The sequence below is a fragment of the Diceros bicornis genome, chromosome X (genome assembly GCF_020826845.1).
Source record: "Diceros bicornis minor isolate mBicDic1 chromosome X, mDicBic1.mat.cur, whole genome shotgun sequence".
NCBI classification, from domain to species: Eukaryota; Metazoa; Chordata; class Mammalia; order Perissodactyla; family Rhinocerotidae; genus Diceros; species Diceros bicornis.
Window position 1 is genome coordinate 136,947,154 of NC_080781.1, and position 60,948 is coordinate 137,008,101.

At 46.8% G+C, this 60,948-nt stretch overlaps 2 protein-coding genes across 4 annotated transcripts; one reads left to right on the forward strand and one right to left on the reverse strand.

The window, feature by feature from the left end:
• Positions 1 to 18,716: 18,716 nt before the first annotated feature.
• CETN2 (centrin 2) lies at positions 18,717 to 24,296 on the reverse strand. The gene is made up of 6 exons (XM_058535135.1): positions 24,237 to 24,296; positions 23,069 to 23,248; positions 21,977 to 22,135; positions 21,530 to 21,658; positions 19,763 to 19,900; positions 18,717 to 19,314 (listed from the first exon to the last, which is right to left on the reverse strand). The coding sequence occupies exons 1-6, from the start codon at positions 24,294 to 24,296 to the stop codon at positions 19,225 to 19,227; spliced, it is 756 nt and encodes a 251-aa protein (XP_058391118.1). The 3' UTR covers positions 18,717 to 19,224.
• Positions 23,357 to 52,480, forward strand: NSDHL (NAD(P) dependent steroid dehydrogenase-like). Of its 3 annotated transcripts, none has more exons than XM_058534919.1 (8): positions 23,357 to 23,452; positions 29,868 to 29,982; positions 33,507 to 33,665; positions 42,718 to 42,864; positions 46,439 to 46,567; positions 49,361 to 49,503; positions 50,786 to 50,888; positions 52,063 to 52,480. In XM_058534919.1, exons 2-8 carry the CDS (start codon positions 29,911 to 29,913, stop codon positions 52,393 to 52,395), a joined length of 1,086 nt encoding a protein of 361 aa, XP_058390902.1. In that variant the 5' UTR covers positions 23,357 to 23,452; positions 29,868 to 29,910; the 3' UTR covers positions 52,396 to 52,480. The 3 variants fall into 3 exon arrangements, with proteins under 3 accessions (XP_058390902.1, XP_058390904.1, XP_058390903.1); XM_058534920.1 differs by lacking the exon at positions 23,357 to 23,452 and adding an exon at positions 23,552 to 23,817; XM_058534921.1 differs by lacking the exon at positions 33,507 to 33,665.
• The last annotated feature ends 8,468 nt before the right edge of the window (positions 52,481 to 60,948 follow it).

The window sequence follows — 60,948 nt, forward strand, 5'->3', positions numbered from 1 at the left end:
CACAGTGCCTGTCACATAGCAGGTGTTCAATACATTTTAGTTGAATGAATGAATTTCATCTCAGTCTCCAATGTCTCTTTGTTACTAAATACAGTGGATAGTTTGCAGTCCTTTCCTCATTGGATAACTCTGCAGAATGTGACAGTGATGATGGCCAAAATCACAAAACCTGGCAGATGGTATCCCTAGAAATGCATGATTTGTACCGTGATTTGAGCCTGCAGTGCTGGAGAAAGGCAGCAGGGTTTTGGCAGTGGAGCCTGGGAAGATACATGAGGCAAAGGTCCTGGGAAGAGGGATCCTTTGCCTGAGGGTGAGGCCAGCTTAGCAGAGAGAAGTGGTGGCGTTTGTATCTGCCCCTGCCACCTCCCCACTTTAGCAGCCTGATTGCCTCTCTGCAGAGAGCCGTGAGCACATGCTGCCAGCCAGCATCTCTGCCCTCCAGAAGTCTCGCCAAGGAAGGAATCCCAAGGAGGAGCCCCTGCTGACAGCTTTCCCGACTGGCCCTCCCAGCTGCCCCAGCTTCCCCAAGCCTACGGGGGGCCCCTTACCCTCACTCACTTTACTAGTTTGCAGCTGATGCCTGGACCCAGAGTCCCAACTTCCAAATCCAGGAGCACAAGCCAATATAGGAAGGGGACAGCAGGCCCCAGCCTCTGACCACTGTGCCTCAGCAGGTGTGAGGACAGGCCACTAGAGGGGAGGACTGTGCGAGAGCCCAACACCTGCAGCCTGCATCTTACCTGCCATGCTGAGGGACCCTATGGACACTCTCTTTGTGCCCTTGAGCTTCTGTGGCCTGTGAGGACCACCCTGTGCAGGGGCTCAGGCTTACCAGGCCCCTACCCCTCAGATGACTCAATTGTGGGGTTATAGGGCAATGCTTCCTCTGGCTTCACGTCCCCAGGTGGTTAGCTAAGAAGCCACTAAGGCTTCATGGGTCTCAGCCCAGCCTGCCGGACATGAGGAGCTGGAAAGTGAGAGAGCTGAAAAGCCTGAGAGCTGGGAGCTGTTGGCAGATCCCTCAGAGCCCTCCAAAGAGTTCCTTGTAGCAGGATTCCTTGTAGCAGGCATCCTTCTCTGATATCCCATGAGGCAGTTGGGTTGTGCATGTCATTTGTCTCAAATACTAGCCCACTCCTCATCAGGTTTCAGAACCATGAAGGGAGGCTGTTGATTCCCTGCTAGTCCTCTGCTAGGATTCATGGGCAGCTTTTTCCCTGACAAGGCATTTTCATCCCCAGAACTGTTTCATCTTCCCAAACTGAAACTCTGTCCCCATTAAACACTAACTCCCAATCCCCTCCCCCACGCCCTGGCACCCACCATCCTACTTTCTGTCCCTATGAATCTGACTCTTCTAGGGACCTCATACTGATGGAATCATACAATATCTGTCCTTTTGTGTCTGGCTTAGCTCACTTAGCATAATGTCCTCAAGGTTCATCCATGTTGTAGCATGTGTCAGAATTTCCTTCCTTTTTAAGACTGAATAATATTCCGTGTGTATGTGTGTGTGTGTGTGTGTGTGTGTGTGTATCATATTTTGTTTATCCATTCATCCATCGATGGATATTTGGGTTGCTTTCACCTCTTGGTTATTGTGAATAATGCTGCTAGGAATGCGGGTGTGCAAATATCTCTTTAAGACCTTGCTTTCAATTCTTTGGGTAGATACCTAGAAGTAGAATTGCTGGATCAATATGATAGTTCTCCACATTCTCGCCAACACTTATTATTTTCTGTTTTTTTTTTTTTTTGATAGTAGCCATCCTAATGGATGTGGGGTGATATCTCATTGTGGTTTTGATTTGCATTTCCCTAATAGTGATGTTGAACATCTTTTCATGTATTTATTGGCCATTTCTATATCTTCTTTGGAGAAATGTCTACTCAAGTCCTTTGCCCTTTTTTCAATCGAGTTGTTTGTTTTTCTTTGCTGTTCAGTTGTAAAAGTTCCTTATATATTATGAATATTAACCCCTTATCAGATATATGATTTGCAAATATTTTCTCCCATTCCATGGGTTGCCTTTTCCCTCTGTTGGTTGTTTTCTTTGATGCACAGAAGTTTTTAATTTCGATGTAGTCCAATTTATCAATTTATCCTTTTGTTGCCTGTGCTTTTGATGTCATATCCAAGAAAATGTTGCTGTATCCAATGTCATGACGTTTTCCCCCTATACTTTCTTCTAAGAGTTTTACAGTTTTAGCACTTACATTTAGGTCTTTGATCCATTTTGAGTTAATTTTTGTATATGGTATACGATGAGGGTCCAACTTCATTCTTTTCCATGTAGATACTCATTTGTTCCAAGACCATTTGTTGAAATACCTCAGCTCTTTTTTTTTCTGAGGAAGATTGGCCCTGAGCTAACATCTGTTGCCCATCTTCCTCCTTTTTTTCCTTTTTTCTCCCCAAAGCCCCAGTAGATAGTTGTATGTCATAGTTGTACATCCTTTTAGTTGCTCTATGTGGGACGCCGCCTCAGCATGGCTTGATGAGCAGTGCATAGCTCCGTGCCCAGGATCCAAACAGGCAAACCCCGCGCTGCTGAAGCGGAGTGTGCGAACTTAACTGCTACGCCACCGGGCCGGCCCCCAATTCTTCAGCTCTTAAAGGAAAAAAGGACAAGGAGCAGGGTGACTGAAGGTGACCGGGTGACTGTGAACAAGGCCTTTTCTCTCGCCGAGCCACTCACTTGCTCAAGGAACCTAGGCAAGTTATTCAGCTCCTACTCTTTCATCATTTGTTCATTTATTCATTTGCCATTCATTCATTTATTCATACAGCATGCAATGTCCAAACTCAGAGCCCACAACCTATGTAGAATTTAGGGGTCTGTGAAATTAGATGGGGGAAGAATATTCGTTATTTTCACTAACCTCTAACTGAAATTTAGCCATATAGATAATGAATGCAGGCAAACAACCACAAACAGATTAGCAGTACCTGTGACTTTGTCATCAAGAGAAATCCCTGATATTTGGACATTCTGTTACTGCAGCTGCAGCTCTCTCCAGATATCCTTTACACTTGTTACTACTTCCAAATTACAGTAATTATTAGACCCGCCACTCTGTCTTATTACGTAATGCATCAATGAAGATGCATATATATTTTATAATCATAATTGTGACTTTTTAAATATTTTGATAACTGAATTTCAATAAAATTGTTTTCCTTTGTAATACTATCTATTTTGTTTCATGCATTCAAAAACACTATTCTGAAAAGAGCCCCACAGGCTTCTCCAGATGAGCAAGGAGGTTAAGAAGCCCTGCCCTACGTTGGGCACTGGGAACAGCAGTCCACAAAACAGCCTCGGGAAGATCCCAGCCACTGGGAGTGGAAGGGCACACAGACGTGTAGATTCAATATAGTAAGATGATTTCTGTACCAGGGGCATCAGGCACTGTGAGAACCCAGCAGACTACAAAACTCCACGTTGACCAGCCATTTTTTTGGAGGTCTATGTATGAGGAAAGACCATCCACTTGTCAGCCTTGAGGACTGGTCCTGCCCCTGGTGACCTGTTCGCCCCTTTTTGTGCAGGTAATGAGACTCAGAGGAACCAGCCCTGCCCCCCTTGGCAGCAGAACATCAGCTTTCTTTCCCCCTCTTCTGCTGACACCAGATATATTCATTCAGCTGTGGAAGCAGAGATGCTTGGTAGCTATGGAAATCCCAGGGTTTCCCTAGCAACAGCTCTGGTTTGGCCTTGTTGCTAGGGAACACTGGGATTTCCCAGGTTGCCACATGAACAAGACTGCTCTAGCTAGAGAGCAGAGGAGTGAGCACAGCTGTAAGTCCGAGCCCCCGGGAATGAATGGTCCTCTTTGACTCCGATCCTTTCAGGGCACCCTGGCCAACAGCCATGTGAAAGGGGGCTGCACACTGGATGAGATGTCTTGAGAGGGGGATAAGGAGGTAGTGCTATGGGGCAAGCAAACTAATCAGAAAAGTCCAAATGAGCCCAACAGATGCCAGGAAGTGGAAGACACCTGGACTTTGGGAGGCTCTTCAATCTTCAATTCCAGCACTCGGCTGTTTGTAAAGCACTTTCCCCAAGATTATCACATGCACACACCCGCTTGGTTTCAAGAGAAGGCCCAAGGTTAGAACTAAGGCCAGCCTCATGGGTGTGCAACCTAGGCATTCCAACAGGGCCCCATGCTTAGTGTAGTGCTCTGTTGTCACCATTTTGAAATTCAATTTTTGAACAAGCAGCCCCGAATTTTTATTTTGCACTGGGCTCCACTAATTATGCAGCCGGTCCTAGTTATAACCCATTTTACAAAGGAGAAAACTGACTCATAGGGAGCAGATGTAATTAGCCTGAGTTCACATACCAGAAAGCACACCTTAGGGGCCACTGTATTTGCCCTTAGCTACTTTCAGACACCAGCAGCTTGAGGGGCTTGACCCAAACAGGCCTTCAGCATGAGAAGGCACTCCTGGGATCCCCATGGCAGGAAGACTGGGATGGCCAGAGTCACAGTCTCCTCATTTGTTCTAGTTAAACAAAGAACTGGAGGAAGCAAGGCTTCAGGGAGCTCCCTGTCTAGTAGAGGAGACTGCCAGCATTAAGGAGATACAATTGGAATACGGGCTGAGGCAGCGGCGAGTCCGTGGCAGGTGGTAGCAGCGCTGGCTCTGCCCATGTCTTAGAAAGCCCTGAAGAGGATGTCTGCTTCCTACTGCCCTGGATTCTTTAGTAAGTGGACGTTTCCCATCCCTTTGTCCCCTAGGCACTAATTCTATGGCAACAGGAAAAGCCCCATTCAATATTATATGCATATTTAGTGAAACTTCCTGAATGTCAGACTCGGGAATGATAACTGTTTTGGGCTGAATTGTGTACTCCTAAAATTCACATGTTGAAGTCCCAATACCAGTAACCTCAGAATGTGACTGTATTTCGAGACAGGGTCTTTAAAGAGGTAATTAAAGTTAAATGAGGTCATTGAGGTGGGCCCTAATCCAATGTGAGTAATCTCCTTATAGGAAGAGGAGATTAAGACACAGACACACATACAGAGAAGACCATGTGAGGACACAGGGAGAAGATGCATCTACAAGCCAAGAAGAGAGGCTCAGAAGGAACCAACCCTGTGGACACCTTGATCTCAGACTTTCAGCCTCCAGAACTGGGAGAAAATTAATTTCCTGTTGTTTAAGCCACCCAGCCTGTGGTACTTTGTTATGGCAGCCCTAGCAGAATAATATAATATCCTTCACTGCTCCCATTCCTGGTAGATAAGGACTATGACCCTGAGGGGTCTGTATCTTGCTGAACTCTGAGGGGTTAAGTATCTTGCTCAGGGTCACACAAGCTACAACACAGCTATGCCAGGACTCAGACTCAGCTTAGTCTGACCCCCAAGCCTGTGTTTACAACTCAGCCAGCCTGGGTGGATTGCACCCTAGCTCACCTGATTCGTAACATCCAGAGCCCTTTCCCAGACATGCCCATCCGTCTCCTGGCACAGCTCGCCTGCCCCTGGGCCCCTGCCCAGCACATTTCTGCCCGGGATTCCAGTGTCTCAAAGCTTCTTGGTGGTATGCTTCCTGAGATGATCGCCCTGACTGGATCCTCTCACAGAAGGACTCTGAGGCCATGTTGACATTTATTGTCCTGAAGACCAAACAAAAGAGTGGATATGAAAAGCCTTTGAAAAGCGTCACGAGGCAAAGTGGCAGCTGCATGGGGTCCCTAAGCCCTTCACCACTAGGGGGACACCTTCCTTTGGCATTAAAGTGGCTGTACCAGGAAACCCCAGATTCTACTGTCTTCATGCAGAGGAGCAATTCAGCTCTCTCTTCAACTCTCTCCTTTCATCCCTGAGGCAGCCAAGTATCTCCCTAAGCAAAGAGCTATCTACCGAGAAAACCATGTCACTCCCCTGGAGAGCAAAAGCAATGGCAGGTAGTTAAGGGGATTTTTCTTCTTTTCTCTTTTTAAAAAAATGTTTAGGTTAACAGTGCTTTATCAAGGTATAATGTACATACAATAAGTCACACAGATCATAAGTGTAAACCTTGATGAGAAATTTGATAAATGTACCCTCCCATGTAATCATCATGCAGGTCAAAATGCTAGTTGTAGTTTTAAACAGAAACCCTCAGCTCTCCGCTTCAAGGTTTCCATGCATGGTGTGCCAACTCTGGCCAGGCCAGGTATTGGGCCCTGAGTATGCAGAGTTGAAGTGCACGGTGAGTGGAATAGATGACCTTGCTGACCTAGCAGGACCAGAGCTATAGTGGAGAGGACAGGGGCTGCAGGAGCACAGAGAATAGTATGACTCCAGCCCAGGCCAGTCACGAAAAATTCCCCTAGAGCATGTGACAGATAAGCTGGATCTTGTAGGATAAGAATAAGTCTGCTGGAGGGAGAGGAGAAATAAAGGGATATCGTGGACATAAGGACGTGCAAAGGCTTAGGGGTATCAAACAGCTTAGGAGAAAGAGTTCAGAGTAAATACAGCATAGGATGGTTTGTAGAGTGCCACTTGGGGTCAGGAACAAGATATGATTATAGAGAAATGAAACAGTGCTTCTTGTCTGACTTAGAAGCTATTTCTGAGGCCAGAACAGTCAGTGCCAGTCTAATGTTCACGTCAGGTTTTATTGCTTGTGGTCAAAGGCTGTTGCACAATACATGGGGCAAAGAGCAGAGACTGCACGATTCTCATAGCAACGTCCAGAATAAATGCAAGAGTCTCTGCCTGAAAAGTGACATTGCATAGCTACTTACATAAACAGAGTTCTCTAATAGATCACAGCACAAACTGATCAAGGCATCTAAAATCAGCTTAGCACTGATGTTTAAAGCAGTCAGTATCAAAGAGATGTCTCAAGTTATAAAACCTAAATGCATGTATCACTTCATTGTCCCAACATGTCATTTTCTCCCTCTTTAAACATTTGTTTTATTTTGTCTCTAGAATGTATCTTTTTAAGAAGTCTTTTTAAATCCTTTCTGAAAAATAGAAAAGTATACATATAGATGACCACATACATAGATGCATCAAAACCAGCCCATCATTTCCCACCATCCCTGACATAAACCAAATTGCTATATACACTTAAGTCTGTTTCGAGACCATTTCTTCTGTTCCAATAGTCATTTATTTGTTCCTGGCGCTATACCACACTTTTTATTTACCGTGGTTCTTTCCCTTTAAACACTCAAACATTCTCAAGTCTCTCTCATTAAAAAAAAGAATTGTCCCCCATGCCACTTCCTCATGACCACTAGCTACTATCCTTCTCTTCTTACTCTTTTACAGTCAAATTTCTCAGAAATGTTCCACATATATTCCTCTACTTTCTCACCCACACTTCACCCCTAAGTCCTCGCAATCTGATTTCCACAGAGATTGCTCTTGCTAAGGTCTGTCTCTTGACACACTCTCCCCTTGCTTCTGTGACATTTCATTCCCTTGGGTTTCTGGTAGTGACTTTCCTTATTTTCAGTCTCTTTGCTTTCTTTTGCTTTCTTCTCCTCCTGTGACTTCGGTCCTGAGTGGCCTTCTCTTAGCACTTTTCCTCCTTTACTTGTAACTAGACCATATTTCCCAGAATCCCTTCTGATTCAGTGTAGTCATGTGACTGTGTTCTGACCAATGGGATGTGGGGAAAAGAGATGTATGACACTTGCACATCTGGCCACTCAAACCTCACATGTGGTCCTCCAAGTTCTCTCTCTTCACTCATCCGCCATCCATGTGCACAGAAGCCAGTGGAGACCTCAGCATGCCTAGGGGCCTCTGGAGCTACTGGAAAGAAGGAAGCTGGGTCCCGAATAGCGTGCAGCAGAGCCCAATCCCTACTCCAACCCACCCCCACTGACTTTGAACTATAACATGAATGAAAAATAATTCTTTTTTGAGTCAGCTCACTGAGATACAGAAATTGTTTGATACAGCAGTTAGCCCACCCCAGCTGATAGACTATCATATGCTAATGACAAGCAAATATATGAATTCCAGGCTTATACTTCTCATTGTGCATCAAATAATTGACAATAGTGCCCAAAATGGTAGGATAGAGAATTTGTTAAAGCAAGTCACAGAAATTCATTCATTCACTCAACAAATATTTATTGAGTGCCTACTGGGCACCTGACACTATGCTAGGCTCTAAGGTTGCAATGATGAGCAGAGAGATCCAGTCCTCGCTCTCACGGAGTTTAGTGTGAACTGGATGACAGTAGATCCTCACATCTCCTTATTATATTCCAACTGTCAGAAACTTCCTCAGCACTTGCTGCTTCACACAAACAAACCATCCACAAAACTGAGGCTGCCCCCTGTAGTCCCTAGAAGCCACTCATTTCCCCTTTGTGAAAGGATACAACTGGATCTAATAGCACAACATCCCTTTCTCTTAAGAATTTTTCAGGTGTTTTTATTGTGGTAAAATATACATAACATAATATTTATCATTTTAACCATTTGTAAGTGTACAATTCAGTGACATTAAATATATTCACAATGTTGTATAACCATCACTACTAGGTATACTCAAAATTTTTTCATCACCCCCAGCAAATGCTCTGTCCTTATGAAATAAGAGCTCCCCTCCCCCCTCCCTCAGCCCCTGGTAACCTCTATTTTACTTTCTGTCTCTATGGATTTGCCTGTTCTAGGTACCTCATATAAGTGGAACGATACACTATTTGTCTTTCTGTGCCTGGCTTTTTCACTGAGCATAATGTTTTCAGGGTCCATCCATGTTATAGCATATATCAAAATTTAATTTCTTTTTATAGCTGAATAATATTCCATTGTGTATATAGACCACATTTTGTTTATCCACTCATCTGTCAATGGACACTTGCATTTCCACCATTTTGCTATTATAAATAATGTGGCTTTGAATATGGGTGTACAAATATCCTTTCAAGTCCCTACTTTCAATTCTTTTGGTAATATATCTAAGAGTAGAATTGTTGGGTCATATGGTAATTCAATGTTTACCCTTCTGAGAAACTACAAACTGTTTCTTAAAGTGGCTGCACCATTTTACATTCCTACCAGCAATGTATAAGAGTTCTAATGTCTCCACATCATCACCAGCAGTTGTTATTTTCTGTTGTTTTTTATTATAGCCATCCTAGTATGTGTGAAGTGTTATTTAATAATATTTTTAAACATAAAAAGTCATACATGAATCTTGTTTTAAGAAATTCAAACCCAGACCAGAATAAAAGGAGGAAGTCATTTCACTGTAGCCTCCTCCAGGCACCTTCCTCTCTCCAGAAAAAAACACTGTTAAAAGTTTGGTGTGCATCCTTCCAGACCTTTTCCTCTGCCTTTATATTCTTACAGAGGCAAGTATGTAAGGTTACGCATAATAGATATGCATACATTATGTCAGTAATGTCAGGCTCCATCCTTCTTTGCACTCATTCCACTGTTCTTCCTTTTAGAGAAGTTCCACCTCTGAAATCTCACCCTATAGCTTGTCCCACTGGGTATAATGTGATCTTCTGTGTTGGGTCGTTTTGTCACTAAGAGCAGAATTTTGGTGTCTATCTCACGCAGAATGTATTTCCTAGGAGGCCTCAGGCCTGGACTGGGATGATCTTCTCCTATCACTCATACCAGAAACTCTTCATGCTCCTTTCTCTCTCCAAAATTACCTTCTTTTGTCTGGAAAAAAAAAGAATTAGAAAGATTTTCTCACTTTTGAAGGAAACAACTGCCCAACAGTTCCAAATGGGAAATGGACAGTGTTTGATGGGAGATCGCCCTCTGCTGGCTGTATTAGTCAGGGTCCTCCAGAGAAACAAAACCAATAGAATATATATATAATTGTGTGTGTGTGTGTGTGTGTGTGTGTGTGTGTGTGTAGAGAGACAGAGAGAGTGAGAGAGAGAGATGTATTATAAGGAATGGGGTCACATGTTTATGGAGGCTGACAAGTCTCAAGATCTGCAGGGTGAGTCAGCAAGCTGGAGACCCAGGAGAGCCAATGGTGTAAGTTTCAGCCCTAATGCGAAGGTCTGAGACCCAGTAGAGCCAATGGTGTAGTTCCAGTCCGAAGGCTGGCACAGCCAAGATCCAGAAAGAGCCAATGTTTCAATTTGAGTCAGAAGGCAGGAAAAAGCTGATGTTCCAGTTCAAAGGAAGAATTCTTTCTCTCTTACTCAGCAAAAGGGTCAGCCTTCTTGTTCTCTTTGGGCCTTCCACTGATTGAATGAGGCCCACCCATATTAGGGAGGGCAGTCTGTTTTTCTCAGTCTATAGATTTAAATGTTAATCTCATCCAAAAACACCCTCACGGAAACACCCAGAATAATGTTAGACGTCTCATGGCCCAGTCAAGTTGACGCATAAAATTAACCATGACACTGGTCATGTGAGCCTCTTTGCGGACCTAAACCCAGAGCAGGAAGCCGTGGTGTATTTAAGCAGTTGCCCTGATTGGTATCGTAGGCAATCAAAATTCTAAGTAAGAAATTAAAGATAGAAATCATGTAAGCCAAACTGGAGAGAAAGAGAATAAGACAAACCATCCAGTTTTCACTTAAAAGTATTTAAACTAACAGAAATGAGGAGCACATTGTCTTACTTAGAGAGCAGAGTGATGGAGTAGAAAGAGCATGAACTTTATAGTCAGAAACTCTGAGCCTGAGTCTCAGCTTCCATGCTTGACCTCCCTGAGCCTCAGCTGCTCCAAACCCTGCTAATGCAGGTATCAAGTCCCTTCTCAACCACCGAGAGTTTGGGAAACCCTGGGTCTGGGAGTTATACACCACTGTCCCTAGAATGATCTATGAAACCTGACTGGCAAGAGAGAATTGGCTGTGGATGAGGAAATGACCAGAACTTGGGATAAAATAATAATGATATTTTGAAGTTCATAATAATAATAGACAAGCTTGCATGGACATCAGCCACGAGCTTACAAGTAGAAGACGTGAGAAGGCAGACACTGGGAGGAAAAGGGCAGGAAGCAAAATAGCACACAACACAATTTGTGGTCCCATTGCTAGAGACTCTAGAAGGGAAGGTGGCTGCTGAAAGATGGGGATTCTAAAAGGGGAAAATCTGCCTCTATCACTTCAAATTCCAGAGCAAAATTTGCTCCAGAAATTTCCCAATCTCAAATAATCCAAATGACATTTTTACAAAAGTCAGCCATGCGGCTGTGCAGGAAGACCTCTAAACGAGCTCATACTGTGAAAAGATACATGCTTCCACCCTTGATCCCATAGGCAACTCAACACAGTCACCAGTGCAAGGCAGATTACTTTCCTACACAGAGGCCAGTGATGACGTGCCATTACCCACAGAACATAACCCTTACTTATGGGGCTTGCGAGGCCTTACCTTACCCGACCTCTGCCTCCTTCAGCAACCTTCCATTTTTCACTTTGTTCACTTTGCTGTGGCCACATGGGCCTCATTGTTCCTCACTCACACCTAACCTGCTGCTGCCTCAGGGCTTTTGCACTTGTTGTTCCCTCTCTCTGTGTACTCTTCTCTCGACCTCTGCATGGCTTCAATTCCTTGCTCGAATGTTATATCCACAGAGAGGATTTCCCTGACCTCCCTGTGTAAAATAGCACGCCTCCATCATTTTCTATCTCCTTATCCTGCTTTATTTTCTTGAGATTTTTTTCTGTCTGTCTCCTTCGCAAGAATGTAAATCCCATGAGGCCAAGGACTGTATTTCATTCACTTCAGGGCCTGGGTCAGAATAGGTGCTCATTAGGATTTGGTGAATGCATGAAGAAATAAATACAAAAGATAGAAGGCAAGAACAGATCTAATGATGGATTCAAAAAAAAAAAAAAAAAAAAAAGGAAAGGTGTGGATCCCAAAGAATAATTTCAGGGAGGCTAAAGCTGAAAATGGATTGAGGCTTTCAAAAACTGCTGAAGAAAGATAAGTAAAAGGCCTTTTAGTCAGTGTGAGGGGAAAGAGCAGCTCCTTAGAAGAAAATAAATCCTCTTTTGTTGACATTTTTCTTCAAGAAGATTAATTTTTCAAGCTAAAAAGGGCTGGAGGGGAGGGAAGGAAGATGGCAGGAAATCAAGGCGAGTGGTGAGGCTGGATCCCAGAGGCTCCAGGAGGCAAGTGGTTGCCAGGAGGTCTAGACAGGGACAGCGACAGTGCTGTGTAGACCACCAGACCCCAGAGGAGCAAGGAAGCAGCAGCCTCAGGCCATCAGGCATGGCCTGGAAATGGCACTAGAGCTGCCCCACAGGAAATACCTCAGCAGGGCCAGGAAACAGGCAGATCTCAGGGAAGACCTGTGTGGACAGAGGACGTCAACACCAGGTGACACACACACACACACACACTACAACACGATGCTATGGGTTTGCATAATTCTCTGCCTGCCCCAAACGGCAATGTCCAATTCCAGGGCAGTGGGTCTGAATGTTTTTGGCTCATGGACTCATCAAACATATCTGACAAAAATTGCCTGCCTGCTTGTACCCACAAATTGTGCAGGTCATTTCAGGAGATTTAAGAACCTCCTCAGGGTGTTAAGTGCAAGTGTAACTCCTGAAGTATAAGTGTCCGGGTTAGGAATCCCTGTTTTAAAGGCATACCCCTAAATTGCACCAGTCGGATGAATGATGTAACTCCCGAACCCTAGATTTGACAATTGCAGCCAAATTCTGAATTTGTTCACTCAACAAATGTTTATTGTAGGTCTACCATGTGTCAGGCTCTGTTCTAAGCTCTTTAGCTATAATTAGCTTATTTAATCCTCACAACTACCCTCAGGGTGGGCTCTATTAATAACTCCCCTTTGACAGATGAAACCAATGAGGTACTAAGGGTTTAGGTAACTTGCCAGAGGTCACATAATGGGACTTCACTAGTCCAGCTCTGGACACATTTCACCGCTACTCCAAGGTGCCCCTCATGACATGGGTGTCTGCTCTTTCAGATAGCCGAGTTCACCCTGAAAGTATTTCTCTTAAACTGTGCATAGCAGGTTAGAAACAACAACCTCACCAATAACGACATCAGAGGCTCTGTCACTCTGACTCTACTTACTCATCTTTCCCATGCTTTTCTGACTCAGTTTGTAATCATCAGTGTACCTTTTGGACCTATTTGTATGAGAGATTGCACAAGTATTTTCCCACATACATCTCGTAAGGAGATGGCCTCACATCCATGTACAATCTTACACTCCAAATTGAGAAAAAGGCTTTCAGGCGGCAGTGCTGCACACCCCAGTGTGATCATGGATGTCTCAGGAGAGGCCACATCCAGCGTCCATGGGGCAATGAGGTCTGCAGCAGAGATTCCAAGTCCAGGTTTTGTTTCCTTGACATCACCATGTGCACTTCTGGTCAGGACACTTGGGGGAACAGGGCAAGTTTTTCAGTAAGAGAGAGAGAGGTACAAGTTTGCTGGGGCTGACTAAACAAAGTACCACGCTGAGTGGCTTCAACAACGGAAATGTATTGTCTCTTAGTTCTGGAGGCCAGAAGTGCAAGATCGAGGTGTGGGCAGGGTTGGTTCCTTCTGAGGGCTGAGGGAAGGATGTATTCCAGGCCTCTCTCCTTGGCTTGTAGATGGCTGTCTTCCCCCTGTGTCTTCTCATCGTCTTCCTTCTGTGTGTGTCTGTGTGTCTTTTCATAAGAACATCCGTCAGATTAGATTAGGGCTCACCCTAATGACCTCACTATAACTGGATCACCTCTGTGAAGACCCTGTCTCCAAACAAGGTCACATTCTGAAGCACTGGGGGGTAGGACTCCAACATATCTTTTAAGGGAACACAATTCAAACCATAATAAGGAATAAGAGTCAGGGGGAAAAAAGAGGCACAGAAAGCTAGAATTTTTTAAGGAGTTAATAAATCCTTACTAGAGGATCAACAAAGTTAGTAAATGAGCGAGCTTGACTGTGAGCAGAGCCTTGTCCCAGCCCGAAGCATGGCTATGAAGAAATCAAAGGCACTTCTCCTGAGAACTGCTCTGTGTGGCTGGGGAAATCTCAATAAGGCCATGTAGCAGGTAAACAATTTTCCCTGTACGCATTCAGAAATGCAAACACACCATTTTATTCTCTTTTAATTAGACTTATTTGAGCATCCAATCTGACAAGCTACCATTCCATCAGTGTCCACACCTGGTGGCTTTTCTGGGGGGTCCACAGCCCTGCCAGGATTCTCTCCACTATTGCATCCTCTCCATCACACTCCAAGGCTGTTTGGGACCACAGCCTTCTCGGAGCACTGAGAAGATCCAGCTTGAACCACTGTTGGATTCTAGATGATTCAATGCCTTGGAGCCTATCTGTCCTGGCACCCCACCTAGTGTCAAAAGACACATCTGCAAGGCTGCTGTCTCAGAATTCCAGCTGGGAAGCAGTCCACAAGTCCTCTTTACTCTCAAACAAAAGTTTTCTCGGAAGGAGGGAGCTCTGAGAGGGAGTTTCATATGAAGAGAAGAACACAGATTTAGGGAAAAGATAGGGGCAACATTTCAATAGGGACAATGGCAGAGGCCTAAGCACATGGATAGAAATTAATTCTATACCAAGGGTAACACACGTAGGCGCTTATTAAGGACAGAACAGTCCAAGTTAAGATAAAAAGAAAAACAGGCTAATGGACAGTGATCGTCAGTGGCCAAGAGGAGTGGATTGGCTCTCCATGAGGCTGTGGGTGGGAGCATCAGCCACTGCATGCCCGCCAGGTGTCAACACTATCTTACAGTACCCCTGTGTTCTAGATGAGGAAACTGAGGCTCAAGACAGTTAAGTCACAACCCCCTAAGGCCACAGCTGCTGAGTAGAAGAGTTTAGATTTAAACCAGGGATGACTGAGTCTAAAGGCCAAGTTATTACCCTGAGCAAGATAGTGGCATGAGAAAGATGGTAGTGCAGATCATCTTGGGAAAAGACAGGACAGAGAAAGCAGCTTGGAGGACATTACAGCAATCCAAATTTGGGTTGAGGTGGTAGCTTCAGAAATGAAAAAGGAAGGGGTGGATCAGAGTTACTACTGTAGGGAAATCTTGGTGACATACTAGATGTTCAGGGCAAAGAGGAAAAAGGAAATGAACATGACGGGCCTCTAAACCATAACAATCAGAAAGAAAAAGGGAGAAGGCGGTAGTTAAGTGGGTCAGCTGAGAGAAGCTAGAGAAGAGGTGACTTGGCTTCCAGACACATCAAGTTCTGACGGTGATGTGTCTAGAAACAGGCCTGGACCCCCTGTGAGAGTTTTGGGTGCTGCTGATGCAGATTTGGGTCACCAAATGTGTCCGATATGTCACAGCATGACACACTACGGTGGTGTCACTGCTTCACAGCTGCAATCAATGCAGACATTCCTTTGCTACAGTTGAAGATGCACGATATTCCAGCAACTTCTAGAATACAGGATGTTGATTTGAGCAGGTCATGAGACATGGAGTGGAGGAGGGAGCCACTTGCTGTAAGACACTTATCACAACAGCCATGGAGGGCTCAAAAAAGGGTAGTTCCTGGACTGTAGGGGAACTTGGCTTCGTGAGGGAGCACCATCAGGGAGCCAGCAGTTCTTGCCAAACCAAAGAGCGACTAAGTGTGTGGTGGGATGCTTGCTGGCTGTTTTCTGTGGAGGGGTGACTGAGTTGTAATTGTGGGTAAAGTCTTGTTTTGAGCGTATAACTCCCTTTGAGTGTTCTGCCAAAATTCCTAGTAGATAGATTCTATTTATATCAAGCCTTAGTACGGCTACCGGTGAATCCAGCTGTTCCTAGCAAAGAAAAGACTTTAGAGGAGGGAAGGTGGGTAGGATGGGGTGGGAGAAAAAGTCAGTTCCTGTTGGGCCTGTGGACTCAGAATGATCACTTCTTTCCCTCCTCCAGGTATTTGCTCAACTGTCACTTCTCAGTGAGCCACCCTAAGCACGCTATTTAGCACTGCAGCCCCCAGTACCCCCAAGCCCTGCACCTTTCTCTACTCTTTTCCCATAGTATGTATCACCTGCCCTCCCTGTGGTTCTCTCTGGACCATCTTACATCAATTAACTTCAACTCCCTCTCCTTCCCAATACCCAGCCCAACATGGAACGCCCTCTCTCACTCTCTATCCCTCCACACCCCTACACTTCTCCATTACACCCGCACATGAACTAACCTCTGCTCCCATTCCCCTCACTCCACCTGCATACTTCTGGTCAAGCATCATATGAAGGAACTTCTGCTCCCTCCTCCTCTCCCTTCCCCTCAACTCCCATAGAGCTCTTGGGTTCATCCTCACATGAACCAATCTCTGCATTCTCTATGTCAAAATCCCACCGCAACTCCCCTATAGCTTTCTGGTACAGTCCAACATGAACTGACCTCTGTATCCCTTCCCTCCCCATCGCCCCTGATCTCACTACAGCTCTCTGCAGGGCTGAACATGAACTAACACCAGCTCCCTTCGCCTCCCCATCACCTCCAAGCCCCCACAGCTTTGGTCCATCTGCATATGAACTAACCCTTGCTCCCTTTCCCTCCCCTTTCCCCTTCCCCTCACTCACTCTTTCCTGCCCATATGCACTGACCTTGGTCCCACTACTTTTCAGTCCCCTCTTACTCCCCAATAACTTTCTGGTCCATCCACAATTTAACTGACTTCTACTACCTCCCCAAATCCACCCCCTCGCCATTCCCCCTACATCTCTCCGGTCCACCCACAAGGGCTGACCCCTCTTCCCTCTCTCTCCCTGCCCATCTCCCTTCATCCCCCTCCAGGTCTATAGACCACCCTCATGAGCTGACCTACCCTGCCTCTCCCTCTCTATCTACCCCCACACACTCAAGATCTTACCTAACCACTCCCCATACATCTCCCTGGTCCAGCCCCACAGAAACTAACCTCTACTTCTCTGTCCCCACCCCACCATCCGCCATATCCCCTAGATCTCTTGGTCCAGCCCCCTGTGAGCTGACCTCTGCTCTCCTCCCTCCCCATCACCCTCCACTCACTCTACAACTCTCTGCATCATCTGCACCTGCACTGACCTTCCTACCATTCCTTCCCCATCCCTCCCAACCCCTCCATCTATCTGGTCCAGCCCCACATGAACTGACCCTGGCCCCTTCTCCATCAACATCCCCCCACCCCCTTGCAGCTCTCTTGTTTGCCTCCATATGAACTGGCCCCAGTTCCCTCTCAGTCCCCATCTTCCTGACGCCCCTGCGACTCTCTACTCCCATCCCACATCCACTGGTCTGTCCCCATCCCCTCCACCAAGCAACTGCAAGCCTATCTTAGAATGGCTGCCAGGCATGGATGGCGAGCAACTTATGCTTGTTTTTATCCTTAGGGATAACACGTTACTTGCCACTCTCCCTTCCCCTACAAGATTCCTGACTTTATTTCATTTATGAGAACATTAAGCAGGAGGAGATAAGAATGTTTCCAGGGTGATAGTTAACAGTAAAACGGGAAGTAGGGCCCAGTCTTCTCACTCCTTTCCAATAGTGTATGTCTTTTATCAGATAATATGCCTTTTATTAGAAAATGCAGTGTGGCAAAGGTCAAATCCTCCCAGCAAATGCTGTCAACTCGATTTTGGCGACAGTAATCATAAAGCTTCATGGACCCACTTTTAACAAGAAAGCTTATGTGACAAGCATACCAAAGGACTGAGAGCGAGAACAAACACTTCTGAAATGCCTCCTTCTTGGACATGGTAAAGCCAGGTCCTTGATGTCAGTTTTCATTGGACCCCCAGAGATCCTGAGTTAAGCACAACTCTTCTCCCCATTGCACAGACAAGGAACCTGAGGCACTCAGAGAAGTAGTTTGCCCCAGATTACACAGCCAGGAAGTGGTGTAGCCTGTGTGAGAACGCGAGTCTGAGGGTACTCTGGGCTCCCCTACATCCCCATGTTTTTCAAGGAGCAGTCACTCATGCAGGAGACGTGTCTGAGGGGCCCCAAGTCCCCTAGGATGAGGCCCAGGGACACCTAGGGTTGCAAGTTGAAATACAAAACACTCAGGTCAAGTTGAATTTCAGACCAACAATGAATAAATAAACAACAAGTCCAAATGGGATATACTTATACTAAAAAAGTTTGTGGTTGATCTGAAATTCAAATTGACCCAGGTGTTCTCTTTTTATTAGTTAAATCAGGCAACCTTATCCCAGGATTAGGATGCCCCCGGAAGTGTGAAATCCATTCCCTCCCTCCCCTCCTATGCTTGAATGAGCATTCCATTGTTGTTGTGTGTTTCCATTCCCCCTCACCCCTTCTTGCTCCCCACCCTCAGCCTGGGGCAGAGATTTAAATGCTATCTGCCAGAGCTTCTCTTATAGGTCATTCCGTGTAGGGCCAAGATGGGGCTGGACAAGGTCACTCAGCCAACCTGATATCGAGATTCTGAGACACTATCCAGCCAATAAACTGACCAGAGGTTGGCTGAATTCAACCTAATGTCATAATAACCAGGCTTTCTCCGATTTGTCCAAGCACAAATTACCAATAAGCCTCTTTTTCAGCCTTACACTTTGCCAAAACTATTTTTAGGGCATCATTTAGGCTTTGGCAAAATAGAAAGTCTACTAGTTTTACACACCGACGGGTTCCCAGGGCAAGAAACAATTCATGCCAGTAGCAAAAGATTATTTCGTTTTCTGTCCACGGGCTGGTAAGGAGTCTGGGATCTACCAGGCTGCCTTCCACACAGTGGTTTAGAAGATGAACTCATGGTGAAGGCTAAAGAACTCATCCTTAGCGAACAAAAGCTCAAAATAAGAAAGGCTTTATTTTTAAGACAAAACAAATAGCATAAACACACATCCAAATGCAAGTGAGAGAGCTCACTGGGTTTTACAAAAGGGAAACCTGCACTCAGGTGACAATTAAAACTGGAACCATTGAAGAGATGCTCCCTGCTTGTGGTGACACGGGTACATGTGCTTTTCTAAGAAGTCGTTCTGCGGTGATACAAATGTGGGAACGCATGATAAGAGCGAAGCGATAAAAGGCAGAAAGGTAGGTGGGTAAAAGCTTTTCTCCACTCTAATGTGCTCTCATTCTGCTTTGGGGAATTAAAGTAATCAGCAGGTCACCTTACAAAGAATTTCAATGTTAAAGAACAGTTTCAAGAGTCTAAGATGCGAGGTTGTTACTAAAGTTATACAGGGAGGTCAATGGGGGAAAAAGAGTTTGTGTTCTCAAAAAGCAGGTTTCACACAATGGCAGGCACTAAATCGAGATACACGTGCTTGCAGTAGAAAAGAAGAGACCGATCTTAATAAAGGCTGGTCTTTTTCATGATGCGCAGGAACTCTTGCTCATTGACTTCTCCATCTCCATCTCGGTCAGCTTCATCAATCATCTCCTGCATGCCAGTAAGGATTCCACTTAGATTAATTCATAAACGAAACTAAAATATTACTAAGCAATAGGCTTTTATAATGCTACATGAATAGACAGCTTGAGTCCACTCAATGGAAGTGTGCTTTTTATAATAGCTTGGTTCCTGAAAAGTTATTTGAAAACCAGTCATACTTTGTCACACATATCACCTAGAAGGGAGCTTGAAAACCATCTTGACTAGGGGGATCCCTAAAACCTAAAATAGTAAAATTGTATACATGTGCATCTTTCTGGGAGCAGGGCCCAGAGGTTTGTCACATTATCAAAAGAGAAATTAAGTGGTCAGCAGACGGACAAGAGAACACTAGTTTTCCTTCAAAGCTGTGCTCACATCAGAGAAACTGTAACTCAGAAAAGTAAAACAGGGCTCCAAGCAGGAATTCTGAGTTCCAGTCTGCCGCATTACAAACCTGCAGCTCCTCATCAGTGAGGTTCTCACCCAACTCCTTGGCCACGCGTTTGAGATTTTTGAATGATATCTTCCCAGTTTCATCATCATCGAAGAGCTTGAAAGCTTTCAGGATTTCTTCTTTGGTATCTTTCTCAGACTGAACAAGTAGAACATAAAACACATGAGTAGGGAAACACTGCTTGCTGTTCCTCTGCCCTGCCCATACAGCACCACACGGTCCTGGTAACGGCCTTCATGACATAGGGCCCAGGTCACAGGAGATCACACATCACCCAGTGTAGAAAGAGAGGACAAACTCAATGAAATTATTACAAACCCAGAGGCTAAAAAGGAAATATAAAGGATTGCACTTAAAACATTCTGTACAAACCAAAGAGAAACTGGATTTGTTTTTAAAATATAGGAGCAGAGGATGGAGTTAAAATTAGGGGAAACATACTGCTTAAGTTGGTGGAAGAGGGATTCTCTTGGTGGGCAGGGAGGAAAGAAAGGGCTATTTTACTTGTTATGAGATCACAGAGAGTTACTGAGATCCCAAGTACTCCAACAGGGGAAAAGAGCAAAATCTCCAAGAGCTCAAACTCCCAATATTCCTGCAAGGTGGTTAAAGATAGAGAGAAGCCCTCATAAGACCAATTTGGGAACCAACCTTGAATGTGGGACAGCTTTACTACGTGGTCACAGAATGTTAAGCTTCCTGAGCTCTTAAATTAGTCCACAAAGAAAAATATAGGTATGATTAGATGCTTTCAAAGCAACAGAATTATTAGAATAGGAACTGACCTGTGCCCTGGGAAACACACCTGAGACACTGATGGAGTTATTTTTCCACAGACCGGTACAGCATAGATGAGCCACACTAAAGAGGAGCTAGGAGGCCAATAAAAGAGCAATGGCCCAATGGGAACATTCTTCCTGGATGGGATGACACTCAGGGGAGTGAGGTGGACTGGTGGGGTGACATCTTACAGTCTCTCTTGACCCTTCAGACCCTTTAAAAGAGTGACACCTAAGAGACTGGAGAATGGGTAAATTCAACTTCGGAAGTGCTGAAAGACCAACCCCCCAGTGCAGCGAAGAGCGAAGAAAAGCAAAAAGCACAGCTGCTGAAGTAACTGGCCCTCAGGTTAATGCTGACCAGAAGAACGAATGGAGGGGCCAGCCCCGTGGCTTAGCAGTTAAGTGCACACGCTCCACTGCTGGCAGCCCAGGTTCGGACACCGGGTGTGCACCGATGCACTGCTTCTCCGGCCATGCTGATGTCACGTCCCACATACAGCAACTAGAAGGATGTGCAGCTATGACATACAACTATCTACCGGGGCTTTGGGGGGAAAAATAAATAAATAAATAAAATCTCTAAAAAAAAAAAAAGAACGAATGGGGGAGAGAAGAATTTCAAACTTCAAGGTATAGGGACTTCATCTTGTCAAAATGCAAGGCACTGTAATATTGTTGATGTTTATAGGCTTTACTGCTTGTGGTTATCACACTGACAAATCAGTTGGAGAAAGATAATAGCAAAAAATGACAGCAGTAGTACTTTTACTACTTTACAAAGGGTAAAATGACTTTTCTTGTGACTTTGTGGCCTTGAAGAAAGCTAAGTAGAACCGAAGCATCCTAATTTTCAGTTACAAATACTATCCTTTATCAGCTGAACTCTCCAGTTTGTATTAACTTTTCTTCAGTGAAGACACTTACATGATTCAAATGTATGCAGCATTATGGGTGGAAAATATGCTGATTATTTTAGCTAACTTACCATTTTCTGAGTCATCACAGTCAAAAAGTCACTAAAGTTCATTTTTCCTGTCCCTTCCTTATCAATTTCGCTGATCATTTTCTTGATCTCCTCTTTCTTGGGTTCAAATCCCAGTGCCCTCATTGCCACCTACAACGAAAACAGGATCATCTCAATAAGCACATCTAAACCTAGAGGGACAAAAAATGACAGCATTGAGACTATTGAGCCAGCATCAGACACAATCATGTTAAAATGATTAGGAAACACTATAACATTAAGCAAATCGATATTTGTGCTCAATTTTATTTAATAATACTTGAAGTAAGTAAAAACAGGAAAACAGAGCACAGTGCATCCTCCCCTGTTATTTTTTGGAGGGAGAAGAGGGCAAAAGGGGTAGAGCGGAAAGAAGATAAAGAGGCAGAGGAAAGGCAAGGCAGCAGAGCAGGAATGCACAGGGCTTGCCTTAAGTTCCTTAACATCTATAGTCCCAGTTCCATCAGCATCGAAGAGATCAAAAGCTTCTCGGATTTCCTGTTTCTGCTCTTCAGTAAGCTCTGGCTTAGGACTCATCCTTTTTCGCTGGGCAGTTGATGCCATGTTTGCCTTCTTAAAGCTGGAGGCCTTCAGACATTTTACAAACACATAAGCACAATATTATGCAATTTAGTCCATACTTTACATAAAAGTTACAGACAACCATATCTATTTTAAAAATAGTTTATACCAACCAATTCCAAAGCTTTGCTTAGCAGAAGAGATAATAGAGTTTACTGGAAAGAATAATGAGTCTTTCCATGCACCTCTATCCCTCTCTCTTCTTTACTATGGTTTCCAAGAATTGTTCTTTTGGATATCTCTTGTTGAAAATCACCCCCAAAGAGAGCTAGCCAAGGAGCTGACTGTGGATAACTGTACAGATGATCAGCTCTCCTTGAATTGGGGGATCCTAATTATAGAAACGTCCTTACAACACCCACTTGCGGTACTCCAGTTCCCTCTAAGTACTTTCTGATTACTTCCAGATTTGGCCAAATATTACTAAGTTAAGATGTATAGCCTGTCAATATCGAATAATAAAACTCAATCCACTCGGTACATTTGTGCCTTCTCCAAGAAGCTCAAAGCGTCTCGCAAATGTCCCTATATTTACATTGTAAAATGCACGTTAACAATCAAACATAATAAACCTCCCCCCAGCTCTGTGCGGAAACTTTGGTAGAGCGAGGCGGCCAGGAGGCCAGCGTCTGAGAAGCGTTGAGACCTGCGGGGAATCCGAGTCTTCTTTGCCCACTGACGGTCACCGAGGGGGCCGGGGAAGGCCAGGGGAGCCCAAGAGGCGGGTTGAGGCCGGCTGTGGGTGAAGGGGAGGCAGCGGCGAATCACAGGCCCAGCAGGGCGCCGGGCGTCTCTACCCTACTCTTCCGGGAAAGAGTTCAGAGGAAGGAGGGCCGCGCCAAAGCCAAGAACGGCGCAGCAAAGGCAGCGGGGCCAGGCCGAGGCCTAGGAAGGGCTCAGCCTCTGCCCGCCAGGCGCGACAGGGCTGCCGGCACTCACCATCTCCGACCGACTCCGCTGCCTGTTGTTACGGCAACCGACGTACACACTGACTCGGCGCCGATCCCACTGTCCCGCGCGCGCGGCCCCCGCTCCCCATTGGCGCAGGGCTGGAGTGGGTGGGGCTAACCCGACAAAGGCCAGGGCCGGGGCGGGGGGCGGTGCGCTCGCGGCCAAGACCTGGCCTCATTGGGCAGGATCATGCCGCGAGCGCCGATTGGCTGAGCCTGCTCCAAGCCGAGCCAATCCCCTTAGTGGAGGAGGCTCGGCTGATCCTCAGCTCATGCGGCAGAGCGAAAAGGGTGGTCGCCGGCGGCTGGAGGTGTGTGGGTGCTGTCTGCGGGCGTGCTGTCTGAGGCCGGCCAGGAGGGCGCCTTCGGACAAGTAAGGGTTGCCACCTCGCTCTTGGAGGCTGCCTTGAGTCGGCGACAGGGCGGGAGGGCCAGGGGCTGGGTGGACGATCCGGGTCGGGTGCTTTCTGGTCCGGCCTAAGAATTAGGGTCAGAGGGGCCAGAGAAGACCCTGACCTTGGGTGTTGGAGTGGAAACTGTACTGACGGAGCAACTGAGATCCAGAGAAGGAAAGGGGCAGGCCGAGCATTGTCGCAGAGGTTCAGACGGCTGGGACTTAGAAGCTGAATCCAGCAGAGGATCTTTGAGGGTGTCTCTTCGAAAGCAGCCCTGTCCCCCAGACCAGATTCCAAGAGAGGATCACTTTAGTTCTCACCTGGCTAAAAGCAGCCCAGGCAGGTGAGCTGGGAGCGGGGAACGGACTTTGAAGAGAGTGAAGGAAATATGAGCGAGCATGAGGGGGAGAAGTCATCAAGATATACTCTTTTTGACACCCAAACACTCAAGGCGGATAGGGAGGAGCATTCCAGGTCGAGACACCCTGAGGAGTTTTGGAAGTGTGAGGCGTGCTTGGAGAACTACAAGGGGGCATGTGCAAGGGTGTGGCTGAAATGGAGCTGCAGCAGTGGAGCTGGAGGTCCAGGGTTGCCCTCCTCAGCCAGCGCAGTGTAGGAGCGCTCCGTGGCTCTCAGCCCTTACCTGCATCTCCTCTGGGCATTGGGGCAGCATTTAGGGAGGCAGGGGACAGAGCATAAGTTTCTCAGGCTGAGAAAAGCCTGAGATTTATTAGTGTCCGTTAAATTAAAGTGTTCACTGACCTTCTGCCCTTTGCCCTCTTCCCCTTTGAGCATGAACCAGGTCGAAAACCTTTTGGTCATATTTGACTCTTTCTTTTCCTGTCCCGTCCCCATTAACCAGCCTCCAAGTTCTATCAGTTCTCCCCCTCGAATGCCATTTCTTTTCTCTTTTCCACCTCTGTGGCTCCTCTTCCAATTCAGGCCTTCAGCAGCAGCCTCCCACCTAGCAGAAGCCAGAGTTCTCACCATGGTCTGCAAGGTTTGGCATGACTCCCTCCACCCCCACTCCTCCTCTGGCTCGCTATGGCCCCGGGACACTTCCTTGCTGGCCTCAAATGCACAGGCTCCTTCCTACCTTAGAACTTTTGCTCTTACTGTTCCTTCTGCCTACTGGTTCACTTCTTTCCCTCCCCCAGGTCTTTGCTCAACTGTCACCTTCTCAGTGAGCCACCCTAAGCACCCTATTTAGCACTGCAGCCCCCAGTACCCCCAAGCCCTGCACCTTGCTCTACTCTTTTCCCATAGTATGTATCACCTTCTAACCTACTGTGTATTTTACTTCTTTATTTTGTTCTTTATTACCCATCCACTAGGAGGTGAGCTCCAGGAGAGCAGGCAGCTCTGTTTTGTTCATGGCTGGCCCTCCAGTACCTGGAGTAGGGAGGGGCACATGGTGGGTGCTTGGTAAATCTCTGCTGAGCAACTGGCAAGTAGGCCCCCTGTTTCCTGCTTCTCACAGCTCTGCTGAGGTCACCCCCATGCTCTGAAACCTTCAGAGGCTTCCCGTGACTGCAGAATAAAGTCCACACTCAGCCTGGCATCTGAGCCTTCTACCCAGTTTTGCCCCTCCTAGTCCTTCTAACATCATGTCCCTTCACACCCTACTTCCCAGTCAGTCTGCGGGGTGGCATCCTGCCAGAGTAGAAGGAACAACCACAAATTCTGCCTTGACCGTGTACCAGCTGTGTGACTTTGGGAAAGTCACTGGACGTCTCTTGTTTGAGCCCTACAGCGGCTGTGAGGTCAGCAGGAAGGATTGCTGCTCTACAGATGAGGCCTCTTAGGCCAGCTGCAGCAGCACAATTCAACCTGTACTCCGTTCCAGGCTCTTTGCTGGCCCTCACAGCCTAGTGAGCCAAGACAGACGTGGAAAAAAAGTATAAACCAGCGTGCTAAGTGTCAGAATGGGAGCAGAAATGAGTGCTAAGGAGGCAGCTAACCTTGCCTGGGGAGGGGGACGAGGTCTCACAGAGGTGACAGTTGAGCTAGGCCTTGAAGGATGAGGAGAAACTCACCATGGAGAGGAGGGGAAGATATTCCAGGCAGAGGGAACAGCATTAGCTAAAGCTCGCAGGATGCTGATGAGTTTCTCAGTGGCCAGCACAAATTCAAAGCCAGGGCCTTTCTGTGTCCTAAAAGTAAACAGACAAGCAGAGAGGCCCACAGGTCCATGAAAAGACAAGGTTGAGCTGATTGAGTCCTGGGGGAAGTGCGTTTTGTCTTAAGTCCTCTTTGCATTTTTCTTGCACAGGCAGATGTTGTCTGTCCATGGACTAAAGTGATGAGCTTGCAGTAGCCACATTTTAGCTTCCCGCACTGACTCCATGGAAGGCAGCAGGCAGGGCCCCAGCTACCCCAACACACCCCTCTGAATTGCTCTGCATTTCCATTTACAAAGAGGCTGATCTCCCATGTTTTTGAAGAAGAGAACACTTGAGTGTCTCTCTCTATATATATCTGGTTTGAAATGGACAGACTATCCCTTCCTTTTGTCTCCAGGACTCAGTGGCAGGGAACTTTCCCCAGCAGGAAGGAGGAGTTGGGCTCACTCACTTCTCTATTCATCGAATCCTATCAGCAGCCCTCTTCCCCTTGCCCAGAAGTTGAGCGAGGCACTTGGATTTCACCATTAGAATGTGGGTCTCTTTTCCTAGGTCATTTTTAGCCTAAGACTTTGTCCCAGTGTGTATAGAGGGCGTACATACTGGTTTCTAATGGATTCAAAGACCTACTGTTTTAAAGGAAAAAGACTTGAGGCTTCCGATGTGTGAACCTTAACGATCCCAGCCCCTAGAACATGCTCTTTGAGGTCTTATTTTCCCATTCAGAGCTATGTGTGTATGTGTGGTAAAATAGACAGAACTGAAAATTGACCATCTGAACCATTTGTAGGTATACAGTTCAGGGGCGTCAAGTACAATTACATTGCTGTGCATCCATCCCCAAAACTCTTTCATCTTGTAGAACTGAAACTCTATACCTGCTAAACACTAACTCCTCCTCCCTCTCCCCCAGCCCCTGGGACCCACCATCCTACATTCTGTCTCTCAGTTGACTACTCTAGGGACCTCATACAAGTGAAATCATACAGTATCTGTCCTTTCATGACTGGCTTCTTCCACTTAGCATAATGTCCCCAAGGTTCTTATTTCACTAAACATAATGTCCTTGAGGTTCATCCATGCTGTTGCATATTGCAGAATTCCCTTCTTTTTTGAGGCTGAATAGTATTCTATTATATGTATATACCACATTTGCTTTTTTTTTACTTTTTATTATTTTATTGAGGTCACATTGGTTTATAACATTGTGTACATCATTATATTTCAGCTTCTGTATAGATTGCATCGTGTTCACCACCAAGTCTGATCTCCATCTGTCACCCATACATTTATGTCCCTTTACCCTTTTCACCCTCCCCCCACCACCTTACCCTCTGGTAACCACCAATCTATTCTCCTTATCTATGTGTTTGTTTATCTTCCATGTATGAATGAAATCATACAGTGTTTGACCTTCTCCATCTGACTTATTTTGCTTAGCATAATATCCTCAAGGTCTATCTATGTTGTCACAAATGGTATGATTTCATCTTTTTTATGGCTAAGTAGTATTCCATTGTGTGTGTGTGTGTGTGTGTGTGTGTGTGTGTGTGTGTATACCACATCTTATCCATTCATCCGTCGATGGACACTTGGGTTGCTTCCACCTTTTGGCTTCTGTGAATAGTGCTGCCGTGAACATGGGTGTAAAAATATCTGTTCAAATCCTTGCTTTCAATTTTGGGGGATATTGTTTGGTGGATTGTTTGATCCTATGATTATTCTATATTTAATTTTTTGAGGGACCACCGTACTGTTTCCCACAGCAGCTGCACCATTCTACATTCCCACCAGCAGTGAACAAGGGTTCCAGTTTCTCTATATCCTTGTCAACACTTGTTATTTTCTATTTTCTGGGTTTTTTTGATAATAGCCATCCTAATGGGTATGAAGTGATATCTCATTGTGGTTTTGATTTACATTTCCCTAATGATTAGTGATGTTAAGCATCTTTTCATGTGCTCGTTGGCCATGTGTAAAGTATATATTTTTTGGAGAAATGTCTATTCAATCAGAGCTCTTCTTGATGTGCATTTTATCCCTACCGTGTAGCACATGGGGGATTTAGGTTGAGGGGTGCCAGTGGGATCTGCCTTATTCCTTAGAGATGGCTAAGTATCACCAAAATTCTTATCTGGCTTATAGTATTTACAAACTTTACTACAATGTGTGTATAACTCGAGATAAAGCAGATTTGATTTTGTTCTTACAAGAGGCTGCTTTGCTGAGGATCGCGTGAGCATTGTTTGAACAGTATGGATCCACAGGGGCAGGATGGGTTCTTCTTTCACCTCCCGGATCATCCCCGAGAGACTGCGGAGAGCAGGCTTTAAGGCTTCTTGCTTTTCTACTAGTACAGGGGGGCTATGGAAGTGGCAGCTGTGCTATTTGGAGTTCAGGACTGCAAAGAAAACTTGTGTTGATTTCATGTGACTGCTGTAACAAATGACCACAAACTTGGTAGCTAAAAACAACAGAAACTTATCCTCTTACAGTTCTGGAGACCAGAAGTCTGAAGTCAGGGTGTCCTTGGCTTGTGACTGCATCACTCCAAATGCTGTCTGCCCTCTCATTTCATCATGCTTCCCTGAGTATCTGGAGAAATTGAGTGAGAAGCCGGCAGTGGGTATTCATGAATGTAGCATCTTAGGCAGGCGTCTGTGTGTATGTGGTGGAGAGCAGAAGGGAGTCTGCCTGGCATGTGCACACGCCATGTACTCATGGGGCCAGTGGAGATGTGGGTGCTCAGTTTGTGCCAGGCACTGTGTTCATGATGAGATACAGTGGTGAACAAGGCAGACAGAACTGCTAGCGCACTCTGTTTGCTGGACCTCGGTGCAAGTGCCGAAATTCTTGTTCCCCAGCTGGTACACACTGAGCCCAGTGAGTCAGAGCTCACCAGTCACATCTGTTTAGGGTGAACAGATGACAGGGCCCCCTGTCAACACAAGGAGGATTATGGGATAGAGAGAGGGAGGGGATAGGCATAGAACTCCAGGTCAACTTTGCTTATTCATTATATGCATTCTGAAAAGGTCTATGAAAAGAAGTTTTGAAATATATTTCCTGATAGCTTCCATTATGGTTTCAGAAATATGTTTCCCCAAAATTGCCCCATCAGACATTGAGGACGTCTGTTTCAAGGCCATTTTGGTTCCTACAAGGACACATGACTGTGTGTGTGTAACTCGAGGTGTGGAATTGGGTTGGAGCGGTCACAGTGTTTGAGACCCCAGTGCTGGCTGTCTGCCTGCCTGATACCTCCTCACCAAAGAGTATTGTTTGAATCTAGTCTTTTGTAGGCAGTTAGACTGTTTTCTTTATCGTGGATTTTGCTGTCTTCAGATGTCAGGGGATCTATGACTTGAGTAAATTGACCACTAGCAAGAAAACAGATGCAAGACCAAATACATCATAACCCGAAATTGAACAGCTTCTCTTTGTTTGCAATTCAGTATTATTGCTGAATGAAGAGAGCATAGCATCCCAAGGGCTGTCACTAAAGCTTCTCTTTAAACTACTCTTCTGTTTGGTATCATTATGGGACTTTGTCAGCTTGTGTGCTTCGTGACTGTCTCCTGGTTGTGAACCACTCGGTCCCCACTGTACTCTGACCACTTCCCAAGGGTTTCTGATGGCCCCAGACACTCTGAGTTCTTCCACCCATAGTCAGGGTGGCTTTAATTTTACCAAGGAGAGCTCTGTCTCCTCTCACACTCTTCCCCCTCCCAGCGTCCTGTGCCCTGGCACAAGAGGATGAGTACTAAGTCCATTTTATTGATGGAGAAACTGAGCTGCAGCAAAGAGACATGACTTGAGCAGATTTACATAGTTTGTGATAGGGCCGGGACTGGAGCCCTGGAGCCCCTAGGTCTGTGCCTTTTCCCTCTGCCCTGCCACAGTCTAATGATCAACACAAGAGAAACAGAGAATAATCAAACCACGCGAGTGCCATGGGAAAAGCTACAGTGCCAGAGATGTTCTTTTTATTGTAACCGATGAATGAGGTTATTTAACTGGCTCTCCATTCCACCTCTAAGTATAGAGTATATGCAAGTATATGGTGAGCTGTGGGCCCAGTTATGCCCTTCTCTGAGAGAGCAGCCTGCTTCACAGGAACGCTAGCCAAGTGCTTCATCCAACAGCCACAGCCGGGGTTCAGCTCTTTGTGAAAACTTGACGGGGAGGTGGCATCCACGCAAAATGCTAACGGCTAAAAGATATTTTGGTTTATACAACATAAATGTCTGTCTCTAAATCTGTCTTTAAGAAGAGAAAAGTAGATCGCAAATAGGACCATATTTGGAGCTGAAATGGAACAAGCAGCTGGTGAGCCAGTGAGAGACCAGGTCACAAGGACACATCTGACAGAAGACATTCCAAAAGTGAGTATTGACACCGAAAATGTCAACCGAAACCAAGGAAGAGGAAAGTCGAGCACATACATACCAGCAAGCCCTTGATACTTAGCTGTGGGTTAAAAATTGTATTTGGTACATTTATTAAATCAATGTCAAATATTTTTTATATGTATAAGGTATATATCTTTATTTAAGGTATCAGTTACTTATTGCTGTGTAACAAATAATATCAGAATGTAGTGGTTTAAAACAACACCCATTTCTTTGTTCACAATTCTGCAGTTTGGGCTGGGCCTTGGCTGGTCTCCCCTGGGCTCACTCACGCAGCTGCAGCCATGGGGACCGCCTGAGGTGTATGTTCCAGGTGGCCTCACTCACTTCCTGCTGTAACTGCTGGCTGGCAGCTCGGTGCCTCAGTTTGCCTTCACGTGGCCTCCAGCAGGCTAGACTGAGTTTCCAGGCAGAATGGCAGAAGCCTTCCCCAGGGGCAACAAAGGCAGTAGCAAGGCGTCCTCAGGTCTAGCATCACAAGTGACAGAAGGGACTTTAAGGAATTGTCAGGCCTCCTGGAGATTCTTCACATAGATCTTCAAATCTTCAAAGGTTTGGTTTGAGTCACTTTTTTTTTTTTTTTTGCTGAGCATGATTTTCCCTGAGCTAATGTCTGTTGCCAATCTTCCTCCTTTTTTTTTCCCCTCCCTAAAGTCCCAGTATGTAATTGTATATTATGGCCGTAAGTCCTTCTAGTTCTTCTATGTGAGCTACCGCCACCGCATGGCTACTGACAGAAGAGTGATGTAGTTCCATGCCTCAGAAGTGAACCCAGGCCGCTGAAGCAGAGAGTGCCAAACTTTAACCACTAGGCTATCAGGGCTGGCTCTGGTTCACTTTTAATAAATGCTAATGCTTCAGAAATTTAATCATGCCAAGGTAAAAGGTGTTTATATCAAAATCCCCAGGAGGTTGCCGTGGGCCACCAGGTCACCGTGGTTTTGGTGTAGAGCTCAGAGTAAAGCGTCCTCTGTGCCTCTGCAGGTGAAGGTTAATCTGAGATTCTAGTGTTCAGACAAACCAGCAGAGCCACCTGCCATGTGTAGTTCCTTATTTGTGTAAATTAGGATTTTACTGATACTCAGCAACCAAAAAATATCTAGATTCCACTGGTTGTATCAATGGTTGTTCTTTCTCATTGATTGACTTTATAGGAAGTAAAAGTTATAAATTTAAATTACTAAAATAGAAAGAACACTTTCATCTTAACTTATATATACGTTCTGTATAAGACTTCTCTGAAAAAGGAGGCCCACTGCTCAAGACAAAGGAAAACAGAAAAGGTTGGAGGAAACTCAGTGACCTAGACCAATTTCTTAACTCAAGATCATTTTGCAATTAAGATAGTTTGTCTAGATGCTTTCTTTCCTATTAAAACTCTCTCCAAGATGTTGATTTTATAGCTCCCTTCAGTAACCCATTTTTGAGTCTTGCTCCCTGTTTCCAGTCTGGAGTTTCATTCTTACTTGTTAGCATGTATTCCTTCTTGTCCACTGTGCCCACTTCCCCTGCATCATCCTTTATGGGCATGAAAATTAAGTGGTTATTTCCCATGAGCTCCGCTAACCGCATAGCATTATAGGTGCGATTCAAGACATTGCCCCTTCACACATCTGATTTCTCTGGAGTAGATGCTGATTCAGTTCTCATCATTACAAAACTGTGGAACAACCATTGCCCCAGTCGTTCCAAGCAATATTGGCACAACATTTCAGTATAAATAAAGAATCCACGTCGCTCTGTCCAAGAGAGAAATACAGATTGCTCACATTTAAAATCATGAAATGAAATTGCACTGGACATAATAGTACAGTTATTTGATTTTTTTTAAATATTAGACTATCAACCTTTTGAAACAACTGTAACTAGAGATAGATAATATAAACAGGAGAATCTGAAATCCTTTGGGATGCTATCAAAACATCTCTAGTTCTGACCCTCTTTGAGCTCAGGCAGACTTTTGGTAAGCCAAGAAAAATCAGGTTGGAAAGCAGGGAGGCTCGGAGTTATTCTGAAAAACCGCATGTGTCTGGACTGCTGACTTGGGAGAAGGACAGGAGAGGGTATTGCTGACAAGAGGATCAAATGGGATTTGGGCATTTAAGTTGCCTGTGCCCTGAGGAGATCTTAGGAGTTTCAGTCAAAGTACAAATGATTTAGCATGGTCTGATGATGTGTATGTGGGAACAAGCAAAACAAAGTGTGGACGAGAAGGGGTTGAGAAGATCATTTACGGGAGGTGGAATAGTGGGGCCAATTAGGTCAGTAGATTACGCGTACCTGAACAGATGATGCTACAATTGCAGGTCCAGTGGACTCCAGTAAAAATGCCTTTCCAGATGGGACACCAGGTTGGGAGGGGCAGATCTGCAGAAGGGGCCCTGGCGCCCCTTGCATCTCCTGTATATCTTAATCGTATAGGTATTTGAGGAATAAGTCAGGGATTGGTTGGTTGGTTGGTTGGTTGATTTTTTAATCAGGAACAGAATTTCTTTAAGATATTTAGTTTCCACACACCCCAACTTTGATTTATTATTCATGAGCTTAGGAAAAATGGGGGTTTGTCATCTTAAGGTAGCCCAGATATGGTTTTAGAAAGATCCCAGGGAGAAGGGAGATCACAGGTCCTCCTTTGGGGCCACTTGGAGCCAGCTTAATCTGCATGCAGCAGCCACAAGTTTGCATTGACTCCCTGGAGTCTGACTATTTAAGTGCCTGCATATGGTGTGCTGTCCTTCCATTAGCCCCAGTGACCAGAGTTGGAAGTTAACCAAGAAAGTGCACACATTATAGAAGCTGGAATGGAAGCACTATAGCTCTCCCCTGATTCATCAACTTCCTCAGAGCTCAGAGAAGGGAAAGCAAAGCCCTAGGCCAGCTGTATAACAGCTCACCAGTCGGTCCTCACTGCAGCCCCGCTAGGAGACCCCATCAGATGGCTACATGGTCTTAGATGGATAAACTAAGGCAACAAGCCCGAAGCCGCACAGCCCAGCCCCATAGCAGTCGGGGAGGAAAGGGCGCTGACTTTCTCTGGCAAGTATGGAAACTATGCTTTCTTCTTTCTGATGTTTTAAGTGCACACTGTCAGTTGAGTGGGTGACGTATTTTGTTTTGGTTTGGGAGCCAGATGGTATCACTTTCAGTGCTTTTGTTTGTTTTTAGATTGTCCAGTTTTGATCATAGGTGGTTTAATTTCTTTTAGAGATGTCTCCTTTTCCTTTCACTAAACACACAGTGTGTATTGGATCATTCAATCAAGCCAAAGTCTGTCTCAGTATCATTTGCTCTCTCTCCTCCCTCGTTACTGATCCCAGGAGAGGAGGCCATAGAACATCAGAATTATATAAAGCTTCCAACTTGGCTCAAGAAGAGTTTTGAACAAATGAACAGAGAGGGACCTGCCATTACAGTGGCTCGCGACGTGTGAGTCCAGGCTTTTTATAGCTTCCAGTTCTCATCACACTGGTCCCCCTGCTATCCCTCTCTGTCCACAGGCCAAGAAATGCACCGTGATCGGGGGCTCTGGGTTCCTGGGACAGCACATGGTGGAGCAGTTGCTGGCAAGAGGCTACACTGTCAATGTATTCGATATGCGGCAAGGGTTCAACAGTCCCCAAGTGCAGTTCTTTCTGGGCGACCTCTGCAGCCGACAGGTAAAGACGGCCCAGCCTTGCCTATTTCTCACAGGCCCCCGACGGGAAACCACCAGACTTCCCCTGCCCAGCCAAATTGTTGTTTGAAAAAAACATTTTTTTTTATTTTGTAAAATTTTGAAGTTATAGGAAAGAATTTAACACACACCCACATTCTTACTCCTCTGGATGACTAATTGTCATCTTTGTCACTGCTACTCTACCCTGCTATGCTAGTGTGAAAGCAGCCATGGTCCGGTCAGTAGATAAATGAATGGGCATGGATATGTGCCAATAAAACTTTATTTACAAAGTTGTCCACCAGCTGTAGCGTGCCAAATGCTGCTCTAGGGCTGTACTCAAAAGTGCAGTTGCCTGGGCCGGCCCCCTAGCTTAGCGGTTAAGTGCGCGCGCTCTGCTACTGGCAGCCCTGGTTCGGATCCCGGGCGCGCACCGATGCACTGCTTCTCCGGCCATGCTGAGGCCGCGTCCCACATACAGCAACTAGAAGGGTGTGCAACTATGACATACAACTATCTACTGGGGCTTTCGGGGAAAAAAAAAAAGGAGGAGGATTGGCAATAGATGTTAGCTCAGAGCCGGTCTTCCTCAGCAAAAGGAGGAGGATTAGCATGGATGTTAGCTCAGGGCTGATCTTCCTCACAAAAAAAAAAAAGTACAATTGCCGGGTTTCATTTTTTGTAATTGAGATATAATTCACACTCCATAGATTTCACATTTTTAAAGTACACAATTCAGTGGTTGTTAGTACATTCACAAAATTGTGCACGATCACCTCTATCTAATTCCAGAACATTTTCATCACCCAAAAGGAAACCCCAGGCCCATTAGCAGTTGTTCCCCCTTTGTTCTCCCCTCCTCCCAGCCCTTGGCAACCACTCACCTCCTGTCTCTGTGAAGGTGCCTATTCTGGACATTTTGTATAGGTGGAATCATATAATATTTGTCCTTTTGTGACTGGTTTCTTTCACTGAACATAATGTTTTCCAGCTTTACCCATGTCATAAGGGTCCTAATATTTTGCATTTTATTAGATGTTGCCAAATTGCTCGACAAAATTGCTATGTCAATTTTCCGTTCACACCAGCAGTAGGGCAGGATCCCCATTGCTCCACATCTTTGCCAACACTTGGTATAGTCAGACTTTTTGGTGTTGCTATTCTGAAGGGTGTGAAATGGTACCTGAGCAAGGCTTAGAGTCACGTTCCATTGTTGATCCTCCTCTGTGAAATGCCTGTCAGTGACCTTTGCCCATTTGTCTCTGGGCCTACCGTCAGCTTATGGATCTGTAATCCCTTTCTATTTGGGATGCCAGTCCTTTGCGTGTTGTATATATTGCAGATGGCTTCTGTCAGCCTGTCTGTGGGCTCCTATTCTTGGCTTTGACATCATTTGCCATAGATTTTTTTATCTGAATTTTAAAGACGTGGCTTCCCTTGCAGCCCTGTCAAAGTTCAGGCTGTTTTCTCTCCACACCTCTGGCCTGGAGATGGGGTAGAAGTCTTCCTTGTTCGTCATTGTCACTTCCCTTTGCCCTAAGTTACCCCCAACTTTGAAGACAATACCAGCAGGCTGTACGTACCTCAATACCCTTCCTTGTGGCAGTCATCCAGAGCTACCCGCTCCCTTTCCCAGGTGACTCCATTTCATTTCTTGATGATTTTAGCTCCTGGCCAAGGTCAGCCTCGTCATAATTGTTGGTGAGTTCAGTATTCACACAGATGACCCTGCCGATACCCTTACCTTGGCCTCCTCTCACCCACCCATCTTGGCCTCTACGCCTATTGTCATTCCCTAGACCCGGACCTTCTCATTACCAGTAAATGTGTCCTCTCCGTGATCTCACGTGCAAGCACTCTGGTCTGAGCATCACCTCCTGTCTTTGCAGTTCATGCCCCCTAAGATCTCCACTGTACCAACTCTTTGGCCCACCCATACGCCCGGCCATTTCCCACCACTGTCACCCCATGCATGTCCTCACTGCATTGACTCCATTGCCCACTTGTTCTCTTGCATAATCCTCAGCACTCTTGCCCCTTTCTTCTCAGTATATGTATCAGTCAGGGTCCTCCAGAGAAACAACCAGTAGGGGTGTGTGTGTATGTACAGGGAAAGAGAAAGACAGAGAAAGAGAGAGAGAGAATGAGATTTAGTTCAAGGACTTGGCTCACGTGATTGTGGGCGCTGGCAAGCCTGAAATTTGCAGGGCAGGCTGGAACCTCAGGCAGGAGCTGATGCTACAGTCCTGAGGCAGAATTTCTTCTTACAGAAACCTCGTCAGTTTTCACTCTTAAGGCCTTTCAACTGATTGGATGTAGCCCACCCAAATTATCAAGGATAATCTCCTTTACTTCAAGTCAACTGATTGTAGATGTTAACCACAGCTACAAAATATCTTCAGAGCAACCCCTAGACTAGTGTCTGATGGAGTAGCAGAACTGGAACCTAGCCAAGTAGACACACAAACCTCCCCATCATGTCGTACTTCCTGGGTATAACCCTGGCCCTGGTTAAATCCAATTCTACCTCCTCCCTGAGGGTGTCTGGGCTGCTGAGCGAGGCTGGAAAAGAAGATGCAAGCTTGTTGCCTCTTCATGGCATGGCCTTCCAGCGGCCCCGTGGTGCCTCCCAGCCCTGTATCCACAGACCTGCCTGTGTCCACGCCCTGCAGGTGTCTCATCCCTGCCAATGCTCCAGGCGCCAGCTGGAGCCCCTCTCTTCTTCCCTACTCAACAGTTCCACTAGGGATTCTCCCCTCTTCTCTTCCACATCAGCAGTTTATCCTTCTCTACCGGATCACAGCCATCAATACACAGACGTGTTGCAGTATCACCCATCTTAAGAAAGCAAAACACCCTGATGCGAGATCCCACTCCAGCTGCTGCCCCACTTCTCTCTCCACTTTGTAGCAGAGATCAAAGAGCCATTTGGGCTCACCATCTTGGATTGCTTCCTTCCATTGTCTCATAGAAGCACTCCAGCTAGGTCTTCACCAAACAGCTCCTGTCACAGCTGCCAGGGACAAAGGGGACCAGATCCAGTGGCCAAGCCTCAGTTCTCATCTGATTGGACCCTTCAACAGCATCTTATAGTTTCTTCACTTGCCATGTAGGATGCCCCACTAACTCGTTTCTCCTACCTCACCAATTTCCCCTTCTCCATCTCCTTATCTCTATAATTTCTAAACTTGGCAGGATCCATGGCTGCTTCTTGGATCTCTTTTCTTCTCAAAGCACACTCATTGTCCTGGTGAACCCACCCCGACTCACAGATTAAATACAGTCTAGAAGCTGACAAGCTCCCAGCTTGCTATCTCCAGCCTGTAGCTCTCCTGGCCCTGTATCTATCCAGCTGCCTGCTGGACATCTCTATTTGGATACCTAATAGACATTTCAAACTTGCCACATCCAAAATTCAGCTCCTGGTTCCCTGCCCCCTGCCCCCTGCCAACAAACCTACACTTACTGAAGTTCTCTCCATCTCCATAAATGGCCCACCCCATCTTTCCGATTGCTTTGGCTATAAACCGTAGATTCATCCTTGATTCCTTTCTCTCTCATACCCTCCATCCCATCCATCAGCAGATCTTGTTGATTCCACTCTCAAATAGATCCCCAGTCCAGCAACTTCTCGCCCCTTCTGTTGTCACCACTCTGGTCCAAGCCACCACCCTTGTAACACATAAATCAGATCACAGTGCTCCTCTGTTCAGAAGCCTCCAGTGGTATCCGGTCCTGTTTAGAGGAAACACAAAGGCCATACAGTCACCCACAAGGCCCTGCATGGTTTGTCCTCACTACTGCTCTGGCCTCAGCCACTCCCACACTCCCCATCATTGCTCTGCTCCAGGCACACAGGCCTCCTTACTGCTCCTCAAACTCATCAACTGAGTTTCTGCCTTGGGACCTTTGTACTCACTGCTCTTTCTGCCAGGAATGCTCTTCGTGAATGACAGAACTTGCTCCCTAAATTCTGTAAGTTTCTGGCTACCATGCTAAGTAGAAAGCCTCTCTACATCTCCTTTAGTCTGCTTTCTGTTTCTGCGTAACACTTGGCACTCGCTAATGTCCTCTGTGTTTACTTGTTTGTCTGTCCCCCCACTGTCCCTGGAGAATGCAAGCTCCGTGAAGGCAAGGATATTGTCTCTTTTTTTTTTTTTTTTGTGAGCAACATCAGCCCTGAGCTAACATCCACAGCAATCCTCATCTTTTTGCTGAGGAAGACTTGGCCCTGAGCTAACATCCATGCCCATCTTCCTCCACTTTATGTGGGACGCCACCACAGCATGGCCTGACAAGCGGTGTGTCAGTGCACACCCAGGATCCGAACCTGGGCCGCCAGCAGCGGAACGTGCACACTTAACCACTACACCACGGGGCCGGACCCCAGATATTGTCTCTTTTGATCACCACGGTGTCCCCTCAAAGGAGATGAGAGTCCTTTGCAAACTTCAGCTGCCCTCCAAACTGCACCCCAACTCCCAAGCTGTCGTTGCTAGTATTTTAACATCCAGATTTTCTTGAACGTGAAGTTAAAGCAAGACCCACCAGCATGCTGTGTTGTTCTCCAGCTGCACTCAGCTGCTCAGTCAGCAGCAGGGAGAAGTGAGAGTTGCATTTAACCAGGGCAAGAGTCCGGCAGACCAATTTGATAAAGGGAGAAAGGGACAAGGCAAAGATTCTACCTATGGATCATGAAATCCAAGCTAAGGAGGATGTGAAAAGGGTGAAGGATAAGGCAGGGATGGACTTTAGAAATGTGTTTTAATGTCAATCCTTAGATTTTGTGCCATGTATTCCTGAATTCTTCAGTCATCAGTACTTCTTGTATCTCATTTGTTTCTTCCAGGTTCTTTCCTCTTCTTGCTGAAGTATCTCCTGTAGCATTCCCCCCAGCAAATATCTAGGGCCAATAAACTTTCTGAGTCCTTGTATGTCTGAAAATGTCTTTATTTCACCCTCACTCATAAATGCTAGTTTGGCTGAGCGTGGAATTTCAGGTTCACACTTATTCACCCCAACACTCAATCTGGTTATCATTCCTTTGTAGGTCAGCTGGTTTTCTTCTCGTGGCTTTAGGATTTTTTTTTTTTCCTTTGTGGTCTGTAGAGAATATGTCTATGTCTGAGTTTCAGTTTTCTTTTTAAATCCTACTGAACACCTAGTGGGCCTTTGAAATCTGAGGACTCGTGTCTTTTCTCATTTCTGGAAAATTCTTCAAATATTGACTCTACCCCCATTTTCTTTTTTGTGTCTTTCTGGAAGCCTTACTGGACACACAGTAGAGTCTTTCATTATATTCTACATGTCTTTTAGTCCTTCTCCATGTGTTCTTTCTCTTTCTGTCTTTGTAATATTTTATAGATTTCCTCTGTTCTGTATCCACTCACGGCCAGTCTTGTTTTGTCTATATCCCCACCCAGCCTCAGGCTATTTTGAAGCCAGTTCTACATATCATATTATCTTTTTCTCTAAATATTTCAGTATTTGTCTCTAAAAGATGAGGATCCTTTTAAAAATTGCAATTCCATGACCATACCTAAAACATACTGACAATTCCTTAATTTCCAGCCAGTGTTCAAATATCCCTGAATGTCTCATAGATGTTTTTGTATAGTTGTCATCCCAAATAAGGAACCAAAAAAGTGAAGACATTGCAGTTAATTGAAATGTTTGTCTCTTTTACTTTGTAAGTTCCTCTCACATTTTTTTTTTTTTGTGAGGAAGATCAGCCCTGAGCTAACATCCATGCCAAGCCTCCTCTTTTTGCTGAGGAAGACCGGCTCTGAGCTAACGTCTATTGCCAATCCTCCTCCTTTTTTTTACCCCCCGAAGCCCCAGTAGATAGTTGTATGTCATAGTTACACATCCTTCTAGTTGCTGTATGTGGGACGCGGCCTCAGCATGGCCAGGGAAGCGGTGCGTCCGTGCGCGCCCGGGATCCGAACCTGGGCCGCCAGTAGCAGAGCACGCGCACTTAACTGCTAAGCCGCGGGGCCGGGCCTCCCCTCACAGTTTTAAACTTTAGTTTGTTTTTTGAATAATGATGCTTATTAGAAATCATATTTATTGTCCTGTACCATTTCCCATGGGTCTGAATTTTGCAGATTGCATCCCCTTGGTGTTGTTTGACATGTCCATCTGTCCTCCAGTATTTCCTGCAAACTTGTAGATCTTGGATTCAGCTATCCAGTAAGGCAGACTTAGTACAGAAATGGGGAATGTAGATAACTCATTAATAATTTTTATATTGATTACATGCTGAAATGATAATATTTGGATATATTATATTAAAATACATTAAAATTATTTTCACCTGTTTCTTTTTATTTTTTTAATGTGCCTTCTACAAAATTTAAAGCCACATCTGTTCCTGGTATAATATTTCTAGAGGACTAAAGGCTCGATCTAATTCTAGTTCAGTTTTTCCCTCTGGGTCATCATAGATTGATATCCCAATAGCAATAAGCACACCTACTACTCAGATTTTGATTTCTATACACCATTGCCCGTAAAAAGAACCAGGGCTCCTTGGGAAGATAGCCTATTCAGGACTCTGGGGCAGGGGTGGTGCAAGGTGAGCCTGGGACATTTTATTAGGACAAAATTAAGAAAGTGCCCCCAAACTAATGAGAACATGTCAAAAGGACACAGAAACCAACTTGAAGAGCCTCCACTGGCCAAATTTGGGACATTTTGAGCCTCAAAAAATGGTAGTAGTGGATTATAATGCATTGAATAAAAAAAGAATCTCTGCACCCATAGAAATACTAAAAAGGAAAATTAGGGTGGAGGAAGCAGAAAGTCTACCTTACAGAGGAATGCCAGCTAATAAAAGTAAAAAGAAGGGCTGGCCCCGTGGTGTAGCAGTTAAGTGCACACGCTCCGCTACTGGCAGCCCGGGTTTGGATCCTGGGTGCACACCGATGCACTGCTTGTCAGGCCATGCTGTGGCGGCGTCCCACATAAAGTGGAGGAAGATAGGCACAGATGTTAGCCCAAGGCCAGTCTTCCTCAGCAAAAAAAACAGGAGGATTGGCATGGATGTTAGCTCTGGGCTGATCTCCCTCACAAAAATAAATAAAAGTAAAAAGAATGCTAGAATTAGAATTTCACCATTTTTCAACTAGTACGTTAATAAATGTTCCAGGCAAGGATTATCACTGAATGCTGAAATCAATCAGTGGAAGGTTGCTGGGGAGTAAGGTATTTACATGGTCTCAAATGATTGCCCCACAGATTACTTTTTAATTACAGGGGGGATAGTACCTTCTTTTTTTTTTTTTTTTTTTGGTAAGGAAGATCAGCCCTGAGCTAACATCCAGTGCCAATCCTCCTCTTTTTGCTGAGGAAGATTGACCCTGTGCTAACATCCGTGCTCATCTCCTCTACCTTATATGGGACGCTGCCACAGCATGGCTTGACAGACGGTGCGTCAGTGCGCACCCGGGATCCAAACCCACAAAACCCGGGCCACCGAAGCGGAGCGCGCGCACTTAACTGCTGAGCCACTGGGCTGGCCCCAGGAAGGTACCTTCTTGATGGCCAGAATCTGGCAGCCATCACCTTAACTGAGTGATCAAAGTCAACATGACCACCAGTGGGACAAAGTGCCATCTTGCACCTCCTTAGGTGATGCCCTGAGAAGGCCATAATGTCGGTAACCATTGTGGTGTTCTTGCCAGAGTATGAAGCCTGAATCTAATCATGAGGACATCAAAATAACTGACCTGAAAAGTGGCAGTGTTACAAAAGACGAAAAAGAAAAGATAGGGAGATTGTTCCAGATTCAAAGAGATGGAAGAGATATGAGGACTAAATACTATGTGTGATCCATGGTTGGATCCTGGATCCAAATGTAAAAATGGCTATAAGGGACATTATTGGAGCAATTGGGTAAATTTGGATATAGACTAATTATTAGATGAGTGTCCCCATCTGTTACATTTTTTTGCATGTAATCATTATTTTGTGGTCATTTAAGAGGGTGATGAGTTTAGAGGCAAAGTGGCACAATGTCTGAAACTTACTCTCAAATGGTTTCAGAAAAAAAAGCGTATGTCTGTGTGTATGTCTATGTATGTCTATCTACATAGATATAATTGTGGCAAAATATTAATAATCAGTAAATCTAGGCACATAATTCACAGTTGTCTTTCTTTCGGTAATATTAGCATCTATTGATGATCATTCCTAGATCTTATCACTTAATTAAGGTCTTGCAAATAGTGAAATGGTATCATTCTCTCTTTGTTTCTTAGCTCAAATCTTTGTACCTTATGCAGATTAAATGCTTGAATCTTAACCTTTATTTACCATTTTGCAAAAGGAATTCTTATTCTTACTCGTAATCAAATTGTCCCTTCTTTGTCCAGTGGGAGCCTCTTCAAGTCGGCTCTTGAGTCCTTTCAACAGGACCCCAGGAGTCTTGGCTAGGTTCCTTACTTTCTGCTCCGACAACGTGTTCCCGGCTCATGTTGTCCATTTCCTGCCCCGGATCAGCAATAAGCTATTGCTGTCATGAGCTCTGGTTCCTTTTAACAGTAAAGTAAACAAACCTGTTTTCAGTCCTTTTCAGGTTGCTGTTTTACGTCTAGTTTCACAGAAAGAAATGCTCCTGTGTGTTGGCAACTTACACTGTCTTTCATGCTGTGGGACTTGTTCATATGATTCATAATTTGTATTTGAGAGCTCCTGTTCCCCAGGAGCTTTATCCCCAGGTGCCCTGAATTGTGCCCCCTCAACCCCTCTCCATGGGGTACAGAGGCACAGATGTTGCCTCTGTCTGGATCCCACAGGCTTCTTATGCCCCAAACCAGTTTTGATTAGGGACTAGTTAATGGGGAGGGGGCAGTTAAAGGGACAATATGGTTTCTATCCCATGTACTTCTGTATTGTTTGAATCTTTTACAATGAGACTGTATTTCCATGTTAATCGTAGACTTATAAAAGGGCGAGACAGCTACGCCTATGGATTGGAGAGGGGGAATGTGAGGAGGCTGTTTACTTGCCTAGAGTAGGAGTGATCTTTTTGTCTCTGTTTGCTTTTCCAGGATCTGTACCCAGCTCTGAAAGGTGTAAGCACAGTTTTCCACTGTGCATCGCCCCCACCATCCAGTGACAACAAGGAACTCTTTTATAGAGTGAATTACATTGGCACCAAGAATGTCATTGAAACTTGTAAAGAGGCTGGGGTTCAGGTAAGGGGAAAGCTGGAGTGAGTGCTGTCAGGAATGTGTGGTGGCTCTTTCTAAGTGTATAGGGTCCGGGGCTCTTGCTCTCTTGCTGGGCCTAGCCAGGCTTGCTTCTTAAAGTATTGCAAAGATCTTAGAAATTAAGCCCTAGGAGCTGCTGGGCCTGTAATATTTTAGCTGCATCTTAGTAGACCATCTGAAGACCTTAAGGCTTAGTATTAATCTTTGATCAAAGAGCTACAGAATTTAAATATTGCTTATGGTTTTTATTGTAGTAAAATATAGAAATAACACCAAATTTACCATTTTAACCATTTTTAAGCTTACGGTTCAGTGGCGTTAAGTACATTCACATGGTTGTGTAACCATCACCACCATCCATCCCCAGAACTTTTCATCTTCTCAAACTCAAACTCTGTTCCCATGAAACACTAACCCCCACTCTGCCTCCCACAGCCCCTGGCACCCACCATCCTACTTTCTGTCTCTATGAATCTGCCTCCTCTAGGACCTCATACTGGTGGAATCATACAGCATCTGTCCTTTTGTGACTGGCTTAGTTCACTTAGCGTATTGTCTTCAGGGTTCATCCATGTTGTAGCATATGTCAGAACGTCCTTCCTTTTAAGGAGGAATAACATTCCAGTGTGGATAGACCACATTTTGTTTATCTCCTCATCCGTCAATGGGCACTTGAGTTGCTTCTACCTTTTGGCTATTGTGAATCAGGCTGCTATGAATATGAGTGTGCAAATATCTGTTTCAGTCTCTGCTTTCAATTGCTCTGGGTAAATACCCAGAAGTAGAATTCCTGGATCACATGGTAATTCTGTTTAACCTTTTAAGGAACCATCATGCTATTTCCCAGACCTTTCTTATATTTTTAAAGAAAAACAAACTGTATTTACTTTTAGCCAATAGAAACCTGTTATAACTCAGACCTAAGGGGATACGAATTCCTACTATGTCATGGCTTTCTGCGTTGTTATAAATCGCGGTTCTCAGGATCACCTTTACAGGGCACCAGCCGCTGGACGAAACAGCTCCCTGTCAGCCAGGCACACCACCCTCACAGTGACGCATGCAAAGTGAGCCAGAGGTTTCTGTCCCAGCAGTCCCTGGTGCCGTTGGCCAGCCCCAGCATCATCAGCTGACCGAGCAAGAACAGGCCAGCAAAGAGTTCTTCTGGGCTTAGCACCCTGGAAAGGATCAGTTATACTGATAGGGACCCCTTACACTTTGCAAATGACAAGACACTTTGCCCTGCATTTGTCACATGATTTGCCTCTCATTAGGTAACCGGGATTACTAATATCATTTAATAGTTGAGGAACCAGATTTTGAAGGCTAAGTGATGTCTCTTTGCTAGTAAATGAAAGAGGTAGGATTGAAATCAGACCCTCTGATGCCAAATGCCAGACTTCTTACTCTCTACCGTGCTTGTATAACTGGAGCTTATGAATTACACCACTGCTGTTTTCTAAATAGAATATCCCAGGCATCCAAAAAGGATTGAAGAATAATCTAGCCTCAGTACACTCATCACAGCATTTACACGATAGTATCACTGGTAGAGTTGAAGTCCCATGTGCACCCATTCTTGATGCTATTGCTGCCTGTCCCCACCCACGAGAAACACTGTTCTGAATGTGGGTCTATTTCTATTTGCTCCATGTGCAGCCAATATAAGGTCTTGGTGTACATATTATAAAACTTTATAAAAATGATATCATATTGAATATATCTCCCTGCAACTTACTTTTGCCCCCAGTGTTATGTTTTTGAGATTTATCCATCTTGATATATGTAGCTCCACTATATTCACGGAAGGGGCAGAATAGCTTAGCGGGTGACTGTGCCGGAAATGATTTTTTGTGTTGGATTTAGGGCACATTTCCCAACGCTCAGATCAAAAGATTGTTTAATGTGGGGCTGGCCCCGTGGCTTAGCGGTTAAGTGCACACGCTCCGCTACTGGCGGCCCGGGGTTCAGATCCTGGGTGCGCACCGACGCACCACTTCTCCGGCCATGCTGAGGCTGCGTCCCGCATACAGCAACTAGAAGGATGTGCAACTATGACATACAACTATCTACTGGAGCTTTGGGGGAAAAAACAAAAGGAGGAGGATTGGCAATAGATGTTAGCTCAGAGCCAGTCTTCCTCAGCAAAAAGAGGAGAATTAGCATGGATGTTAGCTCAGGGCTGATCTTCCTCACACACACACACAAAAAAAGATTGTTTAATGTGGTTTTTTCCTCAAAGGTTTAAAGTGTTACTTCCCACATTTAAATCTTTAATCCACCAGGAATTTATGTTTGCATATGGTATGGGGTGGAGATCGAATTTTTTCTTGGTCAGCACCATTTATTGTGTGATCTATCCTTTCCCTGCTATTCAGCACCCCGGCCAGCACATCTCAGGTGCTTGTGCCTTGCATGGGTCTGTTCCTGGCTCTCTCCCTCTTTCTTGGTCTCTGTCTATGCCAATGCCAGTGTGCTCTGCCATTAAGCAAACCTCAGGATGAATCTCAGTATCTGGTAGGACAAGTCACCTCCCAACCATGTTCTTCAGAATTCGAATTCTTGGCTAATCTTACCCCTTTGCTCATCCATAAACATTTTAAAATCAGCTTGTCAAGTTCCTTGATAAAGCCTGTTGGAATTGTTACTGTAATTGCATCAAACTTAAAGGTAATTTGAGAGAGAGTTGATGTCTTTCCAATATTGAGTTTTCCTATCCATAAATATATATTTCTCTCTCTCTCTTGAATGCCTTTCAATAGAGTTTTATACTTCATAAAGGTTTTGTACATCTTTTGTTAAATTTATTCCTATGTACCTCATTTTTGGTTATTGAAATAATATCTTTCATATTAAATTTTCAGTTGCTATTGCATAGGAACACAGTTAATTTTTGTATATTGATTTTGTCCTCAACAACTTTCCTAAACTCTAATATTTTCTGTATGTTCATGGTGTTTTCTATGTAGACATTTCCAACATCCGTGAATGGTGATAGTTTGGTTCCTTCTTTTCAAATTGTTATGCCTTGTTGTTTTTCTTATCCTACCACGCTGGCTAGGACTTCCGGTACAATGTTGCATGAAAGTGGTAAAGATATGATTGGAGCTAATGATGCCAGGGTTTGTAGCAGAATCACCATGGGTCTTTTTCAGACAGACCCCTCCCTCGAAGTTTGTGAGCTCTCCTTCCCCCATGGAGAATCACTCCCATAGTGAGATAACCGTGGATAATGGAAGTCTGTTCTATTCCTCAGCTGTGTAGAAGAGAAAAAAAGGGTGAAATCCACTGTGTTAGAATGTAATACTGTAATATGTCTCGAATCTATGTAGCTGCAAAACATGGTGGTCTTTGGATTATTTTAGGAAGGCCTGAAAAGTGAAGGCATTGCAACAAATAATTTGTACAGTGCCTTGCATGTGAGTGTCGTGAACAGGTGCCATTTGATATTCTTTCATACATGACAATCAGAATGTTTAAATAGTGATCATTCCTGGCTCGTTTTTTTGTTGTTGTTGTTGTTTTTTTTCTTTTTTAATCTTCCTTTCTCCTCTGCCAGAAACTCATTTTAACCAGCAGTGCCAGTGTCATCTTTGAGGGCGTCGACATCAAGAATGGAACTGAAGACCTCCCTTATGCCATGAACCCCATTGACTACTACACGGAGACAAAGATCTTACAGGAGAGAGTATGTACCTGACAACTGGTGGAGTGAGTGACAAGCACGTTCCGTGAACATCTGAAGGGTTTAGATTCTTAAGAAAAATGTTTATGAACATATGAAGTTAGTATTCTGAGGCCTAGGTACCTAACCTGGGAAGTAAAATTTGTGGATGAAATTCAATTTTAAAAATAGTAACAAGGCCTGGCCCCGTGACCGAGTAGTTAAAGTTCTGTGTGCTCTGATTCAGCGGCCCAGGTTCACGAGTTCAGATCCCAGTGCAGACCTACTCAACTCACCAGCCATGCTGTTGCAGTGTCCCACATACAAAATAGAGGAGGATTGGCATGGATGTTAGCTCAGGGCTAATCTTCTTCAAGCAAAAAACAAAAAGAAGAGGATTGGCAGCGGATGTTAGCTCAGGGCAAATCTTCCTCAGCAAAAAACATAAAATAAATAAAAATTTAAAAATTAAATAAAAAATAAAAATAATAACAGAACAGCTTAATGTGGCCAGACACTGCTCTGAGTTTTTTACAGGAACTGCCTCATTGAAACTTTACAATGACCCCGTAAGGTGGGTACTATTATCGTCACCAGATTACAGGTGAAGTCAGTTGATGCACAAAGATCCAGAACATTTCTGAGGTTGTGCAGCTAGTAGGTGGCTGAACCCAGGCAGTTTAGCTCCAGAGCCTGCACTCAGCCTCTGTGCCATGCAGGCTTACTCAGTTGCTATAGAAATCAGAAATTAGAGGCAATTTATGATGATCCAAAGCATGCAGGCAGAACTCGGGCTTAACACACGAGTGTGTTTTCATTTGAACACTCCTTCCTAGTGGCGCTCTTGCCCCCCTCCCTTTTTTTAAGTTAAACAATGGAAGAATCTTGCTTTATTTTAAGGAAAAGTACTTTTCCACTTGGCAAACTGCCTTCACCAGGGAGCGCCTGGTTGTAGCAGCAGTCTGGGTTGAGTAACAGGCACCGAGCCTTCAGACTCTGGGTCTCTGGGACCCCTGACAGCAGCTAGCTCCAAGTCTACCATCCAGAGAGAACATTACCCAGAGGACATCCTCAAATGAAGGCCAGGACACTCATCGGCTGCAGCCAGCTCGCCTTAGCTGGGTAGCTGTGAGTTTACCGCTCCAGGTGTTTGTAGCTTATCACACCCACTGAGATTTTCTTTCACAGCCGCTATACATCGAACCAGAGCTTAGCGCCGAATCGGCCTAAGTCCCCCTGCACTGCCTGAGAGCCAGCTGCCTCCCATTTTTTTGCTATTACTCTGGCTCAGAAAGTCCCAGAAGAGCTCGTCTGCGGGGAGACACGAGGGCCTCCCAGTCCAGGGGTTGCAGGCCTGGCCTTTTGCAAGCTCCAGACCTGTCTCTGCCACCCTGCTCCTTGGACCACAGAGAGCCTCACAGAGCTCCCACCTTCCTAGACTTGACCCAGGGAGCACTGTAGCTTCTGCTGGGCCCTGTGCACTCTCATCTAAGGCTCCTGGGACTCCAACCCTCTGGGGCTCAAGGGCTCCAAATGGCAGCCTTGGCTCAGACCATCAGTGTCTCGCTTACATTGACTTTTGAGTGCTCAACTGGAAATAAGCAAAGTCTGTAAATGCCTCCAGCTGTGACCCTCCTGGGACCTCCTGTGAGCCACAGTTGGTGCACATCAGCTTGCTGTTGCCTTTCAGACCTCCTGACCAATAATGAAGAGAGTCTGGTGTGGATCTAGGACTCCTTCAACTCTTTTCTTTAGTAACAGAGATGAGGGCAGAGGGCGTTCGAAGGCTTATCTAGTCATTTCCTCCATTGCCATGGGAACCAGGGGCCTGGCAGGAAGAGGAGGGGCAGCTCTGGGAATCTCTTGCGAGACCCCTTCTCCATTGTTAGGTAGCTCCGATCGTTATAAACTCAGTAAAGAAGTAGCTTAAACTCACTGGGACCAAAACATGTATAAGAATTTTGCCACCATAGGGTAGAAATCCTAGGTGAGGTGATATAATAACTATACTTATCAAGCGTACACTTACCGAAACAGTTAACATGGGCCTTCTCGTTTAATGGGCACACGACCCCATCGGGGTAGGTACTGTCATGATCCCTGTTTTTACCAATGACATAACAAATGCTTTGGGAAGTTTTGTTACTTTTGAGGCAAAACCTGTTTCTCTGTACTTCAAGCCCTTAAGTTCTACTTTGTCCATTAAGCCACATGGAAGCCATCTTTCCTCTCTTCCTGACAGTGGATAATGGGAATAGTGGCTGCCCCGTCTTGAGCGCTTACTAGCTACTAGGCACTGCTCTGAGGACTTCCCCTGTATCGGCTCATCTCTTTAGCTCCCCAGTCGCTGCCCTGTTTCTCCCAGACCCTTCACCTTCTCAGTCCCTTCTTCTTGGCCCACTTGGGTCCGTCAGAACTGACCTGAACAGCCCAGGACTGGTAGAAAAGTGCAGTCTGCACATGGAGCTTCAATCAGGAGCCCCTTTGGCGGCAGCAGCCTCACTGGAAGCTCACGGCTAATTCATTAACCAGAACCCTCGTGTCTTTTCCACAAACTACTGCCAAGGCATATTCCCCTGGCTGCCCTTGTGCATTTTAGTCTTTGAACCCAAACCCCCACCTTTCTGTTAGATTGCACTGGTTTGACCCAGCTGTTTATCCTGTCTTTTCAGCTGTTGGGGTTGGGGATGGGGAATGGTGCAGAGAAGTAGCCCAGGGCAGTGGGCGGCATCCGGGTCCCCTGTGGGAGGTGCTGCTCACACGGTGCAGTGCCGGTGCAGTGCCAGCTGCAGAGGACACGCTCCTTCTCTCCTACAGGCAGTCCTGGGTGCCAATGATCCCGAGAGGAATTTCCTAACCACCGCCATCCGCCCTCATGGCATTTTCGGCCCAAGGGACCCCCAGTTGGTCCCCATCCTCATCGAAGCAGCCCGGAAAGGCAAGATGAAGTTTGTGATTGGGTAGGTCAGTTGCTCTTCTCCATGCCTCCCTGACCTCGCTGCAACAAGTATCAGTCACGTTCAGAGAGCGCTTTGTCAGCTCTTTCCTTATGTGGCCTTCTCTACTGTCCTCTATATTCCACAAACTGAGAGACTTAAAACAACAGAGATTTATTCTCTCCCAGTGCTGGAGACCAGAAGTCCGAAATCAAGGTGTGGGCAGGATTGTTTTTTTCTGGAGACTCTGAGGGAGAAGCTGTCCCAGGCCTCTCTCCCAGCTTCTGGTGCTGCCGGCAGTCCTTGGTGTTCCTTGGCTTATAGACACATCACTCCATCTCTGCCTCCATCTTCACGTGGCCTTCTCCTCCCGGTGTGTCTGTGTCCAAATTTCCCTCTTCTTATAAGGACACCAGCCATTGGATTTAGGGCCCACTCTACTCCAATATAACCTCATCTTAACTTGATTACATCTGTAAAGATCCTATTTCCAAATAAGGTCACATTCGCAGGTTACAGGGGGACATGAATTTTGGGAGGACCCTATTCAACTCAGTACACCCTCTCAGGTAGGCTGGTAAAATATTTGTGTCCCTGTTGGGAAATTGAGGAATCAGGCTCACAGAGGAAAGAGTGGCCCAGGTCAAGGGCCAAGCCCCTGACTCTCCTTGCATCTAGAAAGGCAGGTGGAGGCCTGCCTTTCCTCCTCCTGGAGGAAAGTGCAGATGGAGGGGCCTCTGCAGGTGGTAACAGAGTGTGGCCGTCTCCCCAGTACACCTTCTCTTCCTTCCTTCCCTTTTCTCCCTGTCTTTCCCCCGCTTATCCCTGTGCCTTGCCACCTGGCCTCCCTGCCTCTCGCTCGGCCTCCCTGCTGCCCTGCCCTATTGCTCTGAGGGATTAGCAAGAGATGATAGAAAAATGTAAGGCCAGAGCAAGGCGTGAGCCCAGAGTATCCTGGAAGGAGTTGAAGAGCTGCTACTCAGATTAGAGCCCAGAGCAGACAGCACCAATGTTGGCCATGCTGGGATAGGACAGGCAGAGCACCAGGCTTTCAGATTCATTGATTGGCCTCTGTCCTACTGCCCGAGGGCCCCAGGACCCCTGGCCCCCTGCACATCTTTAACTGTCGCAGATGTCCAGGTATTCCAGGGGCTGGCGTTGCCAAGGCAAGTAGCAGCCATTCTGTAGGAAGCGGTCTCTCAAATGCTGAGACTCGGGAGCAGCCCTGGTTCCACGTGCGGGGGTTCCACTGGGCGTGCAGCTGAGCGCTCCCAGCATAGTGGAACCATGCCCTGTATGCCCACAGAAACGGGAAGAACTTGGTGGACTTCACCTTCGTGGAGAACGTGGTCCATGGACACATCTTGGCTGCAGAGCATCTCTCCCAAGACACGGCCTTGGGTGGGAAGGTAAGGCGCCTGCCTCCCCTGGTGCACCAGTGGCTGGCTTGCCACATCCTGCCCCTGCACGTTTGCCCATCTTTGTATTTCTTCTCCCTGTGATTGGATTGGCTGGCAAATTGCCTTCACAATCCTGCGTCCTGGTGGACCTGCTCTAGAATCCCGATGGGCCGAGGTTGAGCCCCTCTCGTAGGGAGGGTGGTGTCATCGCAGTGCCACCATCGCTCGGGGCATCCAAACTCTGGAGCCAGTGGGCTGGGATTGAACAGAGATTCAGGACTCGGTTCTCCGTGGCACATGACCTGGCTGCCCACCATGGACGAGGCTACTCCCCGCAAGGTCCCATGTATGTTGGGCGGGGTGCTTGCTACTCACCCGTTCTCCCAGTCATTCCAGAAGTCTCCATTTTTCCCCCATTGCCTACCCATGCTCACACCTCTCACTCCTCCGGAGGGGTAGATGTGTCAATCTCCTGGTGTTTGGCGCCCAGTGGGCAGGGGGGCATGTGGGAGAGGTCAGCTCTTAACACAGAGATGGGAGAGCACCCTCGGGCCCCCTCGCCCTTTCCTTCTGCTCCTAGGGCCCCCATCTTCCTTGTTTCTCACTCCTACCTTTGGGATCCCCCCATTTGGGCCTCATTTTTTTCTCGTGGACCTCTGCCGTTTTCCTTCTCATGCAACCCTTAGGGTGGTGGGGGGAGGGTGGGTATTTCACAGCACATTTGAGAAGTATAATATGACCTGTTCATTGCATCTGAAGATAATAAAATGAGTTTTACCATGATTAACACAATTATTAAATTAAATTAACAAACATGCCTTCCCAAGTGCAGTCTAAGCTTCACTTAAAATCCTGGCCCATAGATAAAACTTTCCTCGCCTTCCCTCTCTATACCTTAAAGCTGCCCATAGCGGCACATCAAAAAGGTGGCTCTTCCATAAGCTGACATTGATGGATTTGAGGACCACCTGAAATGCTGCGATCTGCCTAGGCTTAATATCCACCTCATTTTTGAGCTTCCCTGCACAGGAGCTGAGATGGGCAGGCAGGGAGTGGCCGCTGGTGTCCCAAAATATTGGTCCTGGGCTGAGCCCGCAGCTTGCGGCTAAGCTCTGAGTTCCAAGCATGGCCTGCTCACCCCTCCAGCTGGGACATAGTTTCTAACTTCTTGTTCTCTCTCCAGGCATTTCACATCACCAATGATGAACCCATCCCTTTCTGGACGTTCCTGTCCCGCATCCTGACAGGCCTCAATTACGAGGCCCCCAAGTACCACATCCCCTACTGGCTGGCCTACTGGCTGGCCCTCCTGCTGTCCCTCCTGGTGACAGTAATCAGTCCTCTCATCCAGCTCCAGCCCACTTTCACACCAATGCGGGTCGCGCTGGCTGGCACATTCCACTACTACAGCTGTGAGAGAGCAAAAAAGGTCATGGGCTACCAGCCCCTGGTCACCATGGATGACGCCGTGGAAAGGACTCTGCAGAGCTTTCGCCACCTGCAGAAGGTCAAGTGAGGCACCTGGAGACTGGGCCCTCTCAATGCATTCCCCAGGTGGTAACTCTCCCCTGTGGACCAATAAACTAACCTCCTTCAAACAAGTTTTTTCTGAGCTTAGGTCTCCTCCTGCCAGTTAGATGAGAGCACACCCAGCCCTTCCGTGACCACAAGGGTGGTGAAAACAGCAGACATTTCTTCCTTGAGAGGATTGGATTTGGATTTCTTAGGCAGCTTCACAGTCTACTGTTTCGTATTCTCTCTCTCTCTGCCCCACACACCCCTCTCTCCTGGGTTCCGTAACATTCCAGTGTCCTTGTACATAATCAAGGAAGCTATAGGGAAGATGCAACCCATTTGCTAATTGAGGATGGGGAACACAAATATCCTAGAAGAAAAGCAGAAGTTATAAACACATGGTGAGACTTCAAATGTACATTTCAAATAGACACAGAGTTTAGAGCAAAAACTTTTTAAAAGCTTAAAGAACTGTAGCCCTCCCCCCTCTCCCGCCCCGAATCCCAAGGGGAAAAGGACTACTGGTCGTTCACCTCCTTACATCCTTCCAAGTTCTCTCTCAGGTACAGCTGGCGTACCTGCCTGCATTGTTTTTTTGTAAAACATTCTTTCATGGACACGTTTCTCTTTATTAACAGAGTCCCGTTGTCCTTTTTAGTGGCAAGGTGCTGGTCTGCCCAGTGGCATGCTATTTCAGCTCTTTAGTCCCTCGTAACATGGGACATCGGGCTGGTTCACAGTAAGCCATTGGAGAGGTCAGAGAGAAGAGAGCCTCCTTTATCTGCTTGAAGTTCGGGCAGAAACTCCACAAGATGATGCAGAAAGGGCTACTTCCCTGTAGCTCATGCTCATAGACCCTTCAGGCCAATTTCCAAAAGGCATAGCACATATAATGATTCAGCGATCTGTATCTTCTGGTGATGTTCTACCACAGAACCTGGTTTCTTCGCAGACTAATTGAAATGTAATTGTACAGACGTCTGTTTTCTCCTCTGCCTTTGTCCAAGGGTGGCAAGGCTCCTGGGGAGACTGGAATAAAGTGAAGGTATTGTGCATGCAGCGTCACCCCCACCAGAGAAGACTGCACTGAGCTGATGGGGCAGAGGGCTCAAACAGAAATAAGACACAGTCTTTGCCCATAAGGCACTTAGAATAGGGGAGTTAAGATATGTTCACAAGCTCTTGTAATACCAGGCAGGAAATGATACACCATTTGAGATGAAGTGGTGTAAGTTCAGAGGAATGAGACATGGCCTCCAGCCAAGACCATCAGAAAGGCTTTCCTGGAGGCGGTGACAGCAGTGAGTTGGACCTCAAAGGATGGATAGTCAGTAGGTACAGACCCCTAGGTGGCATTTCAGGCTGAAAGGTCAGGTTCACAGTCAGTGGCTTGTCATCGTTTCACTAGCACTGTATTGTCTTTCCCAGATTCAGTGAAGGACAGAGGTGACCAGCCTGGCTTGGGGTGTGAGGCGTGCAGCAGTGGGAGGCGGGTTGGGCTGAAGAGGTAGGCAGGGCCCTGGATGCCAAGCCAGGGAGGCTTAACTTTATCCTGTAGGCATGGGAAACCAGTGACAGTTTAAGCAATGGAGGGCAAAAATCAAGAAACTCATTCTGGCCACCCTACTTAGAGCCTGGGAGAGCAGATAGGAAGTAACCAAAGTCCAAGCAATGATGCAGCCATGGCGATAGAAATGAAGTCTTGAGTGGAAGTGCCTGGACAGGAGTCAGAGCTCGCTGCCTGGTTTCCTATGGGGGTGAGAGGGAGGGAGGAGGCCAGCACAAAAGGAAAAGACTCTGCTTTCAGAGCTGCTGGGAGGAGGATCTTGGGCCTGGATGAGGGAGGCTGGCAGACCTCTCTGAGGAGTACCAAGGACCAAAGTGCCCTCAGCTTCAGCCTTCTAGCTTTCTTGGGAAAATGCTAGCAGCTGCCGCCACAAAATATGTCCCTCGTGGAACTCCAGACTATCCAATCCATTCCTGTCTTCTAAGAAGAGATTTCTCAGGGAATCTCTTCTCCATTTGCCCATTTTGTTCAGCCATTCATTCTACATAGGTTTGTTGGATGCTGCCCGGGTTTCAGTGGTGAATAAAACAGGCACGGCCTTGAGCTGACGTTCTAGTGGGACCGTGCAAATCAACACATAATTGGAAACTGTTAAAAATTTCAAAAAGGAAACATGCGGGATGCTGTGGGAGGAAGAGCAGGCTGCGAGTGGACCTGGCCCGGGTGGAAATGGGGGCTTCCCAAGGAGGCAGTATCCGCTGAGATCAGAAAGGTGAGACGGAGTGAATTAGGTGGCTGGGAGAGCCCTCCAGACAGACCCTGAGCCTTTGGCTGCTGCTCCTCGCTCTGCCCTGCATTCCTGACCCAGACTTATGTCACCCCCTACCCTTTTGGAGAAAATCTGACCACTGGGAAACCACATGCTCCGCAGCCCCCTGGGAACTTGTTAGAAACTAGCCCCCCACCCCACCCCAGACCTACTGAACTGAGCCTCTGGGGGTGGGCCCAGCACTCTGTTCACAAGCCCCACTGATGGTTCTGAACCACTGAAGTGGCCTTCCACCAGGTCACTGAGCCCAGCTGGAACCTCACCTTTGCCACTGCAAGACTGAACTTACCCTGCTCACACGCCCAAGTCCCCGGGCCGCCCCAAGTCGTTCCTCTCCTGCCGGCTGACAGCCTTACAGCACACCTCCTGAAAATGCCTCCCGGAGAACCACCCCAGGCCTGCGCCTCTCCCCTGTGGCACATCTACCTGTAGAATCGGACCCAAGGGAAGGCAGTTCTCTCCCAGCTTGGGGACAGTTCTGCATGTTCACTGGGGAGAGCTCTCATTTCAGGCCCTCTTTCCTCCCCATCGGCGCTGACCTGGTTCGGCCTCTGGCCCCATCTGCACCTGGGTCAAGTGTCCTGGGACAGCCAAGCTGATCTGTTTGCCGCCTCCAATCCAGCCTCTAAACACATCCAGGGTGTCCTTCCTAAACAGACCTGGATCCTGCCTCTTCTGCTGAAAACGCTTTGCTGAGTCCCGACTTTCTCCTGAACACTGCAGCCAATCCATCATGGCCCGTGCTCAGCCCGCCTTTCTGGCTTCTTCCACTGGGCTTCACACCTGCTGTGCTCCAGCCAAACTGCTCATGCCCATTCATCCATCCTCTTGCTCAGGTTGTTCTGGCTGCCTGCAATATCCTCTTCCCTATATGTCCCCAGGTCCAGAATGGCCAGCTCCTTTTCCACCAAAAAGCCTACCCTGATCCAGTTGGAAATCGTCTCTTTTCTCTGGGCTCCCAGCCTGCGGCTCTCCATCTTTGCCTCATTTAGCGTATTCCTTCTGTGTGCTTTCCCTCACCCCTACCAGGCCAGGGGCTCCTTGAGGGCAGAGCCAACCAGTGTCCCCACAGTACAGAATGGGCGCTCAGGAAAGTGGGGTAACCATCTGGCTGGCCTGGAATCCTAGAGTAACAGTGGCAACAAAAGGAAACAGCCCAATGAGTGGGGGACAAAGCTTCCAGGCCTGGCATTCGTGTGTGAATTTGGGAGGTCTGTGAACTCATAAACTAGACACAGCCTTTGGGTCATCTGTGAGTGTGTGTCTTTTGGCAGGAGAGGGCACATAGCAGTATTCAACTCTTCAAAGATGGCTGTGGTCCAAAATTTGAGCCAGTGAGGTGGGGGCCAGCAACTGTGGGTAAGTTGGCTTTGCAGGGCGAGGGCAGGAGAGACAAGCTGAGGGAGCAGAGGCCAGAGTGGAGCTCCTAGGCTTCATCGGCATCCCCATCTGTGTGTGTTCCTGGACCAGGGGGTACCTGTGGCCAGCTGTTCCATCTGTGGGGTTCGTGACTCCAAAACAGGGAAGGACTGGAACCCGTGCAGAGGCTGGCTCGGCAGACAGGACGGGAATGGTTGAGGCCTTTGTCCATAGCCCTCCAAGCTCTGGTGTGCATTTCTATCCACTGACGAGGAGCTCTAGGCTTCCTCTCTCCTTGCTATGTGAGACAGCCCTTGCTGGTAGTTCTCTTCTGCTGAACTGAAATACCTCTTGCTGCGACTTCCCTTGCCTTCCCTCCCTCTACCCAACCCCAGTAAACTAGCTTATAAGCTCCTCGTGGCTCCTCAGCTGCATTCTCCTCTGCACGGCATACCTCAGGGTATCTGGTTCTGCTGGGCCCACAGTCTCCTCTTCTTTCAAATCTCATCTCCGACATCATTTCCTCCTTGCAGCTTTCCCCCACAAAATTCTCTCTCTTCTGGCTTCCTACAAAGCCTGGCCCACATCACCATCAAAGCACTTCCTCAACCATATGGTAATCATTGGCTTAGCTGCCCAGCTCTCTTGTGAGCTACTACACTTGTCAAGGACCAGGGGCTTTTGATTCATTTCTCTATCCCTGAAGTCCTGTGCGATGCCTGCTCCTGAGAAGGTGCCCAGTAAGTGTAACCACACTGGAAGGGCATTTAGAGGAGAAAGCCACCAGCACCTACATTGACCAGCTGGGGGAGCCCCAGAGAGAAGAAGCCACGGTCAAAGGCATTCCTGCAATTAGCAGAGCCAGGGCTAGACCACGAGCTCCCGATCCCCCAGGCCAGTGCGCCCCGCGTTCCCCATCTAGATCAGACAGCCTAACACAGCAAAGGTGCCCAGGTGGGGAGGAAGGGACTCAAGCTCTGATCCGAGGCTCACCAACGTGAAGGGCTCAAAGAGCACAAATAGATAGTTAGGAATGGAGAAAAAGAAAAAAGGCATGTTGGGAGACACTAGAACCTTCCAACACCAGCATGCCTAGTAACTGATCATAGAAGACTCCAAATGATGGAAGACCCAAATTAGAGCCTTCGCTTTGTCTTACTGAGCACCTACCGTGTAACTGGCCTTGTGCTAGGGGCAGGGGCACCATCTAGACAAGAGCCCTCGTGGAGCTCATGGTCCAGCAAGGGACGGGGAGGTACTCATTAATGAAAGAATCACAATTTGTTACAATTGGGCTAGGCAGTCACAGGGAGGCTGCAGCGTGAGGCAGAGAATGCCATCCCAGTTGGTGGTACACTTGTGCCCAAAGCAGATTTCACATCCTGTTCATGAAACTCGCATCCTTCCTTCGTCTTCCCCTCCTTTGATTGTGACCTTCTCAAGGGCAGATTTTCTTAGACTTTGGGGACTCTTCCAGATCCTACCCAGACGATGCTAGTCATGCTGTGGACACTCTGGGTTTGTCAAATGGTTTTGGTAGGAGGGGACTGGAGAAATGAATGCCAAGCAAGATGATAGGAGTAGTGTTGCAGGGAAGAGGGCAGAGGGTTGGCTTTTGTTCAGCCCCTCCTCAGCCAGCACATTCCCAAATAAACGGATGGACAGACACATGGACTGGTGCTTTCTCCTTTGATCCTCACAACAAGCCTGTTGATTATCATCCCCACTTTGTACAGAGAAGCCCAAAGCCCTGAGTGGGGTGGGGCTTTCTCAAGACACACAACTGGTTGGGGCAGAACTGTGTCTCGACCCCAGGCTGGCAGCTCTCTAGCCCAGCATTTTTCCCCCAATAGCCTTCCACTCTCCCAGGATAATCCTGAGTGGCCTGAGCCCCTTACCCCTGCACTGGATGGGAATACTGGATGTATGAGTTTCCTGTGGCTGCTGTAACAAGTTACCACAAACTTAGTGGCTTCAAACAATGCAAATTTATTCTCTTACAGTTCTGGAGGGCACAAGTCCAACATCACTTTCACTGAAATAAAGTCAAAGTGTCAGCAGGGCTGGTTGCTTCTGGAGGCTCTGAGAGGAAAACCCATTTTCTTGCCTTTTTCAGCTTTGAGTGGCTGCCTGTAAGCCTTGGCTTATGGCCCCTTTATCTTCAGAGTGCATCACTCCAACCTCTGCTTCCATCATCACATCTCCTTCTCCTCAAGATGTGCACATCTTTGGGGGCCATTATTAAACCTACCACAGTGGCCAATGAGGTACATGAGATCTCGAAAGGGACCCCTCTGGGCTGGTGGTCAGCAGAGCAGGTCCTCTAAGGCTTGCCTGGCAAAACCAGTTAAGCACGAAGTTCTATCTGAACCCAAGTGCCAGATAGTGAGGTGACTAGCTGAGGCGGTGGCCAGGTAGAGTTGCATCTGAAGCCTGGTCACTATGGGCAGATGCAGGCAGAGGAGGGTGCTGAGCAGGCTGCTAAGGCATGGAAGGTACTGGGACCTGGGTACGAGTCAGGCCTCCAGCTGGAAGGGGGGCCAAAGGGCAGGCAAGTTCTGACAGGCTCAACAGCCATGAATCCAGTGTGGGGAAGCCCCTGCTGAGCTGGCTGGGAAAGGCAAGCCCCTGGATAAAGTGCCCAAGGGCTGCCTACCCAATGCTCCGACCTACCTCGGACAGGTCAAGGACTTCCAGCAAACCATGCTGGATCCCTGCAGCCCTGTCTGCCAAATGCTATTCAGATCATTCACTGGGCTAGTTTGGCACCAACTGATGATTGCAAAACCTGTACAGAGGTCACTAATAGGAAGATGCTGAGAAATGTGGGTGGATCTGCAAGGCAGGTTCAGGAAGGCCTGAGAATCCAGTGGCCCAAGTGAGCCAGTGTTTGTCCCAGCACTGCCTCCAAGCCCAGGACTGTGACCTCTGATCTCAGGACTGGGCCTCGGGTCCCTGTAGGGGAGGGACCAGGATTTGGACACGCCTCTTTGGGCCCTGTTTGGGGCTGGGATTAGCATTGGGGGTGTGGAGCTCAGAGGCTGAGCTAAGACCACCCAGCCAAAGGTCATCTAGCCATAGCGAACCAAAGGTGCTCCCAACATGGGCCCAGGTGGCACCCAGACCAACCCTGCAGAGACTAGGCCCTGCAAGAGAGGCAGGGACAAGACCCAAGGAACCAAGGCAGTGCAGGCTGTTCAGGGTAGGGCGCCCCATGCCACTGCAGAACGAAGGGCTCCCAAGGTCCCTGTTCTCTTAACATGATTTCCTAATTGCTCCCTTCTCCAAAACCAGTTCTGGCTCCAACCACTGGGTGCTGAGAGGCTGCTTTGAGTGTGGAGGGGCCCAAGATAACCTTTGACATCTACAGCCCCTCTGGGCTAAGAGCTCCACAGACAGTCTGCTCAGGAGTTTTAGAGGGACTCTCACTAGACTGGGAGGCCCATTGCTAATGGCAGTGTGTAGGGATCTCTCCCTGGAATGCCTACTGCCCTCTTTGCCTGGCTGACTCCTGCAAGTCTCTACTGGGCTGGCAGCCAGGCCAAGTAAAGCTCCCGCTGTGCCCTTCCCTAGGCTCCCACTGTGCCTGCCTGGGGCTTCCTCCGCTGATGACACTAGCCCAAGATTCCTGGCTCTTGTACCTGCCTCCCTCCAGACTAAGGAGTCCTCCAAGGCAGGGCATGCTCTGAACCTCCCTGTGACCCCTGCAGTGCCAGCACAGGTATTGGCACCCTGGAGCCTGCCTCTTCCCCTCCCAGCATGAGTGCTACACAGAGCTGAGCTGAATGGAACTGAAGGAAAGGCAGCAGCTGCCTTGGGGGTTAGCCAGAGGGGGCCTCCACTGTGGTAGGCCACTGGCATGAAAACCCAGCAATAATGAGAAAACAGTAATGACCCAGGGCTGAAGGAATCCTCCAGGACCCAAGTTCCATGGGTCCATGTTGGCCTGGGATTGCCTGGGAACAGTCAGGCCCTGCCTAGCAGCCTTCTGACACCAGAGTCCAGCACTCCCTCAGCCTGACCTTCCTTCTCCAGTTTTTGGAACTAAGTGAGGGCACCTAGGCCAGCCCCCTCATTGCTCAGATAAGGCGGCAAGACTCAGGGAGGGCTGAGATTTGTCCAAGAAGAAAAGCCCATTCATGAAAGAAGAGCTATTACAAGGACAATCCCCTCCTAGGGTCTTCTGTCCAACTCCTTCTTGAAGCCTTTGGCCCTCTCAGTCATTCCCAGGTTCCTGTGCTGAGAAAAGGAGTGAGGGAGAGAAACTCACTAGAATGAAGCACTCATTGGCCACTGGAGATCATATGGGCACTGTTGTGGGTTGCATTGTGTCCCCCAAAAAGATATGTTGAAGTCATAACCACTGGTACCTGGAATGTGACCTGATTTGGAAATGGGGTCTTTGTAGATGTAATCAAGTTAAGATGAGTCATTTGGGTGGGCCCCAGTGAATTCTGATGGTGCCCTTATGAGTAGAGGAAATAGCGACACAGACACAGGAGGGAAGACAGCCACATGGAGATGGAAACAAATTGCAGCGATGTGGCCACGAGCCAAAAAACACCTGGGGCCCCCAGAAGCTTGGAAGAGGCAGGAAGGATCCTCCCACGGAGGCTTCTGAAGGGGCACAGCCCTGCCCACACCTTGATTTTGGGCTTCTGACCTTCAGAACTGGGAAAGAAGAAAGGTGTGTTGTTTTAGGCCACCCAGTATGTGGCAGCTCTCGCGCTGCTCTCTTAGCTTGTCACTTCCACCCCAGTCGTGAAGAGACAGCACTCCTCGGCTTCAAAGCACTTTGGACATACTAATTAACTCTCAATTAATTGGATGAAATAATGTGAAGCTTTAGTGACATCATC

Excerpts from the sequence above, each read along its gene's own strand:
- NSDHL (XM_058534919.1), top strand. The coding sequence starts at position 29,911 with ATGGAACAAGCAGCTGGTGAGCCAGTGAGAGACCAGGTCACAAGGACA. Across the intron at positions 33,666-42,717 it reads GCGACCTCTGCAGCCGACAG|GATCTGTACCCAGCTCTGAA; the intron begins GTAAAGACGGCC and ends TTGCTTTTCCAG. Across the intron at positions 49,504-50,785 it reads AAGATGAAGTTTGTGATTGG|AAACGGGAAGAACTTGGTGG; the intron begins GTAGGTCAGTTG and ends GTATGCCCACAG.
- CETN2 (XM_058535135.1), bottom strand. The coding sequence starts at position 24,296 with ATGACCAAAAGGTTTTCGACCTGGTTCATGCTCAAAGGGGAAGAGGGC. Across the intron at positions 22,136-23,068 it reads AGCGGAGTCGGTCGGAGATG|GCCTCCAGCTTTAAGAAGGC; the intron begins GTGAGTGCCGGC and ends AAATGTCTGAAG. Across the intron at positions 19,901-21,529 it reads CTGTGATGACTCAGAAAATG|TCTGAGAAAGATACCAAAGA; the intron begins GTAAGTTAGCTA and ends CTACTTGTTCAG.